The 65,127-nt window shown below is 34.7% G+C and overlaps 3 protein-coding genes and 2 non-coding genes across 11 annotated transcripts; 4 read left to right on the top strand and 1 right to left on the bottom strand.

Annotated features, from left to right (window-relative positions):
• The first annotated feature begins 6,894 nt into the window (after positions 1-6,894).
• On the top strand, positions 6,895-26,370 carry LOC110115617 (sulfoquinovosyl transferase SQD2). Of its 3 annotated transcripts, XM_020848887.2 has the most exons (11): positions 6,895-7,379; positions 12,055-12,121; positions 15,072-15,142; positions 15,383-15,500; positions 15,567-15,640; positions 24,842-24,897; positions 24,981-25,064; positions 25,157-25,244; positions 25,327-25,404; positions 25,485-25,541; positions 25,692-26,359. In XM_020848887.2, exons 1-11 carry the CDS (start codon positions 7,027-7,029, stop codon positions 26,188-26,190), a joined length of 1,545 nt encoding a protein of 514 aa, XP_020704546.1. In that variant the 5' UTR covers positions 6,895-7,026; the 3' UTR covers positions 26,191-26,359. The 3 variants fall into 3 exon arrangements, with proteins under 3 accessions (XP_020704546.1, XP_020704548.1, XP_020704547.1); XM_020848889.2 differs by lacking the exon at positions 15,072-15,142 and having other exon boundaries at positions 25,692-26,370; XM_020848888.2 differs by lacking the exons at positions 12,055-12,121; positions 15,072-15,142 and having other exon boundaries at positions 25,692-26,370.
• Positions 26,371-26,868: 498 nt separating this feature from the next.
• Positions 26,869-26,940, top strand: TRNAD-GUC. Its single transcript has one exon. It is a non-coding gene; the product is annotated as a tRNA-Asp (tRNA).
• Positions 26,941-26,989: 49 nt separating this feature from the next.
• On the top strand, positions 26,990-33,137 carry LOC110115618 (50S ribosomal protein L4, chloroplastic). Of its 4 annotated transcripts, XR_003700207.1 has the most exons (3): positions 26,990-27,945; positions 28,417-28,546; positions 28,594-28,904. XR_003700207.1 is itself a non-coding variant. In XM_020848893.2 (2 exons), the coding sequence occupies exons 1-2, from the start codon at positions 27,081-27,083 to the stop codon at positions 32,944-32,946; spliced, it is 885 nt and encodes a 294-aa protein (XP_020704552.1). In that variant the 5' UTR covers positions 26,990-27,080; the 3' UTR covers positions 32,947-33,137. The 4 variants fall into 4 exon arrangements, 3 of the variants coding, with proteins under 3 accessions (XP_020704552.1, XP_020704550.1, XP_028549200.1); XM_020848893.2 differs by lacking the exons at positions 28,417-28,546; positions 28,594-28,904 and adding an exon at positions 32,927-33,137; XM_020848891.2 differs by lacking the exons at positions 28,417-28,546; positions 28,594-28,904 and adding an exon at positions 28,237-28,389.
• Positions 33,138-35,091: 1,954 nt separating this feature from the next.
• LOC110115625 (mitochondrial uncoupling protein 1) lies at positions 35,092-47,806 on the bottom strand. Of its 2 annotated transcripts, none has more exons than XM_028693366.1 (9): positions 47,444-47,806; positions 39,964-40,182; positions 39,761-39,839; positions 39,478-39,602; positions 39,300-39,398; positions 39,089-39,193; positions 38,810-38,884; positions 35,980-36,066; positions 35,092-35,474 (listed from the first exon to the last, which is right to left on the bottom strand). In XM_028693366.1, the coding sequence occupies exons 1-9, from the start codon at positions 47,522-47,524 to the stop codon at positions 35,445-35,447; spliced, it is 900 nt and encodes a 299-aa protein (XP_028549199.1). In that variant the 5' UTR covers positions 47,525-47,806; the 3' UTR covers positions 35,092-35,444. The 2 variants fall into 2 exon arrangements, with proteins under 2 accessions (XP_028549199.1, XP_020704568.1); XM_020848909.2 differs by having other exon boundaries at positions 39,478-39,611; positions 47,444-47,803.
• Positions 47,807-59,345: 11,539 nt separating this feature from the next.
• Positions 59,346-59,433, top strand: LOC114579292. The gene has a single exon (XR_003700215.1). It is a non-coding gene; the product is annotated as a small nucleolar RNA snoR26 (small nucleolar RNA).
• Positions 59,434-65,127: the final 5,694 nt, after the last annotated feature.

Raw genomic sequence — 65,127 nt, 5'->3', positions numbered from 1 at the left:
AACATGATTGATTGTCTTCTATATTGATAACAACAATAACACTTAGAGGAAAAGCCATATAAACCTTTCTTCCCAAGCATACAGTATCAACACGGTAAAAACCTTTTATTATCTCCTCAAACTAAAAAATAGAATACTGAGACTGTAGGAATGTTTATATAGCTCCAAATACTTTTTGAGAAGCCATAGAAATATCTTCTTTTCTTCTAATGAAATCGCAAGCAACTTTAAAACACTAAAGTTACCAATTACCTAATGATAGTTTTAAAAAGAATATGATCTTTAACTTTTGATTTATCCCCAAAGAAAGCTTAAAAAATTTTAGTGCTAAATATGTCAATAGGAATCAGATCAAGGCAAGCTCTTTGCACTATCCCAAGTATTGAATTTATGAAAAAAAATTCTTAATCTTTAACAACCCCTGTAATAAGAAACAGTAGCCAAGAAGTGATTTCAATAGAACCTTCAAAAAGTCCAATTGTTTTCAAAAAAAAAAAAAAAAAAAAAAACAGTTTCGCAAGAATTAAGACCCCAAGCTATAAGAGGTTCCATAATATTCTTTATTTGACAAATGCCTATCTTCCAAATTAAACAGTCACAACCATGGCTTATAGTAACAACATATAGGGATGATACTCATGTTTTAAAATACCTATATAATTCAGAACTATAAAAAGCCCCAAGACTTAATCATTTTTTCTAAAAATTCCACCACATTCTCATAGATAAACCAATATAAAGAACTCAGAGGATAGATTTACAACCAAGACCTCCATTCATATAAAGAGAGCCACAACAGCTTACTCCCAAGAGAGTGCCAATGCATTCCTAGTAAGAAAAATCATTCTGAACCATCAAAAAAAAATTCTAAAGGAATTCTCTACTAAATCCTTAAAAGCACGTAAGCAAAAATCTGGTTGTAATAACTGTAACTAAAATGAAACACCGTCCATAGAACATTAAGAATGCTCTTATAGAACAGTTAATCTAACCACCATAAGTAAAACCAAAAAATGAAATATACAAGAGACAGAATTTTATCAGTATAGTTGAAATTTAATAATATTCATCCAAAAAGGTGAGATTCTTAATAAACCTCTAAAAAATCGGAGGCACAACTAAAATAATTTAAAAGGTAAATTTTGATGAACAAATTTGGTAATAGAGAAAATTCTATTTAATCTTAGCTAAAGGAAATGTTTTTTGAAGTAAAAGAAAGAATTTTCAGGTCATTTTTTGGATAAAACCTACTTTTCCAAAAAGAAATTATTAAGAAAACTTTTAATTTTCTTAATATGGTTTAAATCCACCATTACAAAATAATCATGATAATCAATCTTGCAAAAACAAAAAATGAAGATATAGGAAATCCATCTTTATTTAAGTAATACATCGGACGGATACTTTCTCAAATATAAATTAATGCATCTAGAAAAGTATTCCATGCTTATAATAAAAGAGAAGGAGACAATGGGCCCCCTTGCCTAATGCCCCATGTTTAGATGAAAGAAGCTATTAGAACCACCCATTAAGTAAAATGGAAAACCAAAATTGTCCACAGAATTTCTAATCAACCTTATAATTGATTAGAAAACCCAAAAGCTCCTAAAAAACTTTATAAATAAACTCCAGATTATGTTATCATGAAGCTTTTTAGAAATATCAAGCTTAAAAAACCATGTTGCCGCGCGCTCGCCATCTAGTTTTATTGTTAATCATCACTTAACACAATTCCTGGGTCCATTAAGAATATTATCCGATACAATCTACCTTTTACAAAAGAGTTTGATTTAGAAAGATCATAGCGCGGCAACAAAGGTCCCTAAATCTTAAAGTAATGATTCGGAAGTTAAATTTATTGAAAAAGTAACATAAGTCTTATAGGTCTAAATTCTTCCAGCTAGCCGGATTGTCTTTTTTTGTATAGAACATGGCAGATCAGAGGTAAAAGTATTTAGGAAAAAGCATTTTCATTTGGAAAAAAAATCAACGACAAGCATCAATTAAATTTATTTTTAAAAGTGAGGCCAACAAGCTTTGAAAGAAATTGAAGAAGTATATGACCAATCCCATACAAGTAGTATGAATCAGGATTCATAGAAGTTAAACATGCCATAATATATTTTCTTCTTCAGTAGGAATAGAGCAGTTAAAGGCAATATTGTCATCCTCTGAAATAATTTTTTAGTCAATAAAGAAAAGAATAATCTAGAATTCCTTTAACATGAATCGCTACATTGCCAAAAAATATTAGAAAATAATCAATAAACAAGATTCTATGAAGTAAAAGTGTCAGAAATCCAATTTCCCATCTCGATCTCTAAATCTTATCAATAAAAATTGATGAGAATTTTCTTTTGTTAACGCAAAAGCATGAAATATTTGGTGTTTCTAATCCCCCTTCAGAAAAATATGTCTGGAAGCTGATTTTTGCTTTCCAATAAGGTTTCCTCCATAATCTTGAAATTTAACAAAATTATCCTTGGCTATGGTTTTCAAATCAACTTAAAGAAAAGAAGATCAGAACAGTAAAAGAATTTCCAAGCAGACAACCTCTTTTTCCCTTTCCGTTTCTTTTTATGTTGGCAAAAATTATTTTTAAAAATGATTTTTATTGCCACAATTAAGGGTAATGTTTCAACCTTTTTCAATTTCATCCATAATCTACACCATTCCCTCTAAAACAGAGTTAGTCAAGGAGCTAAAATCAGCATTCCAATTAGCTTCAAACAATATTAGAGAATTATTATGTTAAAATTGCACGTATATTTTGAAATTCTAAGTAGGAATACTATTGATTCTAATTTCTTTTTTTGATAGATAAATAAGTAAAGGACAATGATAGAAAGCTTTTACTAAGACTGCTCACAAAAGTTGAAAGGCCATATTATCAATCCAAAAATGATTGATAAAATTCTGTATAATATTTGCCACAAATCTAGTTAATGCTACTCTTCCAAGTGTAATTAGACCAATATAAACCCAATATGTTTTTATTAATGGCCCCATTGCTGCTAGAGTTTGAATTTGATTTGATAATTTTTTAATACCAATTACTTTAGTTGTCATTTATCTTTTAATCATTTTCTAACTGTTATTTGTCACAATACTACTTTGGGGCATATAAAATTTGTTACTGCTATCTCTCTTATTTGGTTCTTATGGATTGAGAGAAATGATGCTAAACATAGGAATGTTACTATGAATCATAATCGAATAATTGCTAGAACCAAAGAGAAAATCAATAGCCTTTATAAGGTTAATTTGATTCATCAAAAGCAATTTCGTGGCTTTAAATTTGTAGTTAAAAAGTTAAATGCTAATATCTTTGAAAACCTTCATGAAGAAAGCTTCAAATATGTTATTTGGAAAAAACCTCGTATTCACTATATTAAAGTTAATACTGATGGTTCTGTTTCTAAAGACTATTCTGGTTGTGGGGGTATTCTAAGAAATGACAAAGGTAACCTAGTGGTGGCTTTTTCTTCTCCTCTTAGTAATTGCTCTGTTTTATTTGCTGAACTCATGGCGATTTTTAAAGCCCTTCAAATTTGCTCATCTTCTGGATACTTTAAAATTTGGATTGAAGTTGATGCTATGTTAGTTATTAACAGTATTTTTTCTTATCAGAATGACAATTTTGATACTTTTTATGTTTTAAAAGACATCAAAAAAATGCTCTCTCATTTGGACTATAAATTTTCTCATATTTGGAGAGAAGGAAATTCTGGTGCTGATTTTATAGCTAAAACTGGAGCTAGATTGAATCAGTTTACTTTATTTCATCAACATAATATACCCCTTTTATTAAGGGGTATAATTAATCTTGATAAATGTGGGTTACCATATATTCGAATATAATTGATAGTTTGGCTATGATGTTTAGTTTAATCAATTTATTATGGAAGTTTAATTTGCCTTTTCTCTTTGAAATTGCTGTTTGGGATAGCTTGATGGTGAATTTTTTAGCTTATTTATCTTGGTTCAATACCTATTCTAATATAACTGATACGGGTTTTATTTGCTATTTGGTTGATCAAAGCTTAGTTAAATTCAGGAACAATTGTTTTTTTTTTTCTAAAAGCATTCATTTGAGATATTTGGTATTCTATTTCTTCCACAATATAATTTTAGAGTATATATTTGGCATTCATTTTGAGTATTATTTGTTGAACTTATGGCAATTTATAAAGCTCTTAAAATTTGCTTATCTTTTGGTTATCTTAAAATCTGGATTGAAGTTGATGCCCTTTTAGTTATTCAATATATTTCTGATGATAAGTTTGGTAATTTTGATACATTTTGTATTCTTAAAGATATCAAAAGAATGTTATCTCATCTTGACTATAGAATCTCTCATATTTGGTGAGAAGGAAATTCAACTGCTGATTTTTAAGCCAAAACTGGAGCTCATTTGGATCAATTTATTTCATTTAATAATGATAATATTCCCTTTTTATTAAAGGGAATAATCAACCTTGACAAAGCAGGTTTACCTTATATTCGTATTTGATTTGGCTATGATGTTTAGATTTTTAAATCTTTTTTGGAAGATTTTGTTTGCCATTTTTCTTTGTAATTTGGTTGGCAAGATGGGTTTTTGGTGGAGTTTCTAGTTATTTGGTAATTCTAGTTTTACTTGGATGCTAGAAGGTGGCAGTTTTACTTGGATGCATGGAAGGGGGCGGTTTTACTTTGAGCAGATATGTTGGGTTGTTAAAAATATTATTTGGTTGTATGGGAGATGGTTATCTATAAGTTGTTGTTATGTTTGGTTGGAGGATATTTCGTGGCTATGTGATGGCTGGCAGTGGTTTTGTATTGGTTGGGAGGAGTTATTTGTTCTGTTGGATTGGATTCTCAGTAACCTTTCTCTGTTTGGATTTGTATCATGCCTCTGTCAAATTACTTTGAAATCTTTGGTATTCTTTTCTTCTATTTTAGATTTTTTAATCCTGAGCCAAATAAATTTTTATACTTGCATAATTTTTATCAAATATTTGTGTAATTATTACTTAATTGGCTTTAAGTATTATTATCCAGATTTGATGAAATTGGAGACTTCTATCAATGAAGATGGCAGAGACCTTCTATTTGGCTAAAGCTTATAAAGATTTTGATGTTGATGGATAATGAAGATCTTTTGGTTCTTAATTTTTATTTCATTGTTATTTCATTGTATCTAGATAAGAGACTTAAGGCTCTTAGATTCTTCTTTTATTTTTGTATTTTCTTTTCTTTTAGATTGAATTTTCTTTTATTTTTAGTTGAACCTAGAGTCTCTTTTAAGGACTTTTGTAATCGCTTTTTTAAAATAAACGCATAAGGCCCTAAAGTGGGCTTTAACAAAAAAAAAACCCCTAAACCCTAAAAACCCTAAACCCTAAACCTAAAAAAAACCCTAACCCAAACCCTAAACCTAAACCCTACATCCTAAACCCTACATCCTAAACCCTATACCCTATACCCTATACCCTATACCCAATACCCTCTACCCTAAACCCTAAACCCTATACCCTATACCTTATACCCTCTACCCTATACCTTAAACCCTAAACCCTAAACCCCAAACCCTATACCCCAAACCCTAAACCTTAAACCTCAAACCCTAAACCCTAAACCCTAAACCCTGAAACCCTAAATCCTGAACCCTAAATCCTAAACCCTTAAACTTGAAACCCTAAACCATTAACCCTAAACCCTAAACCATAAAACCCTAAACCCTGAATCCTGAACCCTAAACCCTAATCCCTAAAATCCTAAACCGTAAACCCCAAATCCTAAACCTTGAAACCTTAAACCCTGAAACCCTAAACTGTAAACCCTAAACCCTCAACCTTAAACCCTCAACCCTAGACCTTAAACCCTAAACCCTGAACCTCAACCCTAAGCCCTAAACCCTAAAACCAGAGGCTGATTTTAACTTTGCTACATTTCAGCTACTAGGGTTAGCAGCTTTGATGTCCTTGTGTTTATATTTTTCATCCTCTTTGACGAGTTTATTTATACTAAGAACTCCACCAATTTAAGAGTTGATTAAGAATGTGCAACAAATGAGCTTTTCCTCTCTCTTTTTTCTCTTACGTTGATAAAAACCTTTATATTATCTAACCTATAAATGAGGCATGCTTGAGCAGTTTATTCGAGCTCAAGCTAAAGCGACGGGTTCGTGCCTAAGTTTCGAGTAACGAGTTGAGTTCGAGCTTGAGTTCCGAGCTCGAGTCGAGTTCAAGCTCGACTTCAAGCAGCCTATAAATTATGCGAGCCGAGCTTTAACTTGTTATTACTCTAGCTCGACTCAACTCATTTACACCATGTATTTATAAATCGATTAACAATTTTCAAATAAAACAAAATGGACTAATGAGTGAATTTCAAAAACCTCAAAATTTAAATATACATTTCTTATATTGTAGACTAAATATAATTATTGTTAAAATCTATGTATTTAAATAATTATCTTATTTCAAATCAAATATCTGCTGAAAGAATAGTAATTTAATTTGTTTTTTTTAATATATCATAAAAAAAAAGTTAAAATTCCCTTCAAAGGAAAGTATTAATTAAAAAATCCTTCTTAGAGCTGAATTTCATGTTGAATGAGAAATGGTATGCATGTAAATCCCCCTATTTACATGCATATCATTTTATTTTATGTTATTTACATATCTAATACTTAAAATTTTAATATTATATCTCTATCACTTATAGAATAAATATGAGTGCATGAAATAAAATATTAAAATTTATAGTGTGGTATGGGTGGTAAGAATGAAATATAGAAGTGATATATTTGATATTAAAAATTTATATGAGAAATAGGAATATAATATTAAAGTTTTAGAAGTTAGATATGTAAATTACAAATTTATTTGCTCTAAGAATTGCCGCCGGCCCTTTTTGAGATGCTTGTAGACAAACATTCGAGCTAGCAGGGGCAGACACCACGGCTGTGTAGCCTGTTTTTTGGTTCATCTACTTCTCTTTCAACGCACAATCCCATCTGAAGATCGCCTTCGAACCCTAATGAATCCCCACTCCGCCTCTTTATATCTTAATCTTAATTTCTCCCCTGTCATTCGCATCTCTTCATTTCCCAGCTTTTTTCTTCATGTATCGTCATCTGCCTCGTTGTCTACCTCCTCTTCTCATGTGTCACTTCTCTCTACCCAAAGCACTCTTTCCTCTTGCGTATCCTTTGATTCGTACCTACCACGGCATCGAGCAAAGCAGATGGCTCTCTGCGCAGAGTACTGTACGGAAACTCAGGATGAAGTGTGGCAAGAGGGTACGGTGATACGGATCTTGGAGGATGCGCAGTGTGAACGAGTCTGCAAGCCTCGAAGGATTGCTCTCTTCGTCGAGCCCTCCCCCTTCGCGTGAGAATTCAAACCTTTTTCTCCTTTAATTCCATTAGTTTTAATTTTTCTGGAGTTGATTTTGAATTAGGGGCTGTATGGATTGCGCCATTTATTATACAATGTCATGTTATTATAACCTGAAATCTGCTTGGATGTATAGCATTAATAGCAATTTTATGAATGTTATCTTTTTTTATGATATTTAGATGCTAGGCAAATTTGACGACTTCTAAATGTCACTATGCCATGCTTAATATTAATGACAATACAACAACATCAAGCTTTTATCCCACTACGTGTGGTCGGCCACATGAATCCTTTTTCTCCATTGTGTCCTATTAAAAGTCAAATTCTCGTTTAAATCTAATAAAGAAAGGTCATTCCTAATATTTTCTAACCAAGTCTTTTTAGGTCTGCCTCTACCTTTCTTAACATAAGTCAAAAGTCTAATACATCTACTCTCCTAACCGGGTCATCAGAAGGCCGCCTTTTTATGTGACCAAATCATCTAAGGCTACTCTCTCTAATCTTATCTTCTACTGGAGCTACTCCAACCTTTTCACATATATGCTCATTTCGTATCCTATCTCTAAGGGTAAAGCCACTCATCCACCTGAGCATCCTCATCTCTACCACACTTAATTTAGTATTATGCTTCTCTTTTAATGGCCAACATTCGGCACCATAAAGCATTGCAGGCCCCACTACCATCTTATAGAATTTTTCCTTAAGTATGAGGGGTACTTTTCTATCACACAACAAGCCCGATGCATTCCTCCACTTCAACCGTCCAACTTGAATTCTACTGATAATATCCCCATCTATTTCACCATCACTCTAAACAATAGATCCAAGATATCTAAAACGGTACTCTTAGTAATGACTTGATCACCCAAAGTCACAATCCTCTCACTAGGTCTATTATTACTAAAATTACACTCAATATATTCCATTTTAGATCTACTCAAGCGAAAACCTTTAGACTCTAAGGTTGACCTCCATAATTTAATATTAATGACAATAAAAATAAATAAAATAATCATGATTGTTGTATACTCATATTCATCTGAGTCAGATTAATCAAGTCATTATGAAAGCTCAAACCAAGTTTGATGAGTCGTTGATTCTAAACCAGCCTAGATTGCCTATACTTAGAAACTCACCAAATTTAATGCCCCAAAGCCTCAAGTCTCCCAAAATTGAATCTCGCAAAGTCTCCCACATGTTAGCCCTTATTTGACTTCTGGTACTGAGATATTGAACTCCCTTAAGGAACTCACAAATCACCTATTCGCCAAGACCATTCACCCAAGATGCTTGACTACTCAACATGAGTACTTAACTTCCAATTAGGGATTATCACCAAAAGAACTCTTCAAGAGTACTTCCCTTCAATCTACAACTTGCTTGAAGTTGCTTGCTAGTAGTGACCTATAAGACAATCTCATCTGCTATATAACTTGTTACGCTGAAACATTTCATTTCCTTAGTCATTTTAGCATGGTCATTCTACCAAGATGCTCATCATGGCCGTTGAATTGACGGCCAAATCCCTGAGTGAGATTTGCCATCATAAAATTTCGTCTTAAGAAGTTCAAGCAATGCACCAACTTTGACTTGATCAAACACTAATGTCACAATCAAAAACCGAATTCGTAACATATGGCAAATCTCACAGTGAAATTTGAGTTCCTCTTAAAGGCTGACTTCATGATCAAAATGCTAATATAACATAATTACAACTTCTAGTTTCCTTACAAAGCTACGACATCAAAGTGATGAATCAACTTTTGGTAGCCAACTTTCTCCTAAAGGATAACTATACAATGGAGTATACCAGTTCATATACCAATTAATCATGGCTTCTACTTCATTAAGGCGTTCTATCAACTTGAAACTAGACGTCAAGTCTGGCAAATTTCATTAAGAAAAATCTTCATCTACTCATACTTTTTTGCCTTCTTAGCCTCTTTTAGCCAACTTCAAAGCTTTTAGTCACCTTCTTAAGAGATTCAATCTCAATGAGTGACTCTTCAAATATTTCATCAAGGATTATTATTTTGGACTCACCCTCAAGCGGCTTTGTTGCAAATAAAGTCACCTCAAAATCTCTAATCCGTCAAGTTAGATCTTGAGATTCCTCCTCCTTTGAAGATGTAACATCTTCAAAAACTATGTGATTCGGCTCCTTTTTCCCACTAGCTTCGACACTAATCTACAATACTGCCAGTGAGATTGTCACCTCCAGCATCTTTGACATCACTAGCTCGCAAGTCGCACCTTATGACACTCTCCTTGCCAATAACTAAAATGCAAGCAACAAAGACTCTAAAAGTGAACCACAAACCTCACATTTATAGATATTAATGTTGCATGTCAGCCCTTATCGAAGATCTATGCATTATGTAAAGCTTATGCTCCAGATCAAAGTTAAATTGGATTTTTCGGGACCTTCATTTTCTTGTCCTTCTCAGCTTCTCAATACTGACAATTGAGGTTAATTGTGAATTGAGCTAAACCACCTATACTCAGAACTCAAAGTCATCAAAAGCCTCAACTCATGCAGCTACTAGCCCTTACTCAATTGTTAGTATTGAACTATTGAGCTCGCACAAGCGACTCATAAAACTGTTTATTTATCAATAGTTTTTCCAATGGAACTCGATTACTCACATAGAAGACTTGTTGTCTGTTTCTCATTAGAAGAACTCTTCAAGGGTATCACCCTTAGTTCGAAACTTGTCAGTATTTCCTAACTAGCAATCAACTACAAGCCAAACTTGGATGCTATACAACTCTACATAATTTAATTTATGTACTCTTTTTAAGCATACTATGAACAATTTTGTAACATCAACATTGATCCTCACCTTAAATAGGGGGCCATTAGTCAAGCATGGGCATATACAATTTCAAACTCTGATTATAAACTCAGTCACATCGGTGTCTCTCATAGGGTTTAGGGTTTAGGGTTTAGGGTGGGGGATTTTGAAGATAAACCTAAAGAGAACCATTAAGACTTAGCCTACCTTTCTTACATCTTTTGCTCTTTGGGTTTAATCGATATATTTAGCACATTCAATATTGGATCCAATTGTTGATTTGAACAAAATACATTTGAAGGGAATGTTTAGGATCAATTTTTTTTTTCTTTAATTTGTTTACTCTTTGATAGGAAATACCAATATATTTGATACCTTATATATTTAGTTCCTTTGAAATGAAAAATAAAAAGCATTTAGGTCATCCTCTCCTCTGACTCCCCACAATCACCATTATGTCATCTACCTTTTTTATCATCCTTACCTTTGACTCCCTACAATCCTAATTTATATTTTCCATCCACGACACACCTACCTCCACCATACATGTCAATGACGCAAAATACAGCACGTCATGACACAGTGCGACACACATACGATGCTATTTGTTTGGCGCGGTGCGGTGCAGCACATCAAAATAACGCTCGCTATTTGTGTTGTGCATAGGCAATGACACATGATATTTTCTTAACATGTTATAAATTTCAAATTATAAATTATAATTATAATTTTTAAGGTTTATATGTTAATATCACAATTAATTATTAATTAATTAAACATCAAATTAATTAAATATCAAAAAAATTTAAAGGATTTAACTTTGTTTTAGGATTTAAAACTTTCATTTTTGTTATTTGGCAGGATTTAGGCTAAATTATTCAATAGGTTAAGTATAGCAAAATTTAAACATAAATATCTTGTTAAACCGCAAAAATAACAATTTTAAATCCTACATACACTTACATTGTGCACCTTATTTAAAATTTCGTACCATGTGCTATGCACCATGGCTCCACAGGAAACTTTGCATTGTGGTGTGCTATTCGCTGTTGACAAATATGACTTCCACAACCCCTAACACCTACCTCCATGCTCTCCCTATACGTTGTTGCCCCCTCCATCCCACTTTCCAATGGCTCCCTCCTTTGGTCCACCTTGCCCCTTCCCCCCACTTAACGATCACCCTCCACCACTTTGCTCCTCTTTGATGACGCCAATAACTCTGTTTGGCAATCCTTTGAACACCCTAGAGACACATTATTCTCTCCCAACACTTCTCAATCAACACATCCCTCTTTACCCACATTTATGATTTTTGCCTCCTCGTTTAGTGATCAGTAACGCTGCACATGTTGTCGGGAGAGTCAAGGATTTTTTTTGGAATTTTTTTTAAATAAAAAACTGTTAATTTTTTTTTAAATATCATAATTTTTTCAAAATTAGAAATAAAAAAATGTTAAAGAACATATTTTTTTTTATTTTTTAAACCGTTTCTTAAAAACAAATAGAAAAAAAAAACTAAAAATAAAAATTTGAGCGCATAACAGGGTTGAAGATAAGTATCTACATAACACGATTATCTACACATTAAACTAAAAAAATACAAATAAGATAATATCTGTTCTGCAGCAAGGCTTTTGGTTGAGAAATCTTTTGGATCTTTTGTTAGGCAATGAACAAACTTTTGTATTCCGCATGATAAGCTCTACTAATAAAGAAGAATTAACTTTTGTAATAAACAAGAATTGAAAAGATTAATGCTTTTTTTTCTTTTCTATTGGCTAGTTTTATATTTCGTTGGATACTACTGCATTTTCTCAGTAAATTGAGATTCTGCACTGCTGAGATTTATGTGGGCATTCGTTATGCAGGTATGTTTCTGGTTATAAAAACCGCTTCCAGAATTTCATCAAGCATCTCCGAGAAATGGGAGATGAGGTGATCATGTTTGAATTTATTTTTCTGTCTTTTTACCTGTAACTTTTAAATGGACTCACAAGGAGATTCTTGTTGTTCTTGTTGTATGTTGCTGATGAAAGATCAAATATAATCATAAAAACGAAAGGATTTTTTGAAATGGGAATTTTGAGGTTGACCTCTATCCAGCTTACTTTGTCTGCACGGGTATTTACAAGATTTGTGCAATTGGGGCATTTATCCTACTTTTATTTCTTTTTGAATGCGCAGAATTTGAGTTCCCAGTAGTGTCTTGTGTCACATACCACTTTTAAAACTTTTTAGAAATAGATTTAGTTTAAACCTGCTTGAAAACGCTTCCAGAAGTTATGTCACCCTACAACAACAACATCAAGCCTTTATCCCACTATGTGGGGTCAGCTATATGAATCTTTTTTCTCCATTCTGTCTTATTAAAAATCAAATTATCATTTAAATATAATAAAGAAAGATCATTTTTAATATTTTCTAACCCAATCTTTTTAGGTCTACATCTATCTTTCTTAACATAGTCCAAATCTAATACATATACTCTCCTAACTGAGTCATTGGAAGGCTGCCATTTTATGTGACCAAACCATCTAAGTAGACTCTCTCTAGTCTTATCTGCCACTGGAGTTACCCCAGCCTTTTCATGTATATGCTCATTTCGTAGTCTGTTTCTAAGAGTGAAGCCACTCATCCACCTAAGCATCCTCATCTCTGCAGCATTTAACTTAATATTATGCTTCTCTTTTAATGGCCAACATTCTGCGTCATAAAGCATTGCAGGTCTCAACACCATCTTATAGAATTTTTCCTTAAATTTTGTTGGCAACAAGCCTAATCCATTCCTCCACTTCAACCAATCAACTTGAATTCTACTAATAATATCCCCATCTATTTCAACATCACTCTGAACAATAAATCCAATATATTTAAAACGTGTACTCTTATTAATGACTTGATCGCTTAAAGTCACAAACCCCAACTAGATCTATTACTACTAAAATTACGCTCCATGTATTTGGTTTTAGATCTACTCAAACAAAAACCTTTAGATTCAAGGTTCACATCCATAATTTAAGTTTACCTTCAACTCCCTCTATAGTCTTATCAACAAGAAGAATATCATCAGTAAAAAGCATACACCAGGGTACATCCTCTTGTAAATGTCTAGTATGAACATCCAAGACTAAAGCAAAAAGATGTGAGCTTAAGGCTGGTCCTTGATGTAATCCAACTGCAATAGAAATATACTTGGTCAAACCACCTTGTGTTTGAACACAAGTAACAGCTCCTGCATACATATCCTTATTGACTTGAATATAAGCATTATTTACCCCTTTCTTTTCTAAAACTCTCCATATCACTTCTCTTGGAAATTTATCATATGGTTTATCTAAATCAATAAAAATCATATGTAGATCCTTCTTATTATCTCTATACTTCTCCATCAAACCTCTCAATAAATGTATAACTTCCATAGTAGACCTACCCGGCATGAATCCAAATTGATTTTGAGAAACATTAGTATCACGACTTAACCTATGCTTCATAACTCTTTCCCATAGTTTTAAAGTGTGACACATCAACTTAATTCCTCTATAATTCACATAATCTTGTGCATTACCTTTATTCTTAAAAATATGAATCAACACACTTATTATGTTCTCATCTTGCATCTTTTTATTCTTCAAAATAATATTAAAAAGTTTAGTAAGCCAAAAAATTCCTTTATCTCCTAAGCATTTCCACGCCTCTATTGGAATATTATCAGGTCCAACAATTTTTTCACATTTTATTTTCTTTAAAGTCTCTCTAACATCTTTATATATATCCTAATTTTAAGAGTTTTTACATCTAGATCAACTTTGATAACAAAATTTTTTATTTTTTATTTTTTCTTGCACATTTTGATTCCACAACCAACTTTTTTTTTTATTATTAGGAGCATTTTCTTTTGATACTCTAAGCACATCTCTTGCAACATTTTTAATATTACTAGCTATTTTTCTCCCACATAATATTAGCTACCTCATTTACAAGCAAAATTTTAAGATCTTGAATCTGACTCTTAAAAATATTTTTATTATTGTTCTTTAAATTTCCCATCTAATCTTAGAACAATGTTTTATTTTATTTTTTATATTCTGCCCTTCATCTTAAAATCCAAAACTAATAAGCGATGTTGGATGCATAAACTTTCACTCGGAATAAATTTATAATCTTTACTAACTAAACGATTGATTTTTCTTATAAGAAAATAATCAATTTAAGTTTTGCTATGTACATTATTATAAGTGATAAAATGCTCATCTCTTTTCTTAAATAAAGTATTTGCAATTATAAATCAATAGCTAGAACAAAATTTAATAGTCTTACAACATTCATTAATCGCTCCAAACTCATGGCCACTCGCCACCATGAATGCTTTTAAAATCTTCTACTTCTCAACCAACATGTCCATTTAAATCTCCTCCAATAAAAACTCTTTATTTAAGAGGTATTTTTGTATTAATTCTTCTAAGTCATTACAAAATTTTAATTTTAAACACATATCCAAATTTACTTGAGGAACATAAGCACTTATAATATAAATAATCTTAATATCAAGAATAATCTTCAGAGCTATAATTCTATCTCCAATTCTATCAATTTTTATAATATTTTACTTCAAACTCTTATCTATGATCATACCTATATTTCTAGTACGACCCTTACCAGAATACTAAAGTTTAATTCATAAACTATCAATTTTCTTAGCATTCTTTCCAACTCATTTAGTTTCCTTGAATGCATAGTCATTCAAAAAAAAAAACTATCTTAATGTTGTGGAAATCGAGTGATACTTTTTCAAACATGGAATATAGACTTGCTATATTACCAAGTTCTATCGGGTTTGAATCAGCTGGAAATTGTAATTGATATGGCCTTCTCATATTTGGTATAGGTCATGGTTGTGACAACTCATGAAGGAGTCCCTAAGGAGTTCTATGGTGCAAAATGTATTGGTTCTCTTAGGTAAAGCCATCATCCTGTTTATGACAAGGCTTCTGCTTTCATAACGAGTTGATTACTTCATTTCATGCAACACATTTTATTTTTTTACAATGTGCTTGTTAGGCATTTCACATTTGTGGGCTTTTTTTTTTTAAACTAGATATTGGACTTGTGCCTACGTGTGCTCAGAATATTCTAGCATTTGATTGACAAATTAACAATTACTTCAGACATGCCCACTAATATTTATTGTTTTGCCAGCTTTCCCTGTCCATGGTACACAAACGTACCCCTTTCTCTTGCACTTAGCCCTAGAATAATTACAGAAGTGGCAAGATTCAAGCCGGACATAATACATGCTTCCTCGCCAGGAATCATGGTAATTAGAGTATTTTGAAAGATTGCACGTGCTAATTTTGTCAATTATGACCTATTTTGTTTTCAGGTTTTTGGCGCCCTTGCAATCGCAAAAATGCTTTGTGTCCCAATAGTGATGTCATATCATACGCATGTACCAATGTAAGTAGTGTTATATGCTTTGTTCTTTTTTATGTTGAATTGAGTCCACTTTTTGTTTAATGAAGTTTTAAAATATATATTATTGTACCAACTTTGTTGACTTGAATTCTATAAATATCAACTATGCTACCTAGTTTGGATGATTATTGAATGAATAAAGTTTATTATTTTACAACACTTGAAGATTGATTTGGTGACTCTTTTTCTCATGAATTGATTTGTGAATCAACCAATTAAGATTTGCGAACCTTAACATATCTTCCACTTTCAAGCATGCATCCTACTTTCATCTTCTTTTCAAAGCATTAGAACAATGCTTGGGAAATTCAAGAAAGTTGAGGATTCTCTTCTATTTTAGAAACTTAAAACTTCTTATTTAAAATTTATCATTGTTGGGAAGCTTAAAATTTACGTCTATCATCATGATGATTGTTAAGCTTTTCAATTACATTGAAGGTAGATTTGACAACCTTAAAATATTGATAAGTCAAGTTCTATTAGACCAACAATAGAGTCACAACCCTTCACCTAAAATTCTTATTAGCATTCCAAATAAACTTTCATGCAAAACTCTCCTCTTAAAAACACACTCGCACCCACCTCCTACAAAAGTCCCTTATAAGCTCTCTACACCACTTCCACTTGTTAACCCATCTTCAAAATTAGGTATGCCATCCCAAATATAAACTTTTCTCTCTCCAACAATGATAAAACATAGCACTTATGTTCAAATTAACCACTTTGTAGGAGTCCAAATTATTGTTATTCAGTTTCAGGTCTCCATTAGCACAACCTTGTTTAATTATTAGTAGTTTAAGCAAGTTGATTTTTAGGAAGTTTGCAAACTTTTTAAACTTTGAGGATAAAAATTTTGGAAGCATGGTAGATTTGATGCAAAATAAGGAGAAATCACGCTTAAACAAGTAAAGCCAAATTTAGGAGTTTTAATATCTTAGGACTACTTGCATAAAGATAAAATCGTATGGAAGAATGTTTGCATAAAATTCAAATATGGATACCTAAGGGAAGTATGGATCTCACTTTCTCTCTTTTTTTGTTGCCCACCTCTTTCAAAATTTAAATGTGTGATGATCAAGATTAATCATGAGAAATTAAAATCAAAGTGCACATGTATATATGATCACCCTCTCATTAAAAGAGAAAGAGTCAATATGTGTTTAATTCAAGAACCACTCCAACTTTCATATGAGTCATGGTCGTCCCTTCCGCATTTTGGAAGGAAGATATAGTGGAATATGAAATCCAATTTCCTTCTTAAAATGACTTAGACAAATTTTGGCATTATTGTAATGCACCATATATTTTTATTTTGTGTCATTCTCCTTCCTTATTTTCTCGGTTGGTCTCACCTCCCTTCAAATCAAGTGTCACATTTGGAAAGCTTCAAGACTTCCTTCAAGGATCCTTGGCCAGCCCCCACTTCAAATGATGGAGGTTTGATTGGAGATTGCATGATTGAAGGATCACTCCACCGTTCTTACTGAGCTTGGCTAAATTTTGATTTAATTAGTGTTTTTTAATTGATTGTTTGTTTTCTTTATTTGCTTGGGCATGTCATCAATCCATATGAGTGATTTTAAGTGGCCCTAAATTATTTTTAGAGAATAGGATTGAATTAGTCCTCCAATTTTTTCTGAAAGACCAAAATAGTCCCCAACTATATTAAAGTATCAATGTGGCCCCTTGATTTTTAGGTTCCTATTTTAGAAGTCAATACTAAAATGAGACTGTTAAATAGTCGGGAACCTTTTTGGTCCTTCGTAAAGAGTTAGTGGACTATTTTGATCCTTATCCCATTATTTCTAAAACAATGATTGGTTTCCCACACTCAGATGTATTTTTTTTATTTGATAAATACCATTTAAGTAAAACTTGTTTTTGGATGATTATTGAATGAATAAAATTATGTTGTTATTTTACAACATTTGAAAATTGATTTGTTGACCATTCTCTTAAATGGATTTACGAATCAACCATAGCTAAGGCCGGTGAACCTTAACACATCTACCCTTGTTAAACATTAATGTTGAACTCGTATTCCCTACAAAAAGCCTTTGCTCAACTACACCAACATTAATGCATCATTTGGGTAGCCCATTATCATTTTCCATCACTTACCAACTTAAGAGTTTGAATACAACAATATTATCTCCAAAACAACTAAGAAGGCACCTTTGAAATAGTTTATTGCTATAATCCAAAGAGGCTCATTGATCTTGGTGATATTCCTATACATGCATTTTCAAATTATACATTTACTTTTGCTAATAACCCCTTTACTTACGTACGTAAAAAAAAGTTATAAAACAAACTCTATGAGCATTCGGCTTGAAAATTATAACACCATAAATATAAGAAGCTCCAAGTTAAGGCATGTGGACTCTTTAAAATAATTAGAAAAATTAGATCAAATGCATATTCTCTAAAATTGTCTTCTGCACGTAAGTTCAATTTTCAATATTGAATACATTAAGTCATTTAAAGGAAATATGCAATACAATAATTGGAGTCTAATCCAATTATAGGTGAGCAAAGTAATCAAGTGCAGTTTAGTTTCAACCAAGGATTTTTGAAATTGGTGTTCAGAATCACATATTAAGCACCGAAATATAATAATTGGCAGCACAGGTTTCTCTTCATTTAGAAAGATAACCCACCATCAGAGGACAATTGTCTACTAAGATAAGATTGATTATAAACTTGTAGATGATTGCATCTACTTTAACTCTTCTAAAAAGAATTTAGGGTTTAGTTACTTGTTAGCTATGTAATTTTCCCACCATTTCTTTCTTGTTATTTATTTATTTTTTCCTACATTGTTTTATGTATGTAAAGACTTTATTAGCCCTACTAGGTTTTACGCGTTATTGCAAGCTTGTGCTCATGTAAGGTTTATAAGGAATGGAATGGAAGGTGGCGGTGGAGGTGTGAGAGGAAGAGGGATAGCCTCACCTAATTTGTTATGGAAGTGGAGAATGAAGTGCAGCCATAGCTAAATTATTAGACATGATCAAGAAATGCATTAATATTCCATGAAGAGGCATTATCGAAGAATGTAGAACAAAGCAACATCCACCAACATGTTGGAGGATGAAGGATTTGCTCGGGATAGGTCTCAGCCATGGTGGAAGATATCATGGTGACCAACAAGCCTAAGAAGGGGAAATGGATTGGTGGGAAGGGGGATAACATAACCATGAATTATGAGAAAATAAATGCTTGCTTTATTCATGATTAATGATAAATTACAAATATAGTTTTCTAGCTCTACTTTCCAAGAAAATGCCTCAGTATTATGCATGATTCAACTAAACTTAATTTATTGCAAGAGCACTCTCCTTAATTTATGTAGCATTTTCTTTGATAATTACATGAATTAAAAAGTTTATATTAATTCAAAAGTGGCTAACCATGTAAGGAGGAATTTTGAAATTACTATACACCAATTGTGGTCTACATAATTGGGATCAAATTAGAAATTACATATCATACTTGCATGGAAGTGAAGGGGAGGCGCCACACCTTTGTAGGAAGAGAGAGTATATGTTGATTATTTCTAATATGACTTTAGAGTAGTCTACCCTGCATAGAAATTCACTACATGGGTTTAAAGTCTCGGTGCCACCTTGATGAAGAACGTTGATATCACTCTTTAATTACAACCCAAGCCTTTGGAAAGCATTTAAAACCTCCCAAAACCTAACAAAGCTCATAAAGTAATGACAAAGATTGGACCTTTTCTTTTTCATAGGGATAATGACTTGAAATATATATTCTTGTTCTATATCAATCCTTTATTTTAAGAATTCTTCTGGAGAATTTAGATTGATGGTGTATTGATGTGAAGTTTGGATCATTAGATGCTTTGATTATATAGGAAGATGATAAGTGGATTATGATTCTCTTTATTGAAAGAAACCAATTTAGGAAAGAAAATTGCAAATAAAGGAACATAAATTAGAATGAACTCTTCTGGATGACAAGAAAAAATATTTTAATCTAATCAACTTTTGAAAAGTGTTAGTTCCGGGGAACAAACTAAGGAACAACACAATAAGCCACAATGCTCTTATTAACTTGTTAAATATGTGATTTTTTTTTTTTCAAATTATAGATGAGAACAAAGTCAATAAGGAATCAAAACTAAGGTTAAAAACACCAATTGAGAGTTGAATTTACTTACCCAAGTAATTTAAGAAAGAAAGGAAGCCACCAAGCTGTGATGCCCTAAGATCTAAATATGGAAGAATTATCATTTTATTTCTTAATTAATCTATCAGAGTTTCTAATAATTCACTAGTATAAATAAGTTTAGCAAAAGCAATTATAAATCATATACATCAATTCATAATTCTATATTTATTGCAAAAAATTCAGGTACAATAATCAAGAATTCATTCTATAACATCAGTCTATCATTTTACATTACAAGTTACAAAAGAATAAAATCCAAATACAAAAAATAAAACTAAACTAGAAAATCTTGATTGACCTCACTCCATTGGGTTCTAACCCTTCCTAAAAAATATGTAAAAACCACGAAGTGAGCTTACAGCTCAATAGGTTATGAGAACTTATAACTGCAATCAATGCAAGGCTATAGAAATAATATACATGTAGTAATTCATTCCATATCAGTATAAACATATAATAGTGAGAACCTAACAATCGATATGAATGGTGTCATTTCCTATGAGCAATGTAATTTTATAATCAATAATCTTATACAAGATCAGTATATTTTATCATTCCTACACCCGTACCCAATATAACATAGTAGGTCTATAATGAATTTATTCATGTCTAAAAATTATACTTCATCTCTCTCTCTCTCTCTCTCTCTCTCTCTCTCTCTCTATATATATATATATATATATATATCCATATCAAATAAATGTTCTATTGTTGTTGTATGCTTGTCATATAGTAATAATACATATATATCATATTTTATATCAAATGCAAAGTATCATATATCTCGTGCATTTTATATATATTATATTTCAAGTAGCAATCATATTAGTCTTGCCACATGACTATATTGATCATGTTCATGTCCTATAACATATTCATAATTTCATATCATATTATATTATATAATTTATTATATATACTTATGTCAAATGCATATGTAAGCAAGGAAATTTTTTTCCTATATCATGTCCTGCAATTTGGCTTGCATTGCTCATTCAATGCATGCAGCTTAAAGATGGTTGCGTGCTCTAGAATGAGTCTCAAAGATTTAGAGCGAATTTTGACAAAATCTAAAAAATATTTCTATTTGAGTACCATGGCGCTGCTATAGTACGAGGAGCCGAATAGTGAAATTGCAGTGCTCCATTCTCTGTATTTTGAAAAAATGAACTAGCGCTACAGTGCTAGGCTATTATCTTCATTTTTATATATTTTAAACCCACTATTCCAACTCATTCAATGCATGCAGCTGACCGAAGTAGAGAGAGGGTTTTTAGAGAGAGAAACTTCGATTTGAGTCGCTTCGGTCATTTTTAGCAGTCAGGCCAGTTGGGAAGTTGTCCAGATTGAGGTAGATCATATTTTGCTTATCTCAGCTTTAAAAATTTTGATATATCAATGAAATTGAGATTATGACGTTTTGAATATTTTTTTTTGAAATTTTCTATCGAATATTTTAGAATTTGTGTGGTTTTAATTGAATAGAAAATAATCAAGATTCTGAAAAATAGTATTTTAGTTTGATTCTGCAATGCATGAGACCTTACATATTCTTCTACAATGCAGGAGGCAATTTTAATATATTCCTGCAATACATGAGATAATTCATATATCCTCCTACAAAGCAGAAGGCATTTGCCATCTATATCTATAAATAAAGCGGCAAATTTATGTATCATTCTACAAAGCAGAATACATCTATCATAAGGGTGTCAATTTTTGACACGACCCGAAACCCGACCCGGACCCGACTCGGAAAAATTCGGGTTCGGGTTTACCCGGTTAGCAAACGGGTCGGGTTCGGGTTTGGATTTTTGACCCGTTTCAAAAAACGGGTCGGGTTCAGGTTGACCTGGCAACCCGACAATCAACCCGGAATCTGCCCGCTGTCGCGCGCTTGTAGACGACTTCGCTAGTCCGCCTGCACACTTGCGGTCCCGCCCTCCCGGACGACTTCGCCAGTCCACCTGCAACCCTGCACTCGCAGTCTCGCCCTTGGCCCTCCCGCAGACCTCTTCGCCCGCTTTGGCGCACTCGCCGACCCGCGGACGACTCCGTCCGCAGCCCAACACTGGCGCACCGCGCACTCGCGGACCCGCGGACGACTCCGCCCGCAACCCCGCACTCGCGCACCGTGCACTCAACCGCAGACTCTGTTCGTTGCAGCGCGCTCGCGACTCGGTTTGAGTCTTGATCTGTGTCGGATCGGGTCAACCAGGCAACCCGCGCTAGTGTTGGTAGATTGAACCCTACGGTTTTTCCGGGATGACGGAACCATGGGATCTTGATCGAGTCTACCTTCATTCCCCCACAACCAGGATTTAGAATATTCACACACTGTTGCACACACATCTGCACTTCTGTCACTAACTAAATATATTTAATCCTTAATCGATAATATTCTTCTACGTGTTAGGAGGGGTAATTAACTATGAGAGCCTGCGTTCATAGAAAATAGAACCTCATATCTAAATAAACCCTAACACTACTCTCAGGGGATATCTGGTTAATTTAAAATTCAATCTACCTCGGAAAAATAAGGGCCTTAAGCTTGTGAGAGCGAAATTCACGCCTATTTTTTCTAAGCGAACAACCACATCCCCCATCTTTTTTCCCTTGCCTTCTTTGACTTATTGTATCTTTAAGCTCTTTAAGCTCAACATATGCATGGCCTACCACACCTTACTCTTAAGATTTCCTTTGTCATCAATATATATAGGCCCCCTATTGTATCTTTTTTCAAACATTTTTTTGAATGTATGAATTTTAGCTATTCTCTTTTATTTTAAGCGTTATTATCTCTGTGTGCTTTCCACCTAGGAATATCTTTTGGTGTTAGAGTATCGACTGCCAAGTAAGGAAGGAAGCTAACATGGGGGAGGATCATTTGTGGGGATCTACTTCGGTTATCCCCAATATACCACCATAAGTGTTAGCTTCCACTGTCATTAATCTACTATTGGCTAATCATTATCTTTCTTTCTATTGAATGGTTAGAATTATTTGATGAGTTGGCATAATCTCTTGCATCTGTGCAAAGTGAATTCTTTGGTAGACTTTGCTAAGTGAAAACTTTGGATCTCTTTGCAACTTGCTTTAGTAAGGTTCTCCTCCATCCTCTCAAATATTATCAATGCATGTTGGTTAGACTTTTTTTATCATACATCACAGATGTTGTTAGATAATATCTAGATGTTGCAATCAAGGTGCTATGTCCCTTCAGTTTCTTTTCATTGGTTGTTGGGTGGTCTCTTCGTGGGCCTTATTTTCCTTGGTTTTTCTCCTTGGCAGCTGTCCCTTCGATTTGGACATTTGTCCCTTCGGTTTGTGTGCCATTGGTTACTGTATTGATGCTTCGTTTTCCCTGAGAATGTTGTCCCTTTGGTCCCTGTTTGGTGCAAATTTTGAGTTTCTAGTGGTTGTCTGGGTGGTGCTTTAACTCCATGCATTAATTGTTTTTCCTTTTTTTCTCTCCTAAAAATGGGGCTGTTTTGTGATAGTTTTAGAGATATATGATGACTTTTGTTTGTAAAACCTGCAGGTTTTTTCTAGCTTGCGAGCTAGCCTCATTTCCTCTTCCCCTCTACTACTTCGTCTTGGTTTTCTGCCTCTTCTTCACTCTCCACAGTTCCCACCCCATCTGTATCCTTCTTCTCATAATTTATATAAGTTGTAAGGTGTCGTGTTTTAAGGTTGTGTTTGTTTTGTGTTATGAGTTGTATGTGTGTTGTCCGTTTAATTGTAAGTGCTATTGTGTTATATGCTCATGTTCATCTATGTTTAAGGAAGACAAGTTGTTTTAAATTGCAATCTTTTTTTTTTTTTGCACCAATTTAGTATCAAAGCTTTAGGTTGTAGGCCATGTCTTCCTTTCTTTAAAAAAAAAATCAAAAAACAAAAAAAGGGAAAGCTAAACACTCAACAGGCCGAAGTTCCACCTCAAGATGCAAAGGAGTCTGCAGATGGTGAAAGTCAGCCTTCTATGCTGACGATTTCATCATGAGATGAGGATTCTGCACCATGGGAGAATTGATGCAATCAAGGTTCTCTATCCCTTCAGTTTATGTTCATTGGCTGTTGGGTGGTCACTTCGTGGGCCTTGTTTTCCTCGATTTTTCCCCTTAGTAGTTGTTCCTTTGATTTGGGCTATTGTCCCTTCGATTTGGACAGTTGTCCCTTCGGTTTGTGTGCTCATTGGCTGCTATATTGATGCTTCATTTTCCTCGAGGCTGGTGTCCCTTTGGTCCCTGTTTGCTGCAGATTTTGAGTTTCTAGTGGTTGTTTGGTTGGTGCTTTAATTCCATGCATTAATTTTTTTTTTCCTTCCCCTTCCATAAATGGGGTTGTTTTGTGACAGCTTTAAAGATATGTGATGATTTTTGGAATGCAAAACCCATGGGTTTGTACTAGCTTGCGAGCTAGCCACCTTTTCCCTTCCCCTCTACTATTTCGTCTCGGTTTTCTACCTTTTCTTCTCTATCCACGATTTCACCCCATCTGTATCTTTCTTCTCTTAATTAATATAAGTTGTAAGGTGTTATGTTCTAATATTGTTATATTATATATGTTTTTGTAACTTTGTATATGTTTATGGTAAGGAATGATTTTAGTTTTTTTTTTTTTTTTTTGCACTACTAAATGGAGAGAATTCAACGTCTTATATCTAATTTTTTAGTAATTAGATGCTTCCAGCAAATAGTCAGATTGAGGAAAGGAAAAATAAAATAAATTATGAATTAAACAATAAATATCTTGTTGGAGAAAATTACTAATGAGTTTTACTTGAAAAATTACGAATAAAAAAAATAAGGTTTCATTAAAAGGCCTTGGATGAATTCCCTTTGATAGTTTGCAGCGTTTTCTGATGAATGGTCTGAAGTTCTTGCTTTCCTGATAGTATTTGAATATTTGTTGCCTTGGTATGCTTTTTTCCCATATGTGAATATGAATAAACAAAGTGAGCTGATATCGATGTTGATCGGACAGTTATATACCAAGATACACATTTAGTTGGTTGGTAAACCCAATGTGGCTGATTATTAGTAAGCATCCATTATCTTCTACTTTTAAGCTGTTAACGTATAGTTGCTAGATGTCCGACTTATCCATTTATTATTTTGTAAAGAGTTTCTACACAGAGCTGCTGATCTGACATTGGTTCCATCAGCTGCTATACGTCGTGATCTTATAGCTGCTCATGCCACTGCTGGTAAGCTAATTGTTTTCTGCTTTGCATAGGAGTATCGTGTGTCCACACGGCATTATATGGATTTGCCATTAGTGGCTTTACTTTTTGTTCAGCAAACAAGATACGTATTTGGAATAAGGGTGTCGACTCTGAAAGCTTCCATCCTCGATTCCGAAACCATGAAATGCGGGTGAGACTAAGGTAATCTCCCATCATCCGAAGCTTCTACCACAAAGCAGATACAATCATGAATGAACTCACAAAGTCGATTGATCTCTTGTAGTGACGGTGAACCTGAAAAGCCTTTGATAATTCATGTTGGGCGATTAGGAGTCGAGAAAAACTTAGATTTCCTCAGAAAGTGAGTTCATTCACTACACCTTTTGGACCTGCATTTTGAAAACATTTGCAGGTGTTAATTGATTATGTGCATATGGACAGGGTGATGGACCGGCTAACAGGTTCAAGAATTGCCTTTATTGGAGATGGACCCTACAGGTAAGCTCTGCCGGAATGTTCAAAATGTCTTGTTTATCAAGAAATGAAACTCATTCTTTTATTTTTTATTTGGGTTTTCATAATTGCTATGATATTTAGTTCAAAGTTAATTATAAAATCCAAGATTTTTTTTTTTTTGTGTGTGTGCAGAAGTGAGCTAGAAAAAATGTTTGAAGGGATGCCTGCATTGTTTACAGGAATGCTCCAAGGTGAGGAGCTTTCAGAAGCCTATGCCAGTGGTGATGTTTTTGTGATGCCCTCTGAGTCAGAGACCCTTGGTCTTGTTGTTCTCGAGGCAATGTCTTCTGGAGTTCCTACAGTTGCTGCTCGTGCTGGGGGAATCATTGACATTATCCCGTGTGATCAAGATGGTAAAACCAGCTTCCTCTTCAACCCAGGAGATGTTGATGACTGCGTTACCAAGATTGAGCTCTTAATATCTAACAAAGAATTTTGGGAAGCTATGTCCAAGGCTGCAAGAGCAGAGATGGAGAAGTATGACTGGAGAGAAGCTACCAAGAATATTCGTGATGAGCAGTACAATGCTGCCATTTGGTTCTGGCGCAAAGAAAGGACACAGCTCCTCAGGCTTATCAAGTGGTTGGTCAAGAGATTCCTCCCCTCTCCTGTCCATTATCAAAGGGAATAGGGATATGCCAAATATGGCTTCTTCTTCTTTTTTTTTTAATTTCCCACATGATATTTTTCTTCTAAAAACGTTTATGAATCCAATTTTTTAGGTCACTGTTGGATGTATAAATGATTTGCTTTCTCTTATTGATGAGTGCATGATTATATAGTTAGGAGCTTTCTCTTGACATGATTACAATGCAGCTCTCTTTGCTTTTTTGTGTGCTGTGTATTTGAGCATTGCTCCTAATTTTCTCCTTAAAAAAGACATGATTACGTAGTTAGGAGCTCTCTAGAACGAATTTTCGCTCACAATCAGTCAAACAGGATGGTAAAGCAGACGATTTAATGCTATCAAACAGGAATAGTAGACGATTTAATGAAATCTGGTGGTGCTCGAACAAATCTTCTCTCTCAATCAATCAAACAGGATAGTGAATTAGATAATTTAATGAAATCTGGTGGTACTCGAAATAACTTTACCTCACAATCAATTAAACATGATAGCAAAGCAAGTTATATCATTTAGATTTGGGATGATTTTTTAACTGTTTTATTTTTTTAAAACAATCTTATAGCACAAATTTTTTAATTAAAAAATATGTTTACTTAAAGAACTGTTTTAAAAAAAAATTAAAATGGTGTCCCATACATAGACTTTATTTATTAAAATACAAACCTAACCTGCTATCATAAAGTCGTTGTAGTATAGTGGTAAGTATTCCCGCCTGTCACGCGGGTGACCCGGGTTCGATCCCCGGCAACGGCGAGATTTTTTTATCCTGTCTGATAATAATTGATTTAAGGGCTGGAAAAGGTCGTTGCGTCATCGTCGTTCGCCCAACTCTCTCTAATCCAATCCATACTTTGAACTCCTCTTCTCCCAGCGCATTCTTCTCTAGTTGAGAAATGTCCATAATTTCTTCCCAGTCTCCTCTTTCCTTCTCTGCTTCGTCCATTTTCCTACCCACCCCAAAATCTCTTTTCGTCTCCGCTTTCAATCCCTCACCCCGCACCACCACTCTCCTCTCCTCCTCCAAAACACTAACCCTCATACGTGCCTCGTCCTCCTCCCTCCCCATCTTCTCCTTTACCGGCGAAACGATTGGCAATGCCCTCCTCGTTCTCAAATCCGCCCCTCCCGACACTGCCCGCGCCGTAGTCCACCGCGCTATCATAGCCGAGCAACAAAACCAGCGCCGCGGCACCGCCTCCACCCTCACCCGCGGAGAGGTCAGCGGCGGCGGCAAGAAACCCTATCCCCAAAAAAAGACCGGCCGCGCTCGCCGCGGCTCACAGCGCACCCCGCTTCGTCCCGGTGGCGGCGTCATCTTTGGTCCCAAGCCTAAGGACTGGTCCATCAAAATTAACCGCAAAGAGCGCCGTCTCGCACTTTCTACTGCCATCGCGAGCGCCGCCTCCTCCTCCGACGCCCTCGTCGTAGAGGATTTCGCTCATCTGTTTGACGCCCGGCCTAAGACTAAGGATTTTATAGCCGCGATGAGGCGATGGGGACTTGATCCAAAGGACAAGTCCTTGTTTCTGTTGACGGAGGTGCCGGATAACGTGAAGTTGTCCTGCCGCAACATCGGCACCCTAAAGATGCTCACGCCGAGGACGCTCAATCTCTTCGACATACTCGATTCAGCTAAACTTGTGCTAACCAAATCGGCTGTAGATTACTTGAATTCCATGTATGGGGAGGGCTCAGAAAAAGTAGATGATGAGGAAGAAGATGAAGATGGTGAACAGGCTGCGCCTGAGGCAGCAGCAGGTTAGTACAGCCTTGTTATATTATCGTATTGTTTTCAATCATTTACACTATTGTTTTCAATCATTCCTTTTACTACATGTTTTACATGTTCTAGGATGAACACTTTCGAGTTTATGTATTCTAAAATGAATTAGTTTTCAATAAAACACCTATATGCAGTTGTGTACGACTGATTCAGGCTCACCTTATCACTTCTTACTCCAGCCACCAAGGGAGCACTTTTCTCATTACTATCAAATGCATAATTGATTTATGTTTTTACCTAATACTTTATTTTACTTAATCACTTAGTTTTGTTTGAGGTTCTGCCTCTTGGAAGAGCGGATGTAGGTTGGAAGGAAGAGCGGATGTAGGCTGGAAGATGAGAAGAGGGATAGAAGAAACTATTGTATTCAATTTTGTTAAATTACTGAAACCCTCTGCAACTCATTCTTCCTTTCACATCATGCTTCTACGCCATTCTGGTATCAGATATTGTGATCGGGGGCAATGGGGGAGGATAGCAAACATCCAGCAGCTGATGATGATCTGAACCTGAAAGCCTTTGGGATTGCTAAGTCCATAAACTTGTGACCAAGTTTTCACCAATTTGCAGTGGAGATGCGAGAAGAAGTCCAAAATATCAAGGAAGACCAACATGTTGGGAGGTTTGAAGAGGAAGACTCTCCGCAGTGGTTTTCCACAATGTACCCATTGTTGTTATCCATAAATGGATCGTGTTTATTTACAGGGACTGGTCATATTCAATATGATCTCCTAGAAGTGTTCGTAGAAGAGTCATTATTCCTGCATCATATTCACCTTTCACCAATCTCAAGTGGTCATTGATTGTACTTGTTTGCAAGGACGGGTCTTCCATTATCAATTGTCAATATTGTCATCTTAATCTACAGGCAATTGCTTGTATTGGAGATTATGTTAGTACATGTGGTAGTCACCAATGAGCTCTACAACTTAAATGTTTGCAAGTACAATACATTTGACATTGCAGGGATTGTTATAGGAGTCCGTTTCTTTCATCAGCATGCTGACACCGACCGTTGCAGGTTGTTGATTGTAGGCACACATCTCCAACAGTTATTTGTAGGTGTCATGTATAATTGTGTCCATAATGGATTTGTTATACTAATGATATGCCCACTTTTGTTATACACAAGTGTCATATCAATTGTACTTATTCATTTGCTCATTGTTATCGACTGTAGGGGTGACCTGGCACCTACTATGTGTTGCTTCGTTGTCGCCCGTAGTTCGGTAGTTGGATCATTGTAACCTGACGGACTTCCTACTGTCGCTTGTAGGTGTTTTGCATTTGCTGTGAATTAACCATCCCTGTTTGCAGGGTATTGGTGTATTTGGTATATACTTGCTTGCAGATGATTATAACTTCTTCAGATGTACTTGATTGGTCATTCAGTACATGTCTGATTATTGTTGTTTGTATGGTTGAATGTACTTGTAGGGTAACTATCATTGTTGGTTGTATGGATATCCCAATTTTTGTTGCATGCTACATATACTTGCATACGGGTACTTAAAGTTTTCCCTACCATGATAAGAAAAGCGTGTACATGGCCTACCTGCCTTATTGTTTATGTCACACCGAGTTCCCACTTACCACGCTAAGAAAGCGTGTATAGGTGGTTGAACGACTCGTCACATGTGTCGAATCTCACCCACAAGCCATCCCAGCCATCCTTCTTATTCTCGGCAGCCAAGGTACAACAAATGGAAGGCACTTCAGTAAGGATCCTCAATCTCCAAAAGCAAAAGCTCAAGGTCTCCAGTGCCCACTTCACCAGGGAGATCCTCCAGCTTGGATCCATAGCCACCTCCCCTCAGAAGAGGAAGAAGGCCTCCACAGACTTCATAGGCGGGGACTTGGTCCCCTTAAGTGCTCAATGAGTTGCTCTCTTCCTTTGGTTTGCCATGGGTACTGTTGGATCGTTAGCCTCTGACGGAGCAATGGGACACCACTCAACCTGTGTGGTTGTCTTTAAATCTTCCTTGGTGTCTCCCCCCTCCGAAGTGGCTCTCTTTATATCCTATTAATACACATTACAAACCCATGAGGGGGCACTCAATTGAAGGGGTCCTTTTTTGTTTACTTTTGGTTGTTTCCTTTCCTTTAGTGTTGTATGGAATGAACTTATTAATGTAATCTTCTCCATTTTTGTTTTTTGTTTTGGGAGGAGTAGGCTACTTTTCCTACAACTTATAATTTTCTTTTCATATTAATATATGTCAAGTGCAACTTTTAAAAAAATAATGATAATAACTAAATAAAATAAAATAAAAAATTATACCTAATGGGGCTTTGGCTTGCGATTTTTAGAAGCATGTGAAGAGAAGATTGGTACAGATGGAAGTTTGGCTAGGTAGGGATGGAGAGTCGGCTGGAGGAAGATGATCGGCTAGGGCTTGCTAGATCTTGGGTGTTCGGCTCAGTGATAAGAGGCTTCAGCTAGAGGAGGTATTGGGTGAGAAGCAGCTAGATCTAGGGCTTCTTGCAGCTTAGGGATCGTGCAAGAGGAAAGATGAACTTGATTGGGGCTGGGTTGTTGTCGGTTTGTTGACTGGAGGTCGGGAAGGAGCGGCTAAGGTGGATTCCGAAGGGTGATTTGAGGTAGGGAAGTTTCAGCTGCAGTTGGGGAAGGGGAAATGAAAGTTCGGTAGGGATGTTAAGCCCTTATGAACTAGCTCAAGGCTAACCAAGAGATAGGTGGATTGGTATTTTAAAAATCTTTCAATCAAAACTCAAACCAAATTAAAATTCACCACAAAGAAAATTAAATTGCGAAAATTAAATGCATAAGTAATAAATGAAAGAACACACCAGATTTATAGTGGTTCGGTCAAACCTTGACCTACGTCCACTCCTCGGAGGCACCCTCCGAGTATTGCACTAAACTCAGTGTCTCTCATTTAACCCCCACAGCTAGGTGGAGAAGCCTTTACAAAATCACTTCCACCTTCCCAGTGCGGCGAAGTAGCCGGACCCTTTGACACCAAAGATATCTTCTTCTTTCTAAAACTTCCCTCAAGATGAGCCTTGAATCCGATGGTACTAAGGTGCAAGCTCGCCGGAGCAACCGTGTGGAACCCCCTCCAAGGATCTTCTCCCTCTCTCAAACTCCGCCCTTTCCTCTCTCCTTTTCAAGCTCTCTCTTCAAGTTTCCTCCAGAAGAAACGAAGCCTCAATGGCTACCAAAGACGCATATTAAGTACCTTGTCAAAGTTTAAATATAAGAGCTTTAAGCAAGCTCATTAATTGTAACTTGCCGACTTTATTGTCCATGATGATATAAATATCATCATGTACAATCAGTGCAAATTAAACTTAATCAATCATGACGACTTGGGACGATTAGAAGGTTTTTGTTCATATTGTTCAGGCCGATAGTATATCGTCATGTACGATTAGTTCAAATCAGCACATATCGTTTAGAGCATTGCCCTGAATAAAAGTTGTCCGATATGTGATCGTCCAGGAACAACTAAGGTTTTTGAACGGATCGTCCCGTATGATCATGCGATCGTGCAAGACGATGTGATCGTATTAATTAAGCCTTAATTGATTTTTCTAATTACCAGATTAATTTAGGCATAATTATGTTGCATCGTTCAAGATGATGTCCTGGACGATGTTCAAAAATAACTAATACCTAAATAGATCTGGTGGCTAATTCTTTCTGATTCGAGCCTATCGTCCCGGCTGATATAAATATCGTCTAGGATGATGTGCTTAATGATGGTTGCCTTAACCAGGATGCCCTAATTAGGGTTTCTGTTTCCAACTGATCGTCTAGGCCGATGTTTGAATCGTCCCGGACGATGTGAGCAAAAACAGATAACTCTAAAACAGAAATAAGTGAGCAAGGTTACAAGCAAGCAAACACATTTACAAACCAAAAATACATTAATGAAAATTACAATAAAAAAATAAAAAAATTAAAAAAAATAATGAAAATTACAAATAAAACATGTTCTTCCAAAACTTGAGCCTTGTAAGATGCACTGTAATCCTGAAATATTAGTAAACACAGAAAGATAAATATATTGCAAATACAGGTATACAACAGAAAGTGAGCCACAACATTTTTATATTATCAAAAGCATAAACTCATAGGCTCGAGTTGCAACAGGAAAGACGGCAGGGTCTTGATGTTGGTGTTGAGGGAGGTGACTGGAGTTATGGTTCGGGATTTGGCCGGCAATGGTAGTGGGGTTCAAACATTGATGGCTCGGTCGAGACTGAAGCAGGTCGACTTGAGGAGTTCGGAGAGGTCGATGGAGGAGGAGGCGGGGTTATAGCTGAAGCTCGGGCAGGGGAGTTCATGTCTGCGTGGGAGAGGCGAAAGCTTCATTATGTTGTCGTATTTAACGACTCGAGTAGGAGGGTGATAGAGCAAATCTCCGCATGCGGGACTTGGTGATTGCGACCTGTTCAAAAGAGGTATATAGGGCGACTGTAGCGGGATTTCTGACGAGGATACGGGATGGGCTTTGACAGGTATGGCAGAAAAATATTTTTTTTTCTTTTTAACTTATCTGCTAGTGGTCAACATTAACATGAAAAAACCTAGCTACACACCACATAAATATCAATATGAGGATAAAAATTACTACAAAGGAACGAGTGTGATTAATAATATATTAACAAAGAGATGAAATTTAAAACAAATGTCAAGGAATGCACAGCATAATAAAGAATGATAACAGTTTCCTTGTTGATACTCTTCCGAGCCACCGACAGTTCTAATGAATTTGCGTGACAGTTATTTTTTCCTACTTACCCAGTGACTAGCTTTGGATTTGGACTAAAATAATTAGTGCAGAAAGGAAAATCTTAGAAAATATACAGGCTGAGAAGAGAGTAAGCGGGAAAAATATCAGCATCATTTGATTTCTTCGGTCTTTGTAGCTGGTAGTAAAAGGCCATTTTAATTTTAAGAACATTTATTTTGCTGTCTCATTGCAGGGAGAGAAGAAAGTTCGTGAGCAGAGGAAAGATCGGCGGAGCAACAACCATTCAAGTCTGTCTGTCTGTCTCCTTTTTTATTTCTGCATAACTAGTGTGTTGATTTTTTTTTTTTTTTATGAAATATGCTGCCACCAAGAATCTTTGGATTTTGTTTTCACTGTTAACTGTATCTTTTTACATCCTAATTTATAATCATTTTTTTGGTTTATGCCTTGTTTGGAACGATATCTGCACAAGCTCGACTGAACTTGATTCCTATAGTAGTTGCCTATATGCTTTCATTTATTAGCAAGTCATTTGTAGGATTTAAAAACAAACTCATCTATTCTAAACTCTGAATTTTACCTCGCTTGCATAGAAGAAAGTTTGTATAAGCAGATTATCATCTAAAAATACTTTTTTTAAGTTTTTTTTTCAAAATAATAAATTATTTTGTAAAACATGCGAAGCATTTATATAAAAAGTGTAAGATAATTGTTTTGTATAATAAAACAACCTTCAATAGCTTTTTTCCCCCGTAATTTTAATTTAACAAATAATTTAAAAATGGCTACCTTATTCTGAGAAATTATTCAACATTTCGATGCCTAAATGGTTGAATTTAAAAGCAAGAGAACCAACTAAATAGAGCCTCTCGTGAGAGTAAAACGAAGGAACGACCACCTAGATTATGGCATGCGTGTTGAATGAAAATGCCTCTCAACTGAGGTGTTTTGATCATCTGGTGTTGTTGGCTCTGTCGGTAAAAATAATCTCATTATTTTCAAGATCAATGACAAACCATCGTACTCTTCAAGATGATGGATAGATCAATGGGACCTCAATGTACCATCAGATTTAAAATCAATGTATCCGACGATTTGAATTAGATGTCTAAATTTAGGCTGAAGCCACGAGATTCATCAAGCTTGATTAAAATAACTAGCAGAAATATTGATGCAATTCAATGGGATTGAAGCTGAAATAAGCACAAATCTTAATGCCCTTAATCAAGGATTAGAATTAATCTAACCAGTATTTTGTGGGACGCATCAGGATTATACATTTTTTATTTTTAATCATGAAAAATAAAATTTTATTTAGTGAATGAATAATTTGCTAGATTCTACGTTTGATTTCATGAATATAGAAATGAACACTTCAAACTCAACAAATTCTCTGAAAATCTATTAAATTTAGTAATCTTTGAATTCCAATTTCCATGGGATAAAACACAACTGCTAGCTCGGTTCTTCAACACTAGAAAACTATCATGTAGACCTCGTGGGGATGTTGTCGAGGTCAATTAAGGAAGCAGGTACATCAAGTAGCTAGTGTTCCGTGCTAGTGGAGTTGTGTAGCCGACATATCTCCACGTTTTGCTCAACATATATAAGGAATCTATCTGCAACTTCCATTTTTTTTTTTCTTTTTTAATTGAGCACTTAGCCCGATCTATTGAAAATCAAAAGGTGTACATGTATAAATAAAAGAAATCTATAATAAACAAGTAAAAGCATACACGGAGAGAAAGCTAACAGGAACAAAATCAATAAAAATTGACAGGAAGAAATGTAGGCCTGAACTCAGAAATACAAGCATAATAAAAAATTGCTAATCAGAAACTCCCTTGATTGCCGAAGACCATCCAAAGGGAGAATTAAACAGTCTTCATCATCATTCAGGCTCAAAAAATTGTGCCTGCCAAAATGTGTATCTGCTGAAGGCAACGGACGAGTAGGCACGTTAAAACCACTAGAAAGCAACAAAATTCCAAAACAATAAGTAATGCTCGAGAAACTCCCACAGCCCAATCCATCCTCCAAAGTATTAAGGCGTATCAAATAAAGCAGCCAAGGGAGACACTGTTGTACATCTTCCAACAACAGTCAATCAACAAAAACATAACTATGCGACATATTTAAAATTTAGTCTTTCCTTCAAAAAAATCTCCACCTTTCTTACCTGAAATCTTTAAATTGATTGCTCTAGCAATCCTTTTGATAAGAGTGACGACACACATAGCAGTAAAGTTAAATCTCCTATTATTCCGTTCGATCCACAAGTAGTAAATAATAGCATTTAGGGTGAGGAGAATTGCACATTTAATGTTTTGAGGCACTGATAGACCACCAACATGATTAAAGGCTTAGGCAATGTTAGGCCTAAGGTAAAAGCTCTGAAACGAGGAAATAAGTTTTTTCAGCACTGAGAATGAATATTCAAATTCGAATATCATGAGTCAAGGTTTCAGTGTGCGCACGGCAAAGGATACAAAATTTGACTCCCTTTTGGTAAGAGTGACAACTTCCAGTTTTTCACTTTGATTCTAGAATAACAAAATTTTGTGTCAGAGAACTAGGAACATATATTTATTCTATTACCAATACAACATCTCCATATCTGCCTTAAAACAGGCAAAAATAGCAATTTGATAAATTTAAGCATTTATTTTGCTTGAGCTCCCTCCCAAGTGTTCCCACACTTGGCTGCACCAACCTTATTCATTCTATGAGAACAAAATGCTTCATCAGGTTCATGCTTGTCTCGTAAAGAACTTTTTGACCTGCCAGTGAACGAAAGGTGAAACCGTGAAAATACATGTAAATTATATTTTCTTTTATTTATTTCCATAAATGCCAGTAAAAAAAAGGTAATCAGATGTTTGAGTAGCACATGTGCAAGAAGACATAAAAGTCGGTTTGTCTTATAACAAGAATGATTAATTTTGCTTATTAAGATTTCATTTGGAAACGTTTTTTACCGTTTTCTAAAGTAGCTTTTTAGTACAAAAGTTTCTTGAAAACGGCAAAAAAATAATGGTCAAAAGTTGTTCCAAACGAAGTCTAAAGCTTTATTTAGAACAACTTTCTTACTTCTTTTTAAAGCAACCTTTTAGTTAAAAAATTAATTTGTAATAAAAAATTGTTTTAAGAAATAATAAAAAAATTGTCCCAAATGAAACCTAAGTGTTCAAATAATAGCCTAAGATTGACTAATACTCTAGAGAAAGAGTATAAAATTGGGAAACAAATATTAGATAATAATCAACTTTGAAAGCATTTTATCACCTGCTCCAATGTCAAAAACATTATTACATTCCACGAACCAAGCCGACCAAAATTTGGAAAGAACCCCTTATAGAAAGCAAAAGGTCCCTGAAATGAAAAGAACTCTGAAATATGAAAGCACAAAAAAAAACACAAGTCTTCAAGTTCAATGAAGACTAATCAAGCCATGACAACTCAACAACAATGTAATTCTACCATATGCCAGGTAAAAGATTCTGAATCATTTCACTCGGAAAATTTTAACACATCCTTAAAGTATAGGAATAAAATTCTAAGATTCCAGAAGCATTGTTAAGTGCGTATAAAATAGCTAGCTTTCGAAGCAGTGAATGTAGTGCAGCGATCTCCCTGCTCAACATATTTTCGAAACTTCAGAAATGATAAGGCGCTTGAGGGCAGCAGAGCGCATGACATGTGCTTCTCTTGGCCATGCCCTCATGCCAATTCAATTCTGTTATATGTTTAATTTTCTATATGACTGTGCTTCTCTTTGGTTACTCCAAGTTCTCTGGGGTGTTCTAATCTTCCTTGATCCATCTGCTAATGATCCAATCTCGAGTCAATCCTACCTTAGCTTGAGATCCGCATGACATCATTCAATTTGGTCTCATTTCAAGCCAAGTTTGGTTGTCAAGGATGGCTCATTAACTTACATTCAAGGGAAAAATCAATAAAATCTCAATTAATTTTAACCTTTTACAATTTTAGTCGGCTTGCATTCATGAGATAAGCCAAAATGGCTCCTCCTGAAGAAACAATCTATGTTGTGCACTTGGCATCCCGTGGGGGAATATTCAAGGAAACTCCAAAAAGGATATATGCATATTTTTCGAGTGCTATCCGCCCTAAGTCAACCAAGCATCAGTAAATGAATGTAATAAGGCACAAATTATCGACTACTCAAAATAGAGGCGAAGCATGAGAAAACATGCTCAAGGCCACTGGGTGACTAAGCAAATGAGTTGCCCTAATACTTGATCTGGCCAATAAAGTCAAGGCTAACATTGGCTGGACACCATAACACCACGCAGACAAAACAAATCAAGTGAATTGACCTTAACGAAAACATGAGATGTTAGAAAAATGTACAAGGAGCCATTCATAAATTATACCTAAGAAGATCTGCATGACCTAAAGTTCATGTATAAACTTGCCTATGTCCAAGAATGATCCACTACGAAGGCACTAAGCGACTAGGCCAAATGAACTATGAGAAACTAAGGTAAAGTTGACCATAACACCCCTCTTCGATTACTCAATGCCATAACTTGGACCACCTCACAGCAAAAACTCAGAATGCTCAGGTTCACAAGACCAAATCAATGTGCATCAGAAGTTTGACAGGATAGAGGTGGACCCAAGGAAAGTTAGTGCCACATCACAAAGTCAATGCAGCATCCACCACATGTGTAAAGGCACACACCCAAACTATAATAAATGATGTCACTGACAACATCAAGATCATAATACCACTACAAGAACAACCTTCAAATGTGGCATCTCACAGGGCACAAAATGCATAAAAGTACAAAGATCATAATCACAACCCTTATCCACACCAAAAAAATAGAGTACTTGGAAATATACATCATTTATGCCAAAAACAACTCAGCTATCATTCACAAGGATTTTGATCTCAAAAGAATGGAATCCAAAAGTCTTACTATTTGGTGTGTAGCTCATGGGCTATGCAATTCCAACTTTAATAAAGATCCACTCTTCACTTTTATTTCTTATCTTATCTTCTCTTCTTGGTTTACATGTCAATATCAAAAAATAGTGCACGTCATGGCGCACATACGGTGCTATTTATATAACGCAGCACAAAGCTTCAAAATGATGCATGGCACAAATAGTGCGCACTTTTTTTTAGGATTTTTTAGTACTTATATTTTTAATCTCTAAGTTAATATAATAATAATAATAATTTAAAATCATTTAATAACATATGAAGGGAAAATGTTTGTAAAAACTTTTTCAAGATCGTATGGCCTTCAACTCATCATGTGTTATTAAAAAAATGCACTCGGTGGTGCTACAGTGCCCCCAATTTTATGGAATATAATGAGATGAGAAATTGCTCCTTAACATGTTATATTTATTTTAAAAAATCTTATTTTTTTTAGTTTCTTTCTCTCTCTTTTTTTAGGGTAATAATACTTTTCTATTTGTTCTATTAGTTTTATTATTAGTATTCAATTATTTTCTACCATTATTTATTTATTTCATTTTATTTAAATATTATTTTATATTTTTATGTTATCCTTTTTCTTTTATTATTAGTTTTATTTATTTAAAAATAAGCATGTGCTAAACCTATTGTGAATTTTCTCTATCACGCATGATAAAATTTTGTCCTCCCCTCATACGGCAACTCTAGCAATACAGACGAGATTTCTTGAGCAATTTAGGCCTTCTGTAATCATTGGGATTATCACATTTTTCTAAGTATATAGAACGTTTAAAGCAATTCTTCATAAAACTACATCCTCCTTTCACCGTTATTGCATTCAATCGAGTAAGCTTCTAGAACACATGTAGAGGTCAACACATATTTAATAGGAATCATCTACCAGGCTACCAGCTTAAACTACTTAGATTCAAATCTGCCTAAGCTGCTCTAGAAACATGGTAATAGAGGTAAATAAATAACTTAGCAATTGCCACACTCTTACAATCACCATTTAGATGAGCTTCAATGCAAATACATTTAGATCAAGCATAAAAATAGCTGTTAACACATGTAGCCAAAAAAGTTCACAATCAGTTAGTTAATGAACAAGGTTAGGCTCAATGTTGACAGGAAGTTATAAACAAAGAGAAAGGATACCTCATTTTTCAATGTTCTAATGAAGCAATCAAGTGTGCTTTTGTACGTTGAATCTCCCATCATTCTTGACTTCACCTGAAACGACAAAATATGATCAAGTATTTCTTATGTTTTCTTGCCCTTGGAGATATTACAAGATCAGTATTTGTGCAGTTGTCTAAGCAAACAATTTGGACAAAGCTAAAGCTAACAGTAAAATAAAAAATTAAATTCCATCTCCTCCAAAATCCTTGTGTAATGTATGAGACACGTAGAAACTGAAAGAGGAGAAATACTTACAACATCAACAGGAGAGCCAATACAGACTGCAAAAAGGCCAGCGCCCAGCCCAGCTAAAAGATGAGTAAACATATTATCTGAAAACCCGGGAAATTTTAAGATAGTCTGCAGAAAATGATAGGAGACGTATGAACAGAAGTAATTCAACAAATAAAGGCAGATCACAATGAGTCCTAACTATTAATAATAGGACTGGCGTTAAAATCCATTCCTGTTTCACATGATCATAGCTGGCCAGCTCTGCAGCATTTATGATTGCATTCCGTACGATATTTGGACCAAGCCCAGTCCAAAGAGCCCCCAGTCCTTCCTAAGTTTAATAGATGTTCAACATCAGTAGAAACAAAGTAGCGTCACAGGGAGTGAAATTAATCTTTCCTAAAGCACACCTGCCTGATTATTGTGTGGTAGGCATTCAATGCTCCTGAATAACATCTTGGTACTCCAGCTGGAAGCTTTCCCTCAGCTTGAAGTCGAACTTTCACAAGGTCAGTTGGACTTGCTACTGCGATTGCTATAGCACCTAGTTGAATTTGAAATAAAGCATTTTTCATGAAAATAAAAATCAAAGGAGAGGGTATCATTTCCCTCAATAACACAGCTAATAGATCAGCTTGCATAAAGATAAAAGCATGCAAGGCTTCAACTACTCTTCTTTTGAAGACAATGCACCTGTTGTAAGACCAGCAAGTATTTTCTTGGATAGAGAAATATCCCCAACAAAATCATCTCCAACATAAAAGGATTTAATCTGAAAAAAAAAAGGTGGAGAAGTAAAGATGCAAATTTCTGAATTATCACGTGAAATAGAATATCATAAAGATGGCATGCAAACCATCGAGTTATGTTTCTCCAGTGAAGCAATCACTATTTACCGGCTCATACAACCCAATCCGCAACCCTCCATACAGGCATTGACGATGAAGACCAGGAATGATGCCTTTCCAAAGCGCCGCCAAGCCTTCTTCCCTAGCAATTGTGGCAACAGTACCCAGCATTCCCTTGTATTGAGGTGCAGCGATTGCATCTCCTGTGACTGCTTTCTTTTGGAGCTGAAGCCTGACTTTGGCTGTGTCCAAAGGAATTGTACATAGCTGCATTTTCAATGGAAAAGGTTTTAAGTCAGTGCTATTGCATTTATCATAGTGAACTAAGATTGGGATCTATCAGTACTTTCAACTTTGCATAACATCATCATTATTAACCTTATCCTAAATATTTGGGTAGACCTCATATACTCTCCTTCTCAATTCCTTTACATGGAGTGTTCCGTGAGACACTAATTCTATTTTGAACAATTCATTTTACAAAAGCATTAGCCATGCTATCTCCTTATCTTTGATCTATCACTTCTTATTTTAATCTTTTTGTTTCAATTCTACATGCACAAATTAATGGCGCATCTACTGACATCAATTGTATATGTAGCATCTCAACTATTTAATTCTACATGATCAAATCTATTTCCACTTGATAACCTAAAAATATTGATTGATTATTATTAACTTCATTCATTATATAAAAAAATAGTTTTAGCTAAAATTACATATTATAGATTCTATAATTGTTTCACCTACTTCTGAGCCTCTTTTTCATCTAAGAAATCCTCAATTGTTCTAATTGTTCACATCAAAAGAAGTCAAAAAAATCAAAATTGTATTATTTTAAAACATAACACATGATGAAAAACTTGGCGGTCGTCAAAAATTAAGAGATGATATTTATTTTAGTAGTTTTGATGGGTAATCAGTCATTTTTTAATTAAATTATTTATTAAATGAAATTTTCAAGTAATAGTAATTTTAAAAAAAATTACTAATTATTTTTTTAATAAAAAAATTAATAATTGTAATTTTAATTTAGGATCATTATATGCTAGAATTATTAATAATTTTTTATGAAAGAAATGTTTAATTTAAAAAAAATTACCAAAACTTTGATGTTATGACCAAAAAGGCCCCCTTTTTAAGGAGTTGAGGGACCAAATTGGTCCCTTAAAAGAGTTAGGGACCATTTTAGCCCTGCAACAAAGAGTTGAGGATCATTTTGGTCCTTTTCTCTTTTTATTTGAGTGGAAATTTTTGTTTCATAGCACTGTCGTTGCCATGTATGAGAAAAATGCATAGTTGCATTAGGTAGTTGACAGTCAGCATAAAAGTTGTTAAGCAATTATTACATGAATCATTTAATAAATTGTATTAATGCTAGGGCATTCCCTGGAAGCAATGCTTTGTACATCCTAAATATACCAAAAAGTGTACAAGAGCCGCTGCACTGACACCCAAGTGCAATGTTAAATAAGCAAAGGTTCTCACATCATGAATGGATGTGGGCACATAGCTAGTTCATGAAACTAGAATTGAGATATGAACTTAAGTTGAGGGTTTCAGCTAGCCTACAGGTAGTCTGAAACACTTTTGAACTTGAGCCTTGATAGAAACTTGGTTGACTCCCATCTCAGTCGATTTGCTTCATATATTCTAGGGTCGAGTCAATTAAGTTAATGGGTATAAGTTTAGTTCATCTAAAATCACCATAGGCAAGGGGCTAGCCAGCTCCTAACTCGATGAGTAAAGATCTACCACTCCTTGCTCTAGCTTTCTAACCCACCTATGCAGATTCCCTAAGTAAACGGTGTATCAATAGACATTTACCCTAAACGGGTGAGTTTGTTGCTTATGCTCAAGAAGATGGACGAGTTTTCCAAGTATAATCGTGCAAAGGGGGCAAATTCCCCGAATATTACTCTTGTTAGAAGTAAATGCAAATTTATAGACTTGATCACCTAATAACTCGCTCAAACAAGAAATGAAGCAAATACGAAATGTATGGAAAAGGAAAAGATTCATTTTTTTATGAATAATTTCAAACACGAAGAGTGCAGGAACTCCCGACAAGGATAAAAAATCTTCAAATCATCTGTACCCCGCATCCTTTGCACTTCATTACTTGAGTGAGTTTGAAACTGATATGCCTCAGGGCCAACTTTCCTTTTGATGATGTAAGCACCCTGCCAGGTTAACCCCAATTTTCTTAGCAATATGTTATGAGCAGTGGTGTCTATCGTTTTGAGAACTAAGTCATCATAGTGAAAGAAATTCTCCCTCACATTGGTGTTGTAGTACCTGACCATCCTCCTTTTTACTTATTCTTGCCTAAGCGCAACTTGTGCTTGGCGTTACTCGAAGAAGTTCACTATTCCTCTTGGTGAAAGAAATTATAGACTTCTCAGGAAGAAATTCTCCCTCACATTGGTGTTGTAGTACCTGACCATCCTCCTTTTTACTTATGCAAATTTCGCAACTTGGTTCCTCTATTCTCACTCAATAAACTCGCCTTAACTAAAGTTGGCATCTACTACCTCTTGCTGACTGTATTGTTTAAGCTCCACTAGAAGGCCTCAACACCGTGGGAAAGAAAAAATGGTGTTTGGCCTATTACCTAGGATGGAGATTTTCTTGATGCCCATAAGACTAAGGGAAGTACCACGACCCACATGCTCTTGTATTTTTTCACTTTCTTCCTGAGAAGGTTAATATCTGCTTGTTCATCGCCTTCATCTATCCATTAGTTTGTGGATAATGCACTAAAGTGAATTTAAGGCGAATGCCTTGTGACTAGCAAAAATCCTTATTGCTCCTGTCAACGTACTGTGGCATGTTATCAATATGATAGAGAGAGGCAACTCATACATACAAATGATGTCTGTCAATATGAAGTTCCTAATAATTGTGAAAGTAGTTCTAGTAAGTGCTTTAGCTTCAATCCATTTGGTAAAGTAGTCCACCACAAGTATAAACTTCCTTTGGCCGCTGGATGGTGGGAAAGAACTTAATAGATTGGCAACTAAATGGTGGGAAAGGGCCCAAGAGATCCATCCTCTACACTATGAATAATCATAAGCTACTAATTTGTTGAAACTTGTGAGATAGTTGTAACTAGCATTGTGGTCACCTCCTTGAAAATTCTTCTACATTCTTCTTCAAAATCGGCTCAAAGCATCCCTGTCTTAAAATTCAATAGATGAGTGCCTTCCCTCCTAAATGGCTTTAACACTCACTTAAATGAATCTCCCTGAGCACTACTTCCTTCTAGTCTTCTCGGACACAACATAGATTAAGGGAAAGTTGTTAACCACCTGAATAGCTCCCTTCCAATTATTAGGTATTGTGTTACCTTTGTTTTGAATCATCATGGGTTTGCGACATTGGCACCTATCCTTGTAGTCTTCAAGAACTCCCAAAGCGGATCAATCAAACTTGTCAGATTTGAATCTTTGCATTTCTACATTTTATGTTTTGTGAAGGTCTCTATATATTTTTGAATGCATAATTTCTATTTTGGAGTGTGTCCCAAGGGTTCTACGTGTGAAAATCTACATGTGTGAAATTTTCCTTGGGAGCGTTGCGACACTATTTTGTGAAGCGTTGCGGCATTTAACTCTTTGTATTTTCTATTCTAAAAATGAGGGAAAACGAATTTTGGGAGCATTGCGATGCCATGCTATTTGTATTTCTAAATTTTAAGTGAGCACTACAGCGTTGGGTGTTTGAGCATCACGGTGCTGTGAAATAAAAGTTTATATAAATACCTAAATCCACTAAAATAAAAAAAAATTAAAATCATTTCTCTTAAATCCCAGTAGACCGGAGAGAGATGGTAAGATCCTAAAGAGAGAAAGTACAATTTGGGCAGCTTCAGGTAATTTAGGGTTTAGGGTTTAGGGCCAATTCAAAAAATTATCTGAATCAATACAAGTTATATTTATCTGATCTCGATTTTTAATAATTCGAGATTTTTTAAATTTTCTTATTTATATTTTGAAATTTCTACACAAGAGCGGTATATTCAAACATTTGGTAAATTTTCATTGCATAACTTTCAATATATTATAGATTGCAATATTATGCACATTTTGGTATATTATTTATAAATTTTCATTGGGTTGTTTTGATTTTATGCTAATTTAAGCATTCTGAAAAATAATCTTACACTAACAAATAGTATCGTAAAACAATAAAATTTTTGAAATATTGTTGGGAACAATATGAGGCAATTTGGTTGTGATCTGAAAATGTGAGAATTTGTATGCGAGTTTAGCCCAAAAATTTATATGCTTTGTTGCTAATAGGGCATTATATGATAAACCTGATATTGTTTATGATATCTAAAAATGCAATTACTTTTTAATTTGTATGTCTAAAATGTGTGAATTGAAGAAGTCATGATGATTGCCTGCGAGTTCTAATGTGTTGTATACTAGGAGTTATAAGAGTTTGAAATTCTGAATATATATGGTGCAAAGCAGTAGGAGTTCAAAAGGACTAAAATTTTGAATATATGTGATGCGACACACTAAGATTCATAGGGGTTAATAATATATGATGTGCTAGCACAATGAGCCATAAGGGTCTAAATTTTGAATTTTATATATGTTGGGAGGTATGAAGACCTAAGGGGAATAAATGTGATATGCTCTGAGAAATTAAAGTGAGGTATTTAAATTTTTGTTATATGTGATCTGCTGTGATAGGTTTATTGTTTCTATTTTCATTGTCTTTGAAAAATGAATATTTCAATAATTTTGAGCTGACATTGAATCTGAAAATATATGTTCATATGTTTTGAAACACAATGGATAAGAGCATTGTTCTAAATAACCTACTTAAAGTTCTGTAAGAGTAGTCTTGTTTATTGTTTATGTTCATGTCCTGTTGTTATGTGTATTATTAAGAATTCATATAGGTTCATTGTAGCCTACTGAGTTATGGTTTGCTCATACCTGTTGTTTTGCATATGGGTTAGGTCAAGGTAAAGAAAATGCGTAGATTAAATAGAGAGAAGTTGCAAGTTTTGATCTCTGAGTCTTTATAGATATATTTTATTTAGATGTTCAGGCAGTCATGAATTTATGTTCTATATAATTTTTTTATATGTCATGTACTATTTGTAAATAATTATTTTGATTTTATAATCTTAATGAGATAAATGAAAAGAAATTTGACTAATGTATTTTTATATTCATTTCAAGTTATTTAGTTGCTCTGTAGTATGTTATAATTAACATTATTTAACATTGTGTAATATGATGCCGCCTCAGCACAATTTTAACGAAAAACACCATTTTTTATACAGCTTGCACCTCATCTTGGTTGAGGCTAGCCTTGAGGTGTGCCACGCCTCACTCCAGGAGACGCATGCATCAACCTATTTTTTTTTCTTTTTCTGATTAAAACTTATATAAATTTAAAATAAAGTCCCAAATAAATCACGCCTTCACGCACCCCCAAGCTGCAAAACTTCCTCTCAATTGCCTCGACCTCCATCTCATCGCCTTTGTCGCAGCCACCCCAGCCGTAGCAGCCATCGGGAATCACTTGAAAGTCGCACACCACAATCTCCTTCACCTCTAAAAATTTTGGAGTATTACTCTCATCTTTATGTTAATGACAAATATTTTTGAAAGTGGAACTTGATTTAAATAAATGAAGAAGAAGTATATTGGGTGGTATTGGACTCTACATAATGAGTATATAAGAGACCAATTTGTTATGACGACGACTCAAATAAAGACCCCCTCAGTGATGACAATACAAATGATTTCTGAGTTAATTTGATATCTATTTCATATTTCTTTAGAAATTAAATGTCGATGAGTAGGGAACTGAGAAAGAAGAAATTTGAAGTTGAACTTGATGTTATATGATATTTTTATACAATTGATATATTTTATGTTGTTTTGCTCTTGTAATATTTGAATTTCAATTCTATTTTGTGCAATTTATCACTTGTCACTTTACATCTTGTGCAATTTTTTATTTCTTATGTTTGTCAATTTATTACTCCATAGTTCAACAGAAAGTTAATGTCATCTTTTAATATATTATTTAACTACTATATAAAAATTTACTTTAAAACTTTATTTTCATTTTACTTAATTTTTTAATTGAGGCTTATACCTCAAAACACCTTCAGGCATATGTCTCACCTCACGAATAAAAAATACCTTAAAACCCAATTGTGTAATTTTAAACCTTGATAATTAAATAAAAAAGGAATTTATTTCAAATAGATCTTTAAAGTTCATCACATCAAAATACAACACGATATGATTTGTTCTGTATGTAGATTATGCTAGGGCGGGTTGTGACACTCCATGAGGTCATGACGGGTGTAGTTTGAGGCATCCATATTCATTGATAGCTCAGGGTTGGATTGTTTATCAAATTGTGCATGTCTTCTGGTCACTGACGTCAATACATATTCACCGCATCTTTTAGGATATCATATCCAAAATTATCCATTGAAAATACCCGAATTTACTAGCAAGAAAACTCAAGAGACCTGAACCTGAGAATCTATAGCAAGTATGGAAACAGAAAGAAGATGTTTGAAAGAAAAATATTTCACTAGCTCAGCAAGCCTTCTTGGATATGCCCCAAAATATCCAAAATATGACTCTTTACTATTAATTTATTAGAATCTAAGAGCCTCGGGGAATGCTACAACAAAAAAGATTTTCAAAAAAAAGTACAATGATAAATGAAATCTAGCATGGAATGCATTGGACATGTGTCTTGCTCAAATATGTGCTTGATATGATCTCTGTTCTCCGACCTATCTCTTCAATCTTGTTGGGGCAAGTTTCCTTTCACTTAATGTTCATGTGCGAGTCAATGAAGCTGAGTCCTAAGATATATTGAGCTGGAAAAACTCCCATTGATAAGTCCTTTGGCAATGTTGGCGACCACTTGGGTGAGGCTCTTAAGCCATTTTAGCACGAAGTGCGAATCTACTTGAAATAAAGGGGCAGCAAATGTCATGGCTAGCTAAGCATGAGGAAGCAAGTTTATGTCTTTTTGAATTGATACTTCCCTGTAGTTAGGTTGGCAAATTCCATTGATGACTCATCGACCAAGGTGATTGACGAGTCATTTTGAAAGAGTAACACCTGCTGGAAGGACGAATCCTCCAAGTATGTGGAATCCTATGTGAACCCCGGACATTTCGCTGAGAGGAGATTTACTCGAATTGCTTTGCCGAGTTAGATCTATCGTGTCTAGATCATTCTATTGAAACCTATGAAATATTTTTTGAAACACTTGAGAAGTTATATAAGTGTATACAAAGCCAACAAGATCTTCCATGAGTGCAATTCAAGAAAAGTATGCACAGCTTCAATATTCATGCCACGTAGTAGTTTGCATTTTAATGTACCGTTGATTTATCATAACAGCATAATGGCTGCGGTAAATGAGAAAATCCCGTGTGCAAAAATGCAGGTATTAGATCTTTTGGGAAAAAGCAGGTATAAGTTCTTTCAATGAAAAAAAACAACAGGATCTAACTACCAACCTCTGCGAAACAGGCGGCGATCGCACTACTCGCGAACCTTCCAGGGAACGAGATCTCTGTTCTGGCGGCGGTGTCAACCATGGCTCAACGACGCCGGCTTTCGGTGAAGAATGCGGAATGCAAACACGTCGGATAAACTAACCAATAAGCAGATAAATCAGCGGCGATCTTCGCCTGGAATGAATCCAAAGGATAGTCGCGCTTCCTCTGATTGAAGTTGTTTAATTTATTTGTTCTGCCTCGGATTCGGAGAACAGTGAAGCATCGCGTGCGTCGTCGCGTGTAAATCATCCGCCGAGTTCTCGCCTCACCAATTGGAACTTTCCATTACTTATTGCTGTTTAGCCTCGTCTAGGAGCTGCTTGATTGGATGTAAAATAGGTTTATGCTGTGATTTTGAAAACGTTGTGTTTGGTAGGATGAAAAATAAATGCAAAATAAAGTAAAATAATAACAAAAGTCAAATTTTTGTCCCACACACAACTCTCTTTGGCCTATTGGTTGAGAGCTTAGGCTTCCAACTAAGAGGTCCAAGGTTCGAGTCCATGTGTATGCATTGTGTGTGTGAGTTTGCCTTAAATGGCCTAAATGTTGCAAAAAAAAAAAATTTTGTCCCACTATGTGTCAAGCTAAAAGTCAAATCATTTTTAAGCTAAAGTAAAGCAAAGTAAACGTAATGTAAATCATTTTAAGGTAAAGTAAGCCCGCTCAATTTTGAGTGAGAACTGTTTATAACGCAAGTAAGCTCATTTGATCGTTGGCCATCACTGTCAGTCGACACCACCTGTCGTCGGCCACCATCGCCACCATCCACCTGTCGTCGGCCACCATCGCCACCATCCACCCGTTGTCAGACACCACCCACCGACGGATATCGCCATAGGCCACCATCGCCGCCAGTCGCCGCCACAGGCATGGGTAATACCATATGAACTCCGATTTCAGTAAACTTACAGTCGAATTGAACGTCTCAAAAACACAAACCTAACATGCTTATAGTCGAATCGAGCGGCTAGACAAGACGAATCCAACGAGCCCAAGATCGCCAAATTATGATATCACTAAGACATTTAAATGCCCAATAAACAGTCCACGGTCAAGAAATTTTACATCGATCATCCATTCAAATCACTCCCAATTTAATTTCCTATTCATTTACATTTTTTTTTTGATTGATATTAGTTTAATCCTATATTGATTCGATCTTAAATAGAATTTATGATTTTTTTTTAAATGAGATTTTTAATATCACGTATTTAGTTAATATATTTAATATCACGTATTTAGTTAATATATTAAACATGTTCTAGCAGAAATCGAGTGATTTGATGATTGAAGTCATTTTGTGAAGGAAAAAATAAACTAATTCACTAACAAAGTTTTATCATTTTTAATATTGATTATATTGGTCCTAAGTCTGGATGTAAAAAATTGAAGAAAAATAATAAAATAAAATAAAAAATTTAGGCCCCCCTAGAGATATTTTCTGGCTCCGCCACTGGCCACAGGCCACCACCATCTTTAGATTTTTCATTACATTTATTTTACTTCAAAACAAATAAAAAAAAACATTCATCTGCATTTAATTTACACATCCAAACAACTCTAGAGTATTTATTTTATGTTGTATTCATTGAATTTCATTTATGTTGCATACTTTTTAGCCAACCAAACAACACCTTACATTAATTTAGAGTAAGATAAAAAAAATTAATTTTATATCCCTCATAATCCTCAAAAATTTCATTAGTTTTAAACTATCTTTGGAATTCTAAGATATGCTGGTATTATAAGTACAAATTAAAGACAAGTTTTTATTTACATCTTATATGTACTCTAAATTTTTAACTTAGAAATATGCTCGACTCATAATTAGATACTGTTTGAAATATATTTGAATTTAATTTATATTTTAAGTCAAGATAGAACAATGGTCGAAGAAGCTTCAATCACTGTTCAAAAATGGTTTGATTAAGATCTACAAATTTTTTATCACCACTAAAATATTGTTCAAACAACTTTAGCAAGGTTGAAACTTTGAGTAAAGTTCAAATTTAAGATTTGGCACTCTTATCTCTTTTGGGTTTTAATAATTTGAGTTACCGTACTAATCATAAAGATATATGCTCTACTCAAATATAGAGTTGTGTGTGTAATTGAGAAAATTATTAAACAATGTGAGATTAATAACATCAATGTGTTGAATATGAGTGGTAATGACACAACATCCGAACATATGTATCTCTACTCTAACCATAAAATGCTTTTGATTAAAATTTTATCCCTATTGTGGATGCTTTATAAGTTGTTATATAATAATAATTGAAAATGTATTATACTCTATTACTTATTAAATTAGAATCATGTTCAAACATTATATAAATCATACTCGAACATGTAATTCAGCTATTTTATAAATTTTTTGAACAATATGTTATTCAAATCTTATTCGAATAATGCACAGATATTAACTAATTTTTTTTTAAAATTGCATATTCTCATTCGATTACGGTTCGAATAATGTCCAAGTATTAATTGAATTTTTACCGTAAATAATTTCACCTTGCCCGAACGGTGCTTGAATCAATTATATTCTTGGTGGATTTTTTAAAAGAAAAATAATTTGTGATCTAGAGCATAAGGGTATTCCGGTCCAAGCTCTTCAAGAGATTATTTATTATCTGTTTGGATTATCTCCTATGACGAGGGGAGCCAAATATCAGGTAGCCCCTAAAGCTTAGCACTGACAACGAGAGTTAGAGTTTGTGTTGAGAAGTTACAATCTCCTTTTACACTATAGGAAAATCTGCTATTATCTTCGAACTTTTCGGAGGCAACACATATGCCGGAAAAAGCAGCGGCCTAAATAACGAAAAATACGTCGGTAACTTTACGGCGGTAGTTTCGATGAAATTTTCATAGTTAAATTACCAGTGTTTATACTACCGGTGGTTTCATCGATATATAAAATATTATGGTGCAAATTCTGCTAATTATTACCAGCGAAATAACCGGTGTAAATTACGCCGGCTTACTTAAACTCAATAAATATTTTCCGACGTTTTATCTTTCGATATTAAGACCAACGGATAATCCGCCAAAAAGTTCGATGGAAAGGGCCCTATTTCGACCGTTCCATCATCTTTCTTCTCATTTATTTCCCTCTTCTCTGTTTGCTCCACTTGTGTCTACGAGCAGCCTCGAACGCCGCTGCGACCGGTTCCTTCATGTTCACCGCCGAGCTTGCCCACTAGAGCTATCGTTGGTTGCCTATAGTCGTCGCCTCCGTTCCGTGTGTTACCGCCTCCCCGTTCCACGCATGACCTTCCTCCGGTAAGAGAGCGTGCCTTATTGTGTGCTTTTAGCTTGAGTTATGGATGTTCTCACTAGACATTTGCAAGAGAATGAATCTTGGTATATGCTTTTTGCTTTAGTTATGGATGTTCTGACTAGACATTTGTAAGAGAATGTACCTTTGTCTATGCTTTTTTTGCTTTAGTTATAGATGTTCTCACTAGAAATTTGTAAGAGAATGTACCTTAGTCTATGCTTTTGATTATTCTGTTTGATCATAAAGGATGGTCAACTGGACCAGCTAATTGAGCATGAGCTAGACAGCCAGTTCAACCCACTACAAGAAAAACGCCAAAAACTGGCAGTTAGTATGGTAACACCGGCGGTTTTACAATATACCGGCGGCTTATCGGCGGCTTTACAACCGCAGGTAAAAATGGCGTAGGAAACACTTACCGGCGGTTTATACCTGCAGTTTTATGAGGCGGCGGTTTACCGGCGGCTAATATCGCCGGTGACTACCGGATTTGCAACTGGCGGTGTTCCTGTCGTTAAGCCGCCGGTTATTTGTCTGACGGCTAACCAGCGGTCACTTTACCGACGGCTTGCCGGCGGTTAAAGAGGCCGTCGTGTGTTCGCTCAACCGCCGACAAGTATCGGTACACCGCCGGTGGTATTACCGACAGTAACCCGGCGGTCCGGCCGACGGTTTTACCGGTGGTATACATCGCCGGGCTTTCACCGGATAACCGCGGTGGCCGTCGGTAACCTCCGGTATATTACCGGCAGTGTAAGGAAATTACCGACGGCTTATCTTTAGGTACCTATTGTAGGCCTTCTTGTGCTCGGAATTAGGTGTTCTTGGTGTTGCTAGTTTCATCTCTATGAGAAGAATCTTTTGGTGAGATAGTCCTGTAAATTCAAGCTTTTATAGTTTTTGAACTAATTTGAACTTCAGTTCAATCATTTTTAGCATAATGCATAAAAAATGTGCTTCTTCATCGAGAATATTTAAGAACCTAACATGTTTATTCAAATGATCTTTATTGATGTTTTAAAAACTACTGAAGCATTGCAGATGGAGGCTTTACGCAATTTTTTATTATTTAACTATCACCGCTCATCGCTATTAACTTCTTTCTTATTTCATTAATCATCTCCTATCCAAGGATAGGTACTTCTATATTCCATATTGGTGATATTCATAATATGATTGTTAAATTTAGCGAAGATTTAGTGATTCCGACTTGTAATATATAATTTATTTGCCAAAACATATTCAATTAAAATTTGCGAGAAAGTGCACTTTTGTTGTGTTGTCAAATGGTATTGTGTTTTGAAGATTGTCTTTTTAAATGATATAGCGTTATGAAGATTGTCTAATTGAAATTGTAGCTTGCATCATTTATGAAATAAAATCTTTCTGTTTAGTTATTTTCATTTATTTGATTTATTGAGCTTAATTATATTCAATTATATTTTGTTCAATAGTTTGATTTACTAATTCCTTTCTTTATTTTTTTACATAGGTTGTATTTGCTTTAGAGAAACTAGATAAGAAATATTTTGTTACATCAAAATTAAACAATGATTCTTTTGGAATAGGGGTTTAATTGATTTCATTTGCTCATTTTTCACATTCTTTTTTGACATAGGTTGTTTTTACTTTGGAGAAACTAGGATAGAAAATATTTTTTACATCACAGTTATATTTGACATTTGGTTTGAGTATAATTCATAAAAAATAGATTTTATGAAGGAAACTATAACATGTGTGTTTCTTTTTATGTGTTTTTGCTGAAACCCGATGAAAAGTTGAAGTCAAACATGAAGCATGAAATTTCTTTTTTGTGTTTTTGCTGAAACCAAACGAAAAGTTGAAGTAGTAAAACATGAAGGGTAAATAATATTAGGTTGTGTTCATTCTTCAAGTAGAACTTTTTCGCTCACTTTCTCCTCAATCAAATTTGACTATAATTCATAAACAAATTGATTTTATGAAGGAAACTTTAAGTAAAAAATTTCCTTGGGAACATTTGTAATCACATTATGAATATGACTGACACTTTTATAATTTTATTTGAAACTTCATAGTGTTATTTAAATCTTAGAAATTTTTTTATTTTATTTATTGATTGTCATGGCCCGTGAAAGTGTAATTTTGTTTCGGTAAAGATAATAACTAACTCAAAAGTACACCATTTTTATTTGTCAGTTGAAATTTAAAAAAAAAAAAGAGTACCTTTTAAAAATATTTAAAAGACTAATAAAATGTCATTCTATTAGTGATGCACTGAATCTTTATTTGTTGGATTCTACAATTCTTATTTTCATTAGGCTTCTCTTACTAGATCATTAATAGAATGAGATACTGGCTCACAAATTATTCTCACTGATCTAGCCACCACTAAGTCAGAGGCTAAGACCCCCTATCTCTATTTATGGTAGCTCTCACTCATCTTTATAGAGTTATTATTACTAAGAACTTCTAAAGAAAGCTTTTCAATTTTATAGACATCTACTTTCAAAGATAATCTAAAATATACTAAGTGGTATAATTTCACACAATACCTCATTATGTATGCTCAGGTGGTTATAAAGTGAATGCTACTCTTACTATCCATTCCCATCTTCGAGTCTATCTGATTATGTTCTCCTACCTACCACACTCTTCAAATTTAAAGCACAATAATATTTCATGTTTACAAAAGGATATAGAAAGTCATCACAAATGATTTTGTCTACATGATTATGTAATTGATGTTACATCACTTTAGAAAAGGATAAGAGTTTATAGAGGTCATTGATAATAAAATTAGCGCCATAAATTGAGAGAGATATTCAAATCTTCTTAAATTAACAAGATTATTGTTGGGAACTTCTAAAGTATATATTACATAAAAGATAAATTCAAGAGATGAGAATTATATAAACATTCACTTATGAAGTATTACATGAAAGAAAATTATTATGGGGGTTCCCATCAAATCACGTTGCCCCTCATGCAAAATAAAGTTGGGAAAGAGAATCAAATGGTGTTGTATAACCTTATGCATTGGAAAACTGATGATGCTTTGGCTATTCGCTCTATTGTCACTAATCAGAGATGCACTTTTTACGATATGGCTGCTGATTGTACTAAGCCCCTTTATTTTGAATGTAATTTAATGTTTGCTATTCTATACAATATTATACCCACTACTACCACCTTTCCACTAAAATCAAATATTTTCCAGCCTTTTGAATTCATTGATGATTTGCACAATGCTTCAACCTCATCAAGGAATATCTCATACTTATGTTGTTATATAACATATACAGAGAGGAAGAAATAGAATGAGGTTTGGGAATAAGATTAACTGCATTTCCACTCGATCTCAATTCATAAAAAATGCCATCACTTTAAAAACTTGATAATGGGGATTGTGGTGAGATGCTCTCTCAGTTTTTCTCACTTGGACAATGATGAATGAGACTTGTCCCTTTCGCCTTTGCCAGTAGCCTAAGGTTGGTTGTCATGGCATTCAAAGATCCTTATTTTAATCTCTACAATGATTTGATTTTGGATATTTTTGGCCCTTCTATACCCAATATATTTTGTTATTTTCATGTTCTCTTGCTTTTGTATTCAAATATATTCTCTTATTTCTTGGTTGAGCATTGTTGATTGTTTTACTGCAACTCATGAGCTTATTTCCTATTTGTGTTGAGTTGTAAAATTGTCTTTATTTTTAATTATCCTCCGTAGTGAGTGAATGACATTTGCCTTTAATTTATCTATAGTACTATAAATGCCACTTGTGGTTCTTCCCTAACATAATCGTAACCAAACAAAATGATACTTAAAATTCTTTCCAAACTAAATCCTAGTCATACATCTGACACTATAAGATTTGACAACCCTTTATGTATATTCCTCATCGTGTTGTTATTATATACACTACCCTTCATATTCCATTCATATTTACCTTTGCTAGTAGCTCATGGATGGCTTTCATATCAACTGAGGCTCCTTGTTTTGATCTCTACAATAATTTGATTTTGGATAGTTTCGACCCTTCTAATTCCTATGTATTTTATAATTTCATGTTCTCCTACTTGTTTTTAAATATTATTTCCAACTTGCTAGGATTTTCAAATTTGAAGCACACTCATATTTCATTATTATAAAAGGATATCGAAAGTCATGATAGATGGTTATGTCTTCTTGATTGTGTGATTGGAGTTACACCACTTTAGAAAAAGAAAATAGTTTATAGAGGTTGTTCATAATAAAAGTTAGTGTTCGAAAATAAGAGAGATCAAGATCATGTCTCCTCTTCTAATAGTGAGATACATTCATAAAAACTAAATCATAGTAGAATTAAATGTTTTTAATTCTATTTATTTAGAGTTTTATGGCTAGGGGCAATTTTTTTTCGTTATAAGAAATTTAATAAGTCTATTTATGCTTTGCATTTGTATGCTTGATTTAGATATGGAATGATGTGAGATAGATTATTTCCTTTTATATTGTTTGTGTTTCCTAACTTTTTAATTCCTTCATGATTTGTGCAATGCTTCAACCTCAAATAGGAATATAACATACTTATAAATATGATGTATTATATAACACATATGGATAGAAAGAAATGGAAGGAGGTTTGGGAATAAGATTAACTGTTTTTTCACTCTATCACAAATCATCCAAAAGTTCATTGTTTCAAAAACTAGACACTGGGGATGCTCTTTTGATTTTGCCCACCTGGATAATGATGAATACTTATCCCTTCCACCTTTGCCAGCAATTTGTGGTTAGCTTTCATGGAAACTAAGGCACTTTGTTTTGATCTCTACAATAATTCACTTTTTGGTAGTTTCAACCCTTATGAGTTCAGTGTATTTTACTATTTCTTGTTCTCTTAATTGTAATCAAATATGTTCTCCTACTCACTAGACTTTTCAAATTTAAAGCCCAATCATATTTCATATTTACGAAAGTATATAGAAAGGCATCACAAATGATTATGTCTTCCTAATTGTGTGATTAGAGTTACATCACTTGAGAAAAGGACAATTATTTATAAAGATCATTGATAATAAAGTTAGCATTTGAGATTGAGAGATCAATATCATGAATCATCTTTTGAAAGTGAGTCGCATTCATAAGTAGTTACCATATCAAAATTATCTGTTTTTTATTTTATTTATTTAGATTTTTATGGTTGGGGGCTAATTTTTGTTTATTCTAAAAAATATAAGGGGTTTTTTATGCTTTGCATTTGTATGTCTGATTTAGATATGAGTTATTTTGTTTCTTTGTATATAGTTTAAAGAAATGACATTAACATTTATTATCATTTAGAAAACCTTTTCTATTGCTTAATTTAATGCAACCCATGAGACTAACTCGTGGAAGAATATATTATTATGCTTTCAATTCATGCTTGCAAAAATAACTTTTACAAATCTTAGGTTGGATGGAGTTCAACAGCTTGCCATCTAAACTGAAATGCTGTTTTTATTTGAAGTATATGAAGCTTTGCAGCATCAGAGAAATTGATGATAATAAAGCTCTTCTCTCATATTTATATTGATACGAGTTTAGCATTTTGCCAATCCAAATTGTACGTTAATTCTATTTTTAATTTATGAACTTTGGAGTATTTCTCATGTTTTAGAAGGTTAAATAATGGATTTCCACTCATGATATTCTTCTAACAATGATGGAGACGGTTAAAGCAAGAGCAAAAAAAAAAATAGAACAAAAAACAGAGCTAAAAGCCTAAAACAAGCTATTAATGTCCATCCACATAAATTTTTCTTTTTTTTTAGAAAATATAATTTGGTGGAGACTAGTTACTGAATTTTGGGATCCGGTGCACTGGAGAAGGCCTTGGGACGTCTAGGGTTTGCTTTTCCTCTTCTTTATTGGGAAATTTACATACATACCACTTTATAACATTCTATTTACATATCTAACACCTAAAACTTTAATATTACATAAATACCACCCTATATTATTTTAATATCAAATATACCACCCATATTTGATATTTCCTTCCTTCGGCTCGGCTCGTTTGCAGCCCTAGCTAAAACAAGCTATTAATGTCCATCCACATAAATTTTTCTTTTTTTTTTTAGAAAATATAATTTGGTGGAGACTAGTTACTGAATTTTGGGATCTGGTGCACTGGAGAAGGCCTTGGGACGTCTAGGGTTTGCTTTTCCTCTTCTTTATTTCGTGGTTGCTGTTCCAATTAGTTGTTTTTCGTTGCTTCGCGTGAGGTAGAGTTTTGCTGGAGTCGCTTCTTCGACTGCTTTACTCGTTGCTGTTCGACTTCGCTGCAAGGAGTTGCTCATTCGGCTCCTTCTACGACGTTCCCTTCATGTCGGATCCGCAGTTACGACATTTCGACGACGTTCTTCCTGTTGGATCGGAAGTACCGACGGTAGCTCGCTGTGAAGGTAACTATTTTCTCCCTTTCGCGCGCTTCTTTGGCCAGATCCTGTATATCCGCCGAATTCCAGGATTTAGTCCAGGATTTACAGCAAAAAGAGGAAACAGAAGATTTATTCCGCCGTGAGATTTACCGGGTGCTCAAATTCCGTTTGGCAGGATTATCCTGCGCAAATCCTGCATAAATCCTGTTGCCACAGCACGATGTACCAGTTAGATTTAGGGTTTAGGATTAAGTACTTTAGGGGCTATTTGTCTACAAACGAAATAATATATCATCCAGAAGGTTGTTAAGAGGTGGGCTCTAGGGTTTTCGCAAAAGCGGCGGCTCTCTTTGTAAAACCTAGGGTTTTCTCGTAGAGGGGGGTTTCTCCCCCATCCCTCCGGCCCAGATGGCTGGAAATATGGAGGATTTTCATCCTCTTTCAAAGACTTCTATGCTCGGCCAGCAGACGACGGCTATTTCAGCTCCTTGGATGAATAACTTTACTGCTTCTGAAACCCGATCTGAGGTTTTTCATATGACTTTTGTTCCTCCTGAGCATAAATTATCTTTTAAAAAGGATGATCTCTCAGAAGGTATATCTTTTTGGAACTTATTTCTAGTTAGTTATTATATTGGTCAAAGACCTTATTACAAGAGTCTTCTCGCCTCCATGAACAAGCTGTGGAAGTTAAAAGGATCTTTGTCGCTAATCTCTCTTTCTGAAGGTTTTTTTCTATTGAAATTCAATAATTTGGAAGATTATAACATGGTTTGGTCTGGAGGGCCTCGGTTTCTTCTAGGTAAACCTTTTGTTCTACAACAATGGTCAACTAAATTCAAACCTAAAAGAGATGAATCTACTTCTATTCCTATTTGGATCAAGGTTCTGGATCTTCCTCTTGCTCTTTGGACTCCTTCGGGTATTTCTAAAATAGCAAGTTATATTGGAATCCCTGTTACGGTTGATAATCTTACTGCTAAACGCACTCGCCTTAGCTTTGTTAGGATCTCTGTCCAAAAAATAAGAGTTAGTAAATCCTGTAAATCTAGATTTATTGTAAATCTTGAGAAAATTAAAACCTAAAATGGCTAACATGACAATTCTTAAAACTTGCTAAAATCTGATGAACTATTTGGATATTGTTTCAGGTTTTAAGATTCGTGAGGGCTATAAGTACTCTTTTTTTTTTAGAATTATAAATACTTAAATAATTTAAATCTTGTGAATGGTGGGATTTAACAATCCTGGACTTCACTAATAAAAAAAGCTTAAATGGAATTTATGAAAGTAGGATTTAAGTCACAAAATTCTATTTAGCAAGATTTATGTGAATTTTTGCTTAAATCTTATCTGGCATAAAATAGGTTGCTGGATAGGTATTTAAGGATTTAGTATTCCCTTGTCGAGTCATCTAGATGAATCATTGGATTGATCCAATGTCTGAGATCAATCCCATGGTTAGAATCTTAAGGACCTTTGTTAGGTGCATAGGATGGCATCTCAAGTGGCATGATCAAGCGCATCTATTTTTGTTAGATGATGATTGTGCATTTCTTTCTCAGCTTAGGTTTCTTAATCAAAACCTTAGCTTTTTGTGATTATTTTATTTTTAACTTTGTTATTTTACTTTTTATGACAACATGCATTCATGAAAATTGAAACACAATTTGAGTTATAGATTTCTTAATATCTTACTTTTCCTATATTTAGTATTACCTTGTACATTTTTCTTATGTTTTTTCAATCTTCTAGATGAGGTTGTCTTGTTTAAATATTCAAATGGTACTTTCAGAACTAGATTCTCTCATGTTTCAAGTTATCAATCATATGCTTATTTAATTAAACTTGGCTTGATAATGCAGGCTGGTAATAAGTTCAAATCAAATTCTCAACAATATTATTCATAAAACTTGTGTCCAAATTAATTGAGAGTTGGATTAAGGCTAATGATGATGATGATAAGTAGAGTGAGCTTCAGTTAACTAAGTTGTTCCTTTGCTTTGTGCTTTTGCATTTTAGTCAAAAAAATAATCTTTTGGTGCTTCTTTGTTGTGATGAAAACACTATGTGATAGTAGTATGTCCTTATGACATTTATCTTATTGCTTAGTGTATGTATGCAGCCTTGTCTATTGATTTATCTACTATTTTTCTCCAAATGATGCATTTTTGTTTTTTGTGATTCAATATCAATGATGATCCCATATGTTATCCTTGCTCTTTGATCCCCATTGAAGACACTTATGGGGAATTTTCTTTTCTGAGATGATGTTATCTTTTTTTCTTCACTTATTTTTATAAGATACTTAAGACACTTTTGTATTTGGATTAGTGATTTAAATGTATTGCAACAGTTTTTTGTAGACTTGTTATATATTAGTTGGGATTGATACAACAACAACAACATCAAGCCTTTGTCCCACTACGTGGGGTCGGCTACATGAATCCTTTTTCTCATCAGTTGGGATGGATAATATTAATTTTTTGCTATGCAAAGTATTATAGTGATTATTTTCGGGAGTTTCTTGATAAATTTGATTGCAAGGTTTAAAATTGCGTAAATAAGCCTCGAGGCGTTTTTCGTCCGTGAGGCAAGGCGTAAGCCTCGAGGCGGTGTGAGGCGTAAGCCTCACGAACGAAGAATTGCGTAAATGGAAATTTAAGTATTATAGCAGGTAAATAATAGTAAGAGTCTATGATATAATAAAAATATCTAAATAAGAAGTGAACTTAGTGGAAAACAATAAAATAGATGCAATATATGCATCTCATAGCATAATTCAAAGTATAAAATCACAACTTGAAGTCTATCAAAAGTCAAAACTCTCAAAGTATAAATAAGAAAAAACATCTAAAATCCAATCATGTCCCATCACAAAAATTGCATTTCAAATACACGTATGCCTTCTCGCCACCGCCTACGTCAACCTGTACACTGTACTTCCAAGAACGGTCCCTCCGCAATGATGTATTTGACTTTTCCTTTCCTTTAACCATGTTTCCTAATGCACAAATGCAAAATCAAACCAAAAATCTCAAAAAATTTTAAACCATAGATTTTCAATAACTTCAAAAATCAAACCTTGAATTAAAAAAAAAATAAAAACCTAAAACCCATATTAGAGGTGTTGTAGAGGGCGGCCGGACTCAAGTTGCTCACCGGCGTGAGGCGGCGCAGACGGGAGAGGCGGTGGGAAGGCCAGCCAAGAGAAGCTAGGGCGTGCGGACTATGGCTTGCGGAGCTCTTCCGTTCAGTTCGGGTAGGAGGAAAGAAGAAATTGATGAAATGGCTTTTTTTGAGAACTTAAGTGTGTGGGACCCGGCTCCATGAGGCGTAAGCCTCACCCAAAATTGTGCAATTAAGCCTCTGAGGCGCGCCTCAGGATCCATGAGGCATAAGACTCACCCAGACCCGAAATTGCTTAAGCAATGAGGCTCTTTAGGGTAGAATTGCGCAAAGGCGTGCCTCCTATTGCGCAATTTTAAACTATGTTTGATTCTCAAACAAATTGGGCTTAATGTGCGTGGGAATTACTTAGATTTTATCCCTCAAGTGCTTGTTGTGCATGTGTCTCTCTTAATATTTTTTTGGAGAATTAATATTAGTCATGGTGTAATGTTCATGAGTTCAATTTACAATGGGTTAGAATTTATTCCATAAATAAAATGTAATAATTAATATGAGATAATTCAAGAATTGCATAAAATTTTTAAAAACCACACTATTTAATTTACTCTCAAACTTAATGTCATGATACGAGCCACCAACATTCAATCCGCAAAAGTTCTCCCTCATGAGATTTAGGTTTACTCTTTTGTGTATTATGATCTATTTTTATTCCAATAGGCATTGCATGCTTGTTTATGCCATACTAGTCTTTTGTTTCCTCGATTAGTATTGGTATGATAATGTTAAAGGAACCTAGTTGTTTTTACCATTCTCAATATGTGCGACTTGTTGTTGACGTCCTTTGCGCAACTCAACAAGCGTAGCCATGGCACATAACACATTAGCAGTCATGATTAAGTAGTACCTTTTGAAGGCCAACTTGATGTTCATCGATCTCTTAAAGACCAATGATATGTGGAAGGTCAATTAGAAGACACGTGATAGCTTAGATCATTACAAATGTCAAAAAATGACCAAGGGGATGATATGGTGTGGTAAAATAAGTTAGTAAACCAAAGAAATTTCAATATTAGGAGTTCCTAGTATTAATTTGAGTTTATAGATTTTGATTATTTTGTAAAAAGGCTTAGACTGAGTGAGAGAATATTTGGTTTCCTGTGTAAGATGCTGGTCCCAAGCTTTGGATGGGAAAAGTGAATAATTATGTTAGGGAGTTGACAATCAGCTTAAAACTTGTCGAGCAATCATGACATGAGTCTTTTATACAATTACCAGACATTTGCAAGAGGATGTACCTTGTTGTATGCTTTTTGTTGATTACATTCTTTTTGTTAATAAGACTAGAGAGGACGTTGAAGAAAAAAAAACTTGAATTATAAAGGTCAAACTTAGAGTCTAAAGGTTTTCGTATGATTAGAGCTAAAACTAAATATATAGTGTAATTTTATTAGTAATAGATCTAGTTGTGGGATTGCGACATTGGGTGATCAAGTAATTGAAAAGAGTGCATGTTTTAGAGCGATGGTGAAATAGACGAGGATATTATTTGTAGAAGTCAAGTTGGATAGTTGAAGGGAAGGAATGCATAAGGCCTTATTTGTGATAGAAAAGTACCCATCAAACTTAAAGGAAATTTTTTATAAAATGGTGATGAGACATGCAATGCTTTATGGTGTAAAATATTGGCATTAAAAAATTCGCATAAAATTAAATTAAGTGTTAGATGAGGATGCTTAGGTGGATAAGTAGCTTAACACTTAGAGATGCGAAGCAAGTGTATACGTGAAAGGTTGGAGTAGCTCCAGTGGCAAATAAGATTAAAAAGAGTCGACTCATTTGGTTTGGTCACATAAAATGATAAAATGTTGGCCTTCCGATCACCTTATTAGGAGAGTATATGTATTAGATCAGCCCTATGTTAAAAAGATAGAAATAGACCTAAAAAATTTGGTTAGAAAGTACTAAAAATGTTTTTTTAATATTTAAATGATAATTTTACTCTTACTCTTAATGGGACATAGTGGAGAAGGATTCATGTAGCCAGTCTCATGTAGTGGGATAAAGGCTTGTTGTTGTTGTATGAGATGACCAACTAGTGGTGTTGTTATTAACCCGTTTCTCCAATCATTTTTTAACTCATGCCATCAACATGATCTTCATTCTAATATGTGCTATTATACTCAATCCAACCCTTAAAAAAGCGGACGAGTCGTCCGCATTGAGTCGCGCCTCAAGTCGAGGCGGAAGTCATGCGTATCAGGGCTTACGCCTCGAACCATCCAGCGAAGCCTACGATTTTTTCGCACAAGGCGTACGCATTAGAGCGTAACGCCTCGAGGCAGTATGAGGCACCGCCTCGAAATTTTTTCTTCGGTATATATATAAATACGACGCAGCCGATTCGTGTTTGTGTATTCACATATAGGATTAGGGCTTCCTGTGAGAATTGAAAGGCGAACTAGAGGCGAAGCCGTGAGGGAAAGAGACGAAGCCGTGAGTGCAGGAGACGAAGTCAGAAGGAGACGACGCAGGAAACGAATCCAAAAGCAATAAAGATTTCGAAAGCAGGAAACGAAGTCGAAGTTGTGAGTGCAGGAAACGTTCAGGCCTCGGTTAGGTCGGAAGAGCAGGTGAGCGGTACATGCTCGGTACCAAGCAGTATATACTCGGTACTAAGCGGTACATGCTCGGTACCAAGCAGTATATGCTCGGTACTGAGCGGTACATGCTTGGTACCAAGCAGTATATGCTCGGTACTGAGCGGTACATGCTCGGTACCAAGCAGTATATGCTCGGTACTGAGCGGTACAACAAGCAGTATATTCTCAGGTCGAACCCCGCCAGGGGGCAACGACCCCTTGGATCCCCCGCAGACTGGTACATTTTTGTATTCATGTTGTTTTATTATTAGTATTTGGTAGTACAAATAATTATGGGATATTATAGAATGGTTGATGGTGAGAGGGCCCCGACCATGAGATTTATTTATGAAGCAATGAATAAGGCTAAAGAAGATATTGCAAAAGATTTGGGAGGTCAAGAAAGTGCCTACAAAGAAATATGGGATATTATAGTTGAAAAGTGGGATCGTCAATTACACCAACACTTACATGCTGCTGCATATTATTTAAATCCTCAATTTCATTATGATAAAGACTTTTATGTTGATAAAGAGGTGAAAACTGGTTTGTATGTATGTATGGATAGACCTCATTCTCTGAAGAAGCCTATCTCAAAGTGAATGATCAACTTGAGGAGTTTCTCTGAAGAAGGGAATGCTTGGATTTAGAGCAGCAACAAGCATGTACCAAACACGATCTCATGGTCATAGTTTATTATTATATATTTATAATTTTAAATTTTAATATTTATGTTCAATCTTAATTTTCAATCAATATTCATAAAATATTATTCCATTTTCATGTAGAACGTTGTGGAGTCAGTTCTGGAGTGATGTTCCTGAATTGAAAGCCTTTTGCAGTTAAAGTTCTTGCCTGACATGTTCGGCTTCTGCATGCGAGCGTAATTTGGAGGCATCTTTCAATCAAATTCATACTAAGAGAAGAAATCGATTGGCCCAAATTGAATGAACAAACTTGTTTATGTTAATGTTTAACAAAAAACTGAAAGATAGACATCTCAAATTACGAAGTCAAGGAAGTCATTGATAATGAAATTGACCTTTACTTGGTTAAGATTTACAATCTGATGATATGATGGGTTACTCTCTAAGATATGTTGATGTTTCCTTCGAAGTTGAAGTAGAAGAGAAACTCAAGTTCCATGAAGACACTGAAGCAACTACTTCAATGTATATATAAAGAAAGAAACAAAGTGAGATTGGAGTTTTCAAAAAAATTCAAAGTATCTTAAATATAATGAATTATTTTTTTATGCTATTATTATTATCATTCTAAGCTAACGAAATATTACGTGATATAGGGATAAAAGAAAAAAATATTATAGATGAAGAAGAGTTTGAGGATGACTTTGACATTAATTATGAAGATTCTTCTGAAGAAAATCAAAGTGATGATGAGCCTGCATTGGATCTTTGATCCTAAAGTTGGATGTTTTATTTTTTAAGTCAAGTTTATTTTAAATCTTCTCTTTCCAGTAATAATACTAATATTATCTTAGAACAAATCATCCAAATTCACAAATTGACGTAAATTTTATGTTATTTTTTGACATTTTTGTCAATTAGTTCCATAATTTTAAATTTGCTTTATTTTTATACTATTTTTTAGCTTACGCCTCGATCCGCCTCGAGGCTTACGCCTCGCCTCGCTTAGCCAAAACGTCTCGATTCCCGATTTCGCCTTTTAAAACGTTGACTCAATCCATTGTCTTCGTCCTCGACCAGGTCACCAACATCAAATCACAGCTCTACTCATCATTGACATCTTTCTCCAATTTGTTGACCATGTCTATGACTCACATTGATAACATCTTTATTACCCTCTAAATTGCTATCAACATTTTATTTGATCTCTCCATAATAGTGTCATCATCCTTGTTTTTGCCTCTTGCTATATCCATGATATTTTTATCGACAACAAATCCATATACGTTGATGATGTCTTTGTTGATAATGCTTTGTGTGTGTTGATCATGCCTTCATCCATGTTGACAACACCTCTGTACACATTAATGATGCATTTGTAGACAGCCTTTTTTTGATGATACATAAATTGATGAATACTCATCCCCACTTGTGATGCCTTTAGCTCTATCAATAACACCTTAACTGCTTTGATGATCCCTTCGCCCACATTAATGAAGTCATCATATAAAAAGTTGCCAGAACAAGAATTTTGCTCAGAGGAGCCTAT

Source organism: Dendrobium catenatum, unplaced genomic scaffold (genome assembly GCF_001605985.2).
Source record: "Dendrobium catenatum unplaced genomic scaffold, ASM160598v2 fragScaff_scaffold_264, whole genome shotgun sequence".
Lineage (NCBI taxonomy): Eukaryota > Viridiplantae > Streptophyta > Magnoliopsida > Asparagales > Orchidaceae > Dendrobium > Dendrobium catenatum.
Note: the sequence above shows the minus strand (reverse complement) of the source record. Positions and strands in the feature narration are given on the sequence as shown.

Excerpts from the sequence above, each read along its gene's own strand:
- LOC110115625 (XM_020848909.2), bottom strand. The coding sequence starts at position 47,524 with ATGGTTGACACCGCCGCCAGAACAGAGATCTCGTTCCCTGGAAGGTTC. Across the intron at positions 40,183-47,443 it reads TCGCCGCCTGTTTCGCAGAG|CTATGTACAATTCCTTTGGA; the intron begins GTTGGTAGTTAG and ends TTGAAAATGCAG. Across the intron at positions 36,067-38,809 it reads TTAGAACATTGAAAAATGAG|GGACCTTTTGCTTTCTATAA; the intron begins GTATCCTTTCTC and ends TTTTCATTTCAG.
- LOC110115617 (XM_020848887.2), top strand. The coding sequence starts at position 7,027 with ATGAATCCCCACTCCGCCTCTTTATATCTTAATCTTAATTTCTCCCCT. Across the intron at positions 7,380-12,054 it reads GTCGAGCCCTCCCCCTTCGC|GTATGTTTCTGGTTATAAAA; the intron begins GTGAGAATTCAA and ends TTCGTTATGCAG. Across the intron at positions 25,405-25,484 it reads AACTTAGATTTCCTCAGAAA|GGTGATGGACCGGCTAACAG; the intron begins GTGAGTTCATTC and ends GCATATGGACAG.
- LOC110115618 (XM_020848891.2), top strand. The coding sequence starts at position 27,081 with ATGTCCATAATTTCTTCCCAGTCTCCTCTTTCCTTCTCTGCTTCGTCC. Across the intron at positions 27,946-28,236 it reads TGCGCCTGAGGCAGCAGCAG|TTTTGTTTGAGGTTCTGCCT; the intron begins GTTAGTACAGCC and ends TTAATCACTTAG.